We start from the raw sequence: 72089 nt of genomic DNA, 5'->3' as shown, positions 1-72089 counted from the left end.
GAAAAAAGAAGTACCTGGGAGGACTCGAACCCACGCAGTAGCGGTTTCAGCGTGCCACGTGATAACCACCCCGGCACTCAACGTTTTGTGATCAAGTATATTTTCTTACCTCTTTTGTTCCTTCTTTTCCTTTTCATTTTTCTTTCTTCCTTTCTTTTTCCCTTTTATTTTTTTACTTTTTCTAATTCGTAATGTTCACCGGATTTCATGAAGTTTTTTTCAACTTCGATGAATTTTTCCAAAATTTGATGAACTATTTTTCAAGTTCGATGAACTTTTTTCAAATGTAGTGAACTTTTCTTCAAATTGGATGAACTTTTTTCTAATTCATTGAACTTTTTTGCAAACGCGATGAATTTTTTTTCAAATTTGATGAACTCATTTTTAAGTCAATGAATTTTTTTCAAATTCGATGAACTTTTTTTCAAATTCGATGAACTTTTGTCAAAAAATCAATGAACTATTTTCCAGATTCGGTGAACTTTTTTGAATTATGATGAACTTTTCTCAAATTTGATGAACTTTTATTATATTTCGATGAACTTTTTTCAATCATCAATTCCCAGGGATTCCGGCTCTTTAAGTAATTCATTTTTTCCATCTGCCAAATATGAAGGTCGCAATAATTTTTTTGCGAAGTAAGTTCTGAATATGGAAACTTAGTTCCTGTCAAACAAAAATGGTTCATCATTTTAGTTCAACAGGAACATCATGTCAACTCGCTTGCTCAAGCATCAATCCCAATGCTATGTAATATAAGACATAGCAACTATGTGTTCGAAGATTAAGTTTTCTTTTTTACTTATCCATGAAAGCTGATAATTTCTGGAGAATGTACTACTCATTTTGAATTTTTCTTTACTTTGAATTAAACGCATATTATTTTCTAAAATATTATTCAAACATTAAAGCAATAATTCATACAGAAAAAAATGAGAGAGAAAACACAATTTTGTTATTGTTCTTCAACAAACAAATAAGAAACAGTCGAAAAACACCCGTCTTCCTGTTTTTTACCACGAGCGAAATCCATATAACAATCAGAGTGATTCAGCGACAAACAGCCAGAACAACTGGCAACAGGCTTCCAACGATGTGACAACCTAGCGAACCAGTTAGAACGAAACAGCAAAAGAGTTTAGAAGGAACGAGTGGGCTTCCAACAATACCAGTCCAAGAAGAAACGACATAGGCGCCGAAACTCCTTACGGGCGCTGAAGGCGCCGACGAGGAGGACTCCGTACAACCTCTGCTCTATTGTCACATCGCGTCGCGTAGATGTGGGCTATCCCACTAAACCCATATACCCACTTAAGATTGTGCGGGCTTTGACGGGTATCCCACCTAACATATGCGGCAATTGTGGGGCGTGCGCTGGCATCCCGCTTAGCGTCCCACTTACAGCCTGAGGTGGAGTCCGTGCCTCAGCGACAGAGAGGGCATAGGGCTGCGCGCGGCTGGGCTGCGGAAGGCCATGCGTCAGCTAGGCCGGCTTGCCTGGCTGGCCGGCCCAGTCATTTTTTTTCTATTTTTCTGTTTCTTTCTGTTATTTCTATTTGAATTCAAAATTGATTTTTCTGCCAGCAGTAAATATTTTCTAAATTCAAATTGGGATTCTCTTGTTTGTCTCAACTTTTTGTTTGGGTCCTTTCGGCATACATTTTTTGCACCTTGTTTTCCAGCTTGTTTTAAATATTCTTTTTGATTATTTTATTTTCCAAAATAGTTTGCTTATGTTTTTCTTCAACTTGTTATTCTCCTGACCAATTTTCATTTCATTTTGAATTTTGTTTCACTTATTTATTTTTGGTAATATTTTATGTGTAACCCCTTTAGGGTTTTATTTTAACTTTCTGTTTTTGTTGTTTTTAGGTTTCAACAAAGTGCCCACTAGGTTTTGACTGGTTGCATTTGGTGTTCACCCTTTCCAAGCAACCAACATAGTCACTCAATCAATCTTTCAAGCAACTCTCGTTATCTACCAATCAATGTCAACCAATTCTTGAAGAATTTTAATTCCCTGTGAAAGTTTGTGAACCTTCCAGATTTGTGAAAAATCTGGGATGTGACAGTGTTGGACGTGGACACCACTAGTGCTCTTTACCACAGGCATCATACTACTAGCGTCTCGACTCCGCGTGGGTAAAGATGTTTCTCAAACCCGCTACTAGACTTTTTCCTACAGGTGTGGTGTGTATGTGCAAGCGCATCAACGGGGATTGTACATCGATATAGGAAATCGGTTGGGGCTAGACTAATGTGCACATCGAGAGGCCTCCTCAAGCAACTGGCTAGTGGCTAGTGCTGAGTCAACTCTAGTATCACGTGCGGGGCTCCTTGCAATAACCGGCTGGTCTCAACTCGCAGAGGCTAACCGGCTGGGTCTCTCTACGTATTGCGCAAGAGGGGGAAGCAGCACACTCGCGCATACGAGAATGGGGGCTTCCGACTACAATGCATACGACATAGCCCCTGAACAAAGGCCCGAGTGATACAATAACAATGTCGGGCTAGGAGAGTGCCGATACAAAGCAAAGGGTAACGACGAAAATGGGAGAAAAGTGCTCTGAGAGAGGGTATTTAGACCTCTCCCAATGCAAAGGTGCTTACATGAGGTGCTAAGTGAATTAAATACTTTAGCAACTGTGACGCCCTCGATTCAATCGTACACTAATCATACACGCAAATGTGTATGATCAAGATCAAGGACTCACAGAAAGATATCACAACACAACTTTAGACACAAATTAAAATAATACAAGCTTTATATTACAAGCCAGGGGCCTCGAGGGCTCGAATACATTAGCTTGAATACAAACGAGTCAGCGGAAGCAACAATATCTGAGTACAGACATAAGTTAGACAAGTGCCTTAAGAAGGCTAGCACAAAAGCATCTACGATCGAAAAGACATGGCCTCCTGCCTGGGAGCCTCCTAACTACTCCTGGTCGTCGGCGTCCGTCACGTGGTAGTAGGCACCCTCGGGGTAGTAGCAGTCGTCAAAGGTGGCATCTGGCTCCTGGACTCCACCATCTGGTTGTGTCGTCCAAGAAGAATGGAAAAGGGGGAAAAGAGGGAGCAAAGCAACCGTGAGTACTCATCCAAAGTACTCGCAAGCAAGGATCTACACTACATATGCAACATTATCAAAGGAAGGCTATATAGGTGGACTGGGCTGCATAAATGCCAGAATAGAGAGAAGGCCTAGTCCTATCGAAGACTAGCATCTTCTGGAAACCACCATCTTCCAGCAAACAGGAGGGAGTAGAGTAGCATAAAGTTAAGTAGTAGTAGTGTTATCAACCTCGGCCAGAGATCCTTTCTCGACTCCCTGCAAGAAAGCAATCCCAGAGCCATACTATCCATTTATCATCACAATCCAATTCTCATCATCATCCAATTGTCATCACAAGTATCCAGTTCTAGTTGTATCGATCGGGATACAACTCCGAGTGTCCGTTACCGTAGGACAGGCTATCGATAGATGTTTTATTCCCTACAGGGGTGCACCAACTTACCCACCACGCTTGATTAACTCCGGCCGGACACACTTTCCTGGGTCATGCCCGGCCTCAGCCAAACAATACGCCGCAACCCGACCTAGGCTTAATAGAGAGGCCAGCACGCCGGACTAAACCTATGCCCCCAGGGGTCATGGGCCATCTCCCCGGGAACTCCTGCACGTTGCGTGGGCGGCCGGTGAGCAGACCTAGCTACCTCCTTCAACAAGGCAGGCGCTTACGCAGTCCAACCCGGCGCGCGCCGCTCAGTCGCTGACGTCTATTAAGCTTCGGCTGATGTATACGACGCAGAACGCCCATACTATGCCCACGTGATGGTTAGTGCTATCAGACCAGAGGCCCCTCGGATCAAATATCCAAATCGTAGTGGATTAGGAACGCGCGGTAACAAGCAGAGACTCACGAAAGATGTGACCCCGTCGCCCCGTCTCGAGGACTTGCGGCAAGGGCTAGGAATGCCCGGCCACGCCTCGTAATTATCTCGCGGGCACCTTCCAGGTCAACCCGTCTCCACATCACTCGCAAATATGCTCGCGCGGGTACCCCTCAGGGTCGGCCCGTCTTTAGTAACATGGTTCAGTGTAAAGTCATAGTAACCATAGTAACTGTGTGTCCAAACATCAAGGGGAAAACCCGAGGAATCACCCCCGGTGAATTCCACTCGATGTAATCAACAAGGTGAACGTAAGAGGAATCACCCCCGAGGTTCACACTTGAGGGGTTGCACGACAAGGTCATATCGGAAGTGGTTAAGGCGGAATCACCCTCGATGACCACGACCGAATAGCTACACTACAGGGTTAACATCAGAAGTGCTGTAGAGGTCTCACCCTCGGCACTCGATAGTAACCCAGCAGAGTCGAGCAACTAAGGGGAAAGTGATGTGCGGTGTCGGGGCCTGGTCTTCGATCCCGTTGATCGTGTCTTCAATGATGAAGCAGGGGCAACAAGGACAAGATGGGGGTCACTGATGGATCTATAACCAACCTATACTAAGCAGTTTTAGGATAAGCAGGTAATGTACAACATCAGATACAAAAGCAGGCTATGCATCAGAATAGGACCAAATAATAGCAGTAGCAAAATCTAATGCAAGCATGAGAGATGGAATGGGCGATATCGGGACGATCAAAAGGGGGGGCTTGCCTGGTTGCTCTGGTAAGGAGGGGTCGTCGTCGACGTAGTCGATCACAGGGGCAGCATCGGTCTCGGGGCCTACCGGAGAGAAGAGGGGGAAGAAACAGTAAATATAAGCAAACAGATGCAACGCTAAGCATGACAAGATGATAAGCAAAACTAGGATCGACCTAACGTAGTATTACAGTTGCAGACGGAGGGGATAAACATCAGAGGATGAATTCCCGACGTCTGGTGTTTTTCGGACAGATGAAAAGAGAGGGGAGGGTTCCAAGTATCAGCATGCTAGGGGCATGTGACAGATGAACGGACCGTGCATCCGGATTCGTTGGATTTTTCTGAGCAACTTTCATGTAGAAAACATTTTCATCCGAGTTACGGTTTATTTTCTATGATTTTTCAAAGGTAAAAGCATTTTCAGAAACTATTTAAAATAACAGAAATGGAATTATAACGTCAGCAGAGCGTCAGCATGACATCAGCAGGTCAACAGACCCGCTGACTAGTCAAACTGACCAAAGGGGTCCCATCTGTCATAGACAGTAGGGCTAACAGAGGTTAATCTAAACTAACTAAGTTAATTAAATAGATGGGGCCCACCTGTCAGTGTCTAATTAGGTTAAGTAAATTAGCTTAGTTAACTTCGTTAATTAGGGGGTTGTGGGCCCCATCTGTCAGTTGCATGGGCCGGTCCAGTCAGCATGGTGGACCAGGTCAACAGGCCGGCCGGGCCCCCGGGGCCCACGTGTCGGCGACCCATGGGGTGGCTCCAGGCCGTCCACGTCGGCAGCCGGCGTCGGCGCGCCGGCAGCGACCTCCAGGACGGTGCCGCAGCTCGGCCATGGTCGGAAAATGGCCACCGGGGACCGTTTGGATCGCCGCAAGCACCTACAGGTGCAGGGGGGAGGCGTGCTTCCAGCTGGCGCATCGGTGGGTTCGAGGGCTGGCCGGAGTGGCACCGGCGACGAGCAGGGGCGGCGGTGGCGTTCGGGGGCGCGTCGGGAAGAAGCCTATGGGGCACCAAATCGACTGCGGCTGGTCGCGTTTGAACGCGGACTCGATGTCGCGTTGCGTGGTTTGGTCGGTTGAACTCAGGGGTGACCGGAACTACGCCGGCGACGAGTGGAGGCAGCGGTGGCGTTCGGTGGCTCAAGGAGAAGTGGGCTGTGGGGGCTCTTTCGGTGCGGAACCTGGTGCATTCAAACGCGGGCATCGCACCGCGTCGAACGGTGGCCGCGGTGCCCGTTAAAACGGCCCGCAGCATCGGCGGCGAAGTCTAACGACGGTGGCTGGAGCTCAAGCACGCGTGGAAGGTAGCTACGGTGCACAGGGAGGAGAAGGGAGAGGGGGGTCAAAGCGGCTGCTCACCGGGCCCTGCAGGTGTGCACAAGCGGGTTCGGGGAAGGCTTGCCGGAGTCAGATTCGTCGGCGAGGTCGACAGCGCCCGAGGAGGAAGAAGAAGGTCGGCTCGGTGATGGAGGGGCTTTCGGATCCTACTCGTGTGCGTGGACGACGATCCTGATGGCCATGAAGCTCCGGGACGCGCTGAAGAGGGCTGGGAGCAGCGGTCGCCGCGGTGGGCTCCGTTGGGCGGCGGCAATGGTGCTCGGTGAGGGGGAGAGAAGGGGGTCTGGGGAGCGCAGGGGGGGATCTGGTGGGGAGAGGGAGAGGCAGAGTGGGCGAGGGGATGTGGGAGTGGCAGGGGAGGAGGGGACCGAGGCGTCGGGGAGGCTTATCCACCTCGACGCCGGTGAGCGGGTGCGATGGGGCGCGCTTGGCGCGCGCGCCGGGTCGGTGGAATAGTGCGAGGGGAGAGCGACCGTGGAAGGGGCTAGGTGGGCCGGCTGGCCGAGGTGGGCCGAGGCCCAAGGGGAGGCCAGGGCTCTCCCACCCCTTTTTCTTTCCCTTTCTTTTGCTTTTTTCTTTTTACAAAAAAAAGCTTTGCAGTATTTGAGCTGCCAAAAAGGATTCTGAAAAATGTGGGACTTGGGCACATAATTACATTGCACTAGTTGGTACTCCAAAAAAAAAGGATTGTGAGGCTTTTGAAATAGTTTGCCACTTTTATAATTTAAAAAGGCATTTAATCTATTTGTTTTAGCCACTGTTATCCAGCTTAGGGCACTTAGACATTTTGCAAAATGTTGCTTCACCACCAATATTAGATGTGGATTATTTGGCACATGATGAACATTTTTGTTTTCATGTCTGAGCATTTTGAATTTCCCTCATAATTTGAATTTGAATTTGATTTTTCATCAAGTGATAATTAGCTCAGTAAGCATGGTGACTTGGCACCATTAACAGGGGATTACTATAGCATGACACTGAGGGTGTTACAGCAACTCAAGTCCCCAATGCATAGGTGCTTAACTTGTTGTTGCGAAGCACACTTTATTTAATGAGTTAGCACCTAAAGTCTTTCATGCATTGGCCAAATTGTTTCATTTAAGTGGTTTGCCTAGGTTCTCGCGCTTGGCTGGTTCTTTCTGGGGTCATCAAATTACTCTCTCCCCTCCTTAAATGTTGTGCCATGTCACTTTTTTTGCTTATGTGGCATGCTTAGCACCTGTCCACGATGGAGCACTGGGAAGGGCCTTAAGTGTGCCAAACGTATGTGAGTCCTATGTGAAAGAGGTCGGGACTCCGAGAATTCGCACGTGAGAACACATTTACGAACGTTTGTGGCACCACGGTGGGTGACACAGGACCGGGCCAGGGGGGTGCGGACTGTGCCTCTCACACAGGGCCCCCAGATCTCAGGGACCCCGTTTTTGCTAACAGCACTGCAGTCCGTGGCTATTGCGCAGGAGCTACCCCAGTTGGTAAAGCAGTGCAGGAGCAGGCCCAGTTGCCTACAGTCCTGACCTCCTGGGCTCCTGACGGCTTGTGCGCGCCGAGCACATGCCTCCGGATCGGCCGATCCCTGCCTGACACTTGCGAAGAAGGATCCAGGCTCCAGTCCAGCGCGTGGCAGCGTGGGCGGGCAAATTTGACAATTTTGACCTTCGAACGAAATTAATTCACAGAATGAACTGGGTGTGAAACTATTTCACACCCCTGACCCTTTAGTGTAGCGCCCGCGACGCCGGCGCCACACCCTACGGTGCAGCGCCCAGCTAGTGGGCGTTGCACGCCATTCCACCGTGGCAGCCCTAGGCCCCTCACCCAGTTGTGCAACGCCTCGACGCTAGGCTCCACACAACGTGCAGTGCCTAGCCATCGGGCGCTGCACTGTGAGTTATGTCCAGCCGTGGCGGCCCTCTCCTCCCCCACCTACCCCATTACAGCAGTTCCAGAAACAAAACAAGCCGCGACGGCAGCCTTATCCACTCCCCCTCTCAATCCCCTCTCTCAAATCCTTCAAATCCGACGATTTGGGCCGTGGATTTCGTCATCAATCCATCCTAGAAGGTACTCTCCTCCGATCTCCTTCTTTCTATCCATAGAAAATATAGTATTTTGAAGATTTGGGGAACCTTTGTTTGATTTGATTAGATTAGAATCTTGCATGTATTATAATCCTACATGTATTAGAACTCTTCATTGTTTGATTTCGGAACCCTAGTTTAGTTTATTTTTTCGAAAAAATATGGTTGGATACATAGGTTGACATGTTATTTCTATGGAAAATATATTTGTATGAAGTAGGCCTAGTTTAGTTTATTTGTGTGGAACTTATATTTGTTTTGACAAGAATGCTTTGGATACATATGGTTTGAATTTTGCATCTAGTAGGCGTAGTTTAGTTTATTTGTATTCCAAAGATAATTGTGTTGACAAGAAAGTTTTTTTTAAAATTGTTAGGATGGTTTGACTTCTCGATGATCACTGGGACAAACAACACCGGTCGTATGCTATGTCGGTGGAGCAGCGGGTAATAATGAAAGTTGCCGGTGTTATGAATTTCATGTTTATTTCAAACAAAAATGCCCCATATGTAATGATTTGTTTGTTTGTTTGTTTGTAGGAGCTTGCACCTTTGAAGATTCGGTCTCACGGGGTCACCCTTGGGTGGATGCGCTATGATGAGCGGTACACACCGTATGTAAGGGAGACAAGACTTCTCCCTTTCATTCAGTTGGTTAGTCGGTCGACGCCACCCAACAATGCTGCAGCACTCACCGCGCTTATTGATCATTGGAGGCCGGAGACACACACTTTCCATCTTCGGACCGGGGAGATGACGGTGACGCTCCGGGATATGGCTATGATCACCGGTCTTCCTATCGATGGGAACCCTTTGTGTATGAATACCGATTCTGAAGGGTGGCGTGCGCAGATGCATGCCCTTATCGGTATGGTTCCTCCGGAGCCTCGTGAACCAGAAGCAGAAGACAAGAAGAAGGAATGAGTCGCAGCCGGTGCTCCTTTCACGTGGATTCAATTGAACTTTGATACTTGCCCTGAGAATGCTAATGAGGACACGGTGAAGACATATGCTCGTGTCTACATATGGTACGTGATATCCAGGACTATGTTTGCTGATGGCACAAGTAAGAATGCTCCATGGATGTGGCTGAAGGCGTTGACCGTCTTCGATAGCAAATGGAGTTGGGGTTCGGCGACACTGGCTTATTTGTATCGACAGGTATGAAGTTGTTTCTTTTTCACTTCATTGCTACATTATCAATGCGATCTTGCTGTTAATTCAACTATGTTCTCTTTTATGTGTAGTTGGACGAAGCCTGTTGTAGGCCATCTGGAGGTATTGGTGGTTGTATGCTCGCACTTTCCATATGGAGCTGGGAGCGTTTGCCTGTTGGACGACCGAAGATCATGAAGTACGAGGATTGGGACGAAAAAACGACCCACTACGGCTCCCCACATGGGCTCATAAGTGGGATGTGTTAAATGAGACGACGGATGATCCATCGGTCATGTACAAGCTGTACAAGAGCGAGCTGGACGCGATCACGCCTGAGCAGGTGAATCGACATTGCATAAGTGATTATCATGCTTCTATCGCAACTCGATATCAATTTTGCATTCTATCCCATTTTGCAGGTGGAATGGGAGCCATATGGAAAAGGAGAGAGTTTTGGTAACCCTATAGAGTTCAGGCTGAATCCGATGTGCACTAGGGATAGGGATCTCTGGCATATGCGGTGCCCACTCATATGCAAATGGGCGGTTGAGCTTCACCTGCCACATCGGGTGTTCCGCTAGTTTGGCTTGTTCCAGTCATTTCCGCCGCAGTGGGTGGACACGAACAAGGTGCTACACGGGTAAGATATAATTAACTTTGAGCACTTCGCGGTTTCTCGGCGGTTTCAATGGTGGTAATATTCTGTTTCTAACTTGCAGGTTGGATAGGAAAAAGCAGCGGAAGATCAAGGATTGGGCCTCGCATCACATGAAGTATGTCGTAGAGTTCGCGCTTAGTGTGGAGCAAGCTAGGGTTGGAAAACGAGCGAAGCTTCGTGAGCACTGCCCAATCACGTTCAACAACTATCTCACATGGTTTCTTGCAAGTACCCGTGTGGAGGTATGCAAGCCGGCGTATGCTGATGAGATCTTGGAGGATCCCACCGTTTTTAATGAGCTAGCCCAGCACCAGTACAACGCATTAGTCAGGAAAGGGCAACTCAGTGATCCCTTCAACTCCAGTGATGAACTTTGTGGTATTTGCCCTTTTTGCTTTTCCATTCGCAGTATTCTCATCTTCGCTTGCCTAACACGTTAATACCGTTTCTGTTCATAGCGTGCCCAGATCAAGAAAGCAGCTGATGAGACCGAGACTATTCTAGAAACAACCCCGGCTGGCAAAAGCGATGGGGAAGGTGCACTTCGAGCATTCCTTAAGGTTCACATCTCCTTCAAACTAGCACTTAACATGTTCATTGCTACGTTCGATGTCTCATTCACTTGTACATGTTGCAACGCCAGGGCCAAAAGTTAAGGCGTTTATCAAACCTTTTCGGTTGTCGTGACCCCGAGTATGTATCACCAGAATTGGCTAGGTCGGCGACACCATCAGATCCCACTTCGGGCCAGGGCCATGGTGATCCTTTGGAGGATGAGGATGTGGGTGTGATCACCCAAGAGGTATGTCATGAGCATATATCCAATTGTTGATGCATTGCTAACTATATCCTCACACACGGTTTTTCCATATCTTTTGTTGATGCATAGGTTGATGATGATATTGAAGGAAATATGCCCTAGAGGCAATAATAAAGTTATTATTTATTTCCTTATTTCATGATAAATGTTTATTATTCATGCTAGAATTGTATTAACCGGAAACATAATACATGTGTGAATACATAGACAAACATAGTGTCACTAGTATGCCTCTACTTGACTAGCTCATTAATCAAAGATGGTTATGTTTCCTAACCATAGACACGTGTTGTCATTTGATTAATGGGATCACATCATTAGGAGAATGATGTGATTGACATGACCCATTCTGTTATCCTAGCACTTGATCGTTTAGTATGTTGCTATTGCTTTCTTCATGACTTATACATGTTCCTGTAACTATGAGATTATGCAACTCCCGTTTACCGGAGGAACACTTTGGGTGCTACCAAACGTCACAACATAACTGGGTGATTATAAAGGAGTACTACAGGTGTCTCCAAAGGTACATGTTGGGTTGGCGTATTTCGAGATTATGTTTTGTCACTCCGATTATCGGAGAGGTATCTCTGGGCCCTCTCGGTAATGCACATCACTATAAGCCTTGCAAGCAATGTGACTAATGAGTTAGTTACGGAATGATGCATTACGTAACGAGTAAAGAGACTTGCCAGTAACGAGATTGAACTAGGTATTGGATACCGACGATCGAATCTCGGGCAAGTAACATACCGATGACAAAGGGAACAACGTATGTTGTTATGCGGTTTGACCGATAAAGATCTTCGTAGAATATGTAGGAGCCAATATGAGCATCCAGGTTCCGCTATTGGTTATTGACCAAGAATAGTTCTAGGTCATGTCTACATAGTTCTCGAACCCATAGGGTCCGCACGCTTAAGGTTTCGATGACAGTTATATTATGAGTTTATGAGTTTTGATGTACCGAAGGAGTTCGGAGTCCCGGATGAGATCGGGGACATGACGAGGAGTCTCGAAATGGTCGAGACATAAAGATCGATATATTGGACGACTATATTCAGAGTTCGGAAAGGTTCCGAGTGATTCGGGTATTTTTTGGAGTACCGGAGAGTTACGGGAATTCGCCGGGGAGTATATGGGCCTTATTGGGCCATACGGGAATAGAGGAGAGAGGCCGAAAGGAAGGAGGCGCGCAGCCCCCCTCTGGTCCGAATTGGACAAGGGGTGCGCCCCCCCTTTCCTTGCTCCTCTCCCCCTCTTTTCCCCCTTCTCCTACTCCAACAAGGAAGGAGGGAGTCCTACTCCCGGTGGGAGTAGGACTCCCCTTGGCGCGCCCCTCCTAGGCCGGCCGCCCCCTCCCCCTTGCTCCTTTATATACAGGGGCAGGGGGGCACCTCTAGACACGACAACACAAGTTGATCTACGTGATCGTTCCTTAGCCGTGTGCGGTGGCCCCCTCCACCATATTCCACCTCGGTCATATCGTCGCGGAGTTTAGGCGAAGCCCTGCGCCGGTAGAACATCATCATCGTCACCACGCCGTCATGCTGACGGAACTCATCCCCGACACTTTGCTGGATCGGAGTCCGGGGATCGTCATCGAGCTGAACATGTGCTGAACTCGGAGGTGCCATACGTTCGATACTTGGATCGGTCGGATCGTGAAGACGTACGACTACATCAACCGCGTTGTCATAATGCTTCCGCTTACGGTCTACGAGGGTACGTGGACAACACTCTCCCCTCTCGTTGCTATGCCATCATCATGATCTTGCGTGTGCGTAGGGATTTTTTTGAAATCACTACGTTCCCCAACAGTGGCATCAGAGCCTAGGTTTTATGCGTTGATGTTATATGCACGAGTAGAACACAAGTGAGTTGTGGGCGATACAAGTCATACTGCTTACCAGCATGTCATACTTTGGTTCGGCGGTATTGTTGGATGAAGCGGCCCGAACCGACATTACGCGTACGCTTATGCGTGACTGGTTTTACCGCCGTGCTTTGCACACAGGTGACTAGCGGGTGTCTGTTTCTCCAACTTTAGTTGAACCGAGTATGGCTACGCCCGGTCCTTGCGAAGGTTAAAACAGCACTAACTTGACGAACTATCGTTGTGGTTTTGATGCGTAGGTAAGAACGGTTCTTGCTCAGCCCGTAGCAGCCACGTAAAACTTGCAACAACAAAGTAGAGGACGTCTAACTTGTTTTTGCAGGGCATGTTGTGATGTGATATGGTCAAGACGTGATGAAATATAAGTTGTTGTATGAGATGATCATGTTTTGTTGAAGTTATCGGCAACTAGCAGAAGCCCTATGGTTGTCTCTTTGTTGCATAAGATGCAAGTGCCATATAATTGCTTTACTTTATTGCTGTGCGATAGCAATAGTTGCAAAAGCAATAGTTGGCGAGACGACCATGTGACGACACATTGATATAGATCAAGATGATGAAGATCATGGTGTCGTGCCGGTGACGATAGAGATCATGATGGTACTTTGGATATGGAGATCAAAGGCGCAAGATGATCATGGCCATATCATGTCACATATTTTGATTACATGTGATGTTTATCTTTTATACATCTTATTCTTGCTTTGATTGACGGTAGCATTTTAAGATGATCTCTCACTAAATTATCAAGAAGTGTTCTCCCTGAGTATGCACCGTTGCCAAAGTTCGTCGTGCCCAGACACCACGTGATGATCGGGTGTGATAAGCTCTACGTCCATCTACAACAGGTGCAAGCCAGTTTTGCACACGCAGAATACTCAGGTTAAACTTGACGAGCCTAGCATATGCAGATATGGCCTCGGAACACGGAGACCGAAAGGTCGAGCGTGAATCATATAGTAGATATGATCAACATAGTGATGTTCACCATTGAAAACTACTCCATCTCACGTGATGATCGGTTATGGTTTAGTTGATTTGGATCACCTGATCACTTAGAAGATTAGAGGGATGTTTTTCTAAGTGGGAGTTCTTAAGTAATATGATTAATTGAACTTTAATTTATCATGAACTTAGTCCTGGTAGTATTTTGCAAATTATGTTGTAGATCAATAGCTCGCGTTGTTGCTTTCATATGTTTATTTTGATATGTTCCTAGAGAAAATTGTGTTGAAAGATGTTAGTAGCAATGATGCGGATTGGATCCGTGATCTGAGGTTTATCCTCATTGCTGCACAGAAAAATTATGTCCTTAATGCACCGCTAGGTGACAGACCTATTGCAGGAGCAGATGCAGACGTTATGAACGTTTGGCTAGCTCAGTATGATGACTACTTGATAGTTTTGTGCACCATGCTTTATGGCTTAGAATCGGGACTTCAAAGACGTTTTGAACGTCATGGATCATATCAGATGTTCCAGGAGTTGAAGTTAATATTTCAAGCAAATACCCGAGTTGAGAGATATGAAGTCTTCAACAAGTTCTATAGCTAAAAGATGGAGGAGAATTGCTCAACTAGTGAGCATGTGCTCAGATTGTCTGGGTACTACAATCGCTTGAATCAAGTGGGAGTTAATCTTCCAGATAAGATAGTGATTGACAGAATTCTCTAGTCACCACCACCAAGTTAGTAGAACTTCGTGATGAACTATAATGCAAGGGATGACAAAAACGATTCCCGAGCTCTTTGTGATGCTGAAATCGACGAAGGTAGAAATCAAGAAAGAGCATCAAGTGTTGATGATTGAAAGGACCACTAGTTTCAAGAAAAAGGGCAAAGGGAAGAAGGGGAACTTCAAGTAGAATGGCAAGCAAGTTGTCACTCCCGTGAAGAAGCCCAAAGCTGGACCAAAGCCTGAAACTAAGTGCTTTACTGCAAAAGAAATGGTCACTGGAAACGGAAATGCCCTAAATATTTGGTGGATAAGAAGGATGGCAAAGTGAACAAGGGTATATTTGATATACATGTTATTGATGTGTACTTTACTAGTGTTTATAGTAGCCCCTGAGTATTTGATACTTGTTCGGTTGCTAAATATTAGTAACTCGAAACAGGAGTTACAGAATAAACAGAGACTAGTTAAGGGTGAAGTGACGATGTGTGTTGGAAGTGGTTCCAAGATTGATATGATCATCATCGCACACTCCCTATACTTTCGGGATTAGTGTTAAACCTAAATAAATGTTATTTGGCGTTTGCGTTGAGCATGAATATGATTTGATCATGTTTATTGCAATACGATTATTCATTTAAATTTAGAGAATAATTGTTGTTCTGTTTACATGAATAAAACCTTCAATGGTCACACACCCAATGAAAATAGTTTGTTGGATCTCGATCGTAGTGATACACATATTCATAATGTTGAAACCAAAAGATGCAAAGTTAATAATGATAGTGCAACTTATTTGTGGCACTGCCATTTGGGTCATATCGGTGTAAAGCGCATGAAGAAACTCCAAAAAGATGGATTTTCGGAATCACTTGGTTATGAATCATTTGATGCTTGCGAACCGTGCCTATTGGGCAAGATGACTAAAACTCCGTTCTCTGGAACAATGGAACGAGCTACTGACTTATTGGAAATAATACATACCGATGTATGCGATCCAATGAGTGTTGATGCTCGTGGCAAGTATCGTTATTTTCTGACCTTCACAAATGATTTGAGCAGATATGGGTATATCTACTTGATGAAACATAAGTCTGAAATAGTTGAAAGGTTCAAAGAATTTCAGAGTGAAGTGGAAAAATCATCGTAACAAGAAAATAAAGTTTCTGCGATCTGACCGCGGAGACGAATATTTGAGTTACGAGTTTGGTCTTCAATTAAAACAATGTGGAATAGTTTCACAGCTCACGCCACCTGGAACACCACAACGTTATGGTGTGTCCGAACGTCGTAACTGCACTTTATTGGATATGGTGCAATCTATGATGTCTCTTATCGGTTTACCACTATCATTTTGGGGTTATGCATTAGAGACAGCTGCATTCACGTTTAATAGGGCACCATCTAAATCCGTTGAGACGACACCGTATGAACTATGGTTTAATAGTAAACCTAAGCTGTCATTTCTTAAAACTTGGAGTTGCGATGCTTATATGAAAAAGGTTTTCAACCTTATAAGCTCGAACCCAAATCGGAGAAGTGCGTCTTCATATAATACCCAAAGGAAACTATTAGGTACACCTTCTATCACAGATCCGAAGGCAAGTTATTCATTGCTAAGATGGATCCTTTCTAGAGAAGAAGTTTCTCTCGAAAGAAGTGAGTGGGAGGAAAGTAGAACTTGATGAGGTAATTGTACCTGCTCCCTCATTCGAAAGTAGTTCATCACAGAAATCTGTTCCTGTGACTACTACACCAATTAGTGAGGAAGTTAATGATGATGATCATGAAACTTCAGATTAAGTTACTACAGAATCTCGTAGGTCTTACAGAGTAAGATCCGCACCAGAGTGGTATGGTAATCCTGTTCTGGAAGTTATGTTACTAGACCATGACGAACCTACGAACTATGAAGAAGCGATGGTGAGCCCAGATTCCACAAAATGGCTTGAGGCCATGAGATCTGAGATATGATCCATGTATGAGAACAAAGTATGGACTTTGATTGACTTGCTCGATGATCAGCAAGCCATGTTAAATAAATGGATCTTCAAGAGGAAGACAAATGCTGATAGTAGTGTTACTATCTACAAAGCTAGACTTGTCGAAAAAGGTTTTTGACAAAGTTCAAGATGTTGAATACAATGAGATTTTCTCACTCGTATCGATGCTTAAAATTCTGTCCGAATCATGTTAGGAATTGCCACATTTTATGAAATCTGGCAAATGGATGTCAAAACTGCATTCCTTAATGATTTTCTTAAAGAAGAGTTGTATATGATGCAACCAGAAGGTTTTGTCAATCCTAAAGGTGCTAACAAATTGTGCAAGCTCTAGCGATCCATCTATGGACTGGCGCAAGCATCTCGGAGTTGGAATATATGCTTTGATGAGTTGATCAAAGCATATGGTTTTATACAGACTTTTTGAAGAAGCCTGTATTTACAAGAAAGTGAGTGGGAGCTCTGTAGCATTTCTAATATTATATGTGGATGACATATTGTTAATTGGAAATGATATGGAAATTCTGGATAGCATGAAAGGATACTTGAATAAGAGTTTTTCAAAGCAAGACCTCGGTGAAGCTACTTACACATTGAGCATCAAGATCTATATAGATAGATCAAGACGCTTGATAAGATTTTTCAATGAGTACATACCTTGATAAATTTTTGAAATAGTTCAAAATGGAACAGCCAAAGAAGGAGTTCTTGCCGGTCTTACAAGGTGTGAAGTTGAGTAAGACTCAAGACCCGACCACGGCAGAAAATAGAAAAGAGAATGAAAGTCATTCCCTATGCCTCAGTCATAGGTTCTATAAAGTATGCTATGCTATGTACCAGACCTATTGTATACCTTGTTCTGGTTTGGCAAGGGAGTACAATAGTGATCTAATAGTAGATCACTGGACAGCGGTCAAGAATATCCTTAGTGAGGACTTAGGAAATATTTCTCGATTATGGAGGTGATAAAAGAGACCGTAGTAAAGATTTACATCGGTGCAAGCTTTTACACCGATCCAGATGACTCTAAGTCTCAATCTGGATACATATTAAAAGTGGGAGCAATTAGCTAGAGTAGCTCAGTGTAGAGCATTGTAGACATAGAATATTTGCAAAATACATACGGCTCTGAATGTGACAGACCCGTTGACTAAGCTTCTCTCACGAGCAAAACATGATCACACCTTAGTACTCTTTGGGTGTTAATCACATAAGCGATGTGAACTAGATTATTGACTCTAGTAAACCCTTTGGGTGTTGGTCACATGACGATGTGAACTATGGGCGTTAATCATATACAGATATGAATATTAATGTTAAATCACATGGCAATGTGAACTAGATTATTGACTCTAGTGCAAGTGGGAGACTGAAGGAAATATGCCCTAGAGACAATAATTAATTTATTATTTATTTCCTTATTTCATGATAAATTTTTATTATTCATGCTAGAATTGTATTAACCGGAAACATAATACATGTGTGAATACATAGACAAACATAGTGTCACTAGTATGCCTCTACTTGACTAGATCATTAATCAAAGATGGTTATGTTTCCTAACCATAGGCACGTGTTGTCATTTGATTAATGGGATCACATCATTAGGAGAATGATGTGATTGACATGACCCATTCCGTTAGCCTAGCACTTGATCGTTTAGTATGTTGCTATTGCTTTCTTCATGACTTATACATGTTCCTGTAACTATGAGATTATGCAACTCCCGTTTACCAGAGGAAGACTTTGGGTGCTACCAAATGTCACAACGTAACTGGGTGATTATAAAGGAGTACTACAGGTGTCTCCAAAGGTACATGTTGGGTTGGCGTATTTCGAGATTAGGTTTTGTCACTCCGATTGTCGGAGAGGTATCTCTGGGCCCTCTCGGTAATGCACATCACTATAAGCCTTGCAAGCAATGTGACTAATGAGTTAGTTACGGAATGATGCATTACGTAACGAGTAAAGAGACTTGCCAGTAACGAGATTGAACTAGGTATTGGATACCGACGATCGAATCTCGGGCAAGTAACATACCGATGACAAAGGGAACAACGTATGTTGTTATGCGGTTTGACCGATAAAGATCTTCGTAGAATATGTAGGAGCCAATATGAGCATCCAGGTTCCGCTATTGGTTATTGACCAAGAATAGTTCTAGGTCATGTCTACATAGTTCTCGAACCCATAGGGTCCGCACGCTTAAGGTTTCGATGACAGTTATATTATGAGTTTATGAGTTTTGATGTACCGAAGGAGTTCGGAGTCCCGGATGAGATCGGGGACATGACGAGGAGTCTCGAAATGGTCGAGACGTAAAGATCGATATATTGGACGACTATATTCGGAGTTCGGAAAGGTTCCGAGTGATTCGGGTATTTTTCGGAGTACGCGGAGAGTTACGGGAATTCGCCGGGGAGTATATGGGCCTTATTGGGCCATACGGGAATAGAGGAGAGAGGCCGAAAGGAAGGAGGCGCGCAGCCCCCCTCTGGTCGAATTGGACAAGGGGTGCGGCCCCCCTTTCCTTCCTCCTCTCCCCCTCTTTTCCCCCTTCTCCTACTCCAACTAGGAAGGAGGGAGTCCTACTCCCGGTGGGAGTACGACTCCCCTTGGCGCGCCCCTCCTAGGCCGGCCGCCCCCTCCCCCCTTGCTCCTTTATATACGGGGGCAGGGGGGCACCTCTAGACACGACAACACAAGTTGATCTACGTGATCGTTCCTTAGCCGTGTGTGGTGCCACCCTCCACCATATTCCACCTCGGTCATATCGTCGCGGAGTTTAGGCGAAGCCCTGCGCCGGTAGAACATCATCATCGTCACCACGCCGTCGTGCTGACGGAACTCATCCCCGACACTTTGCTAGATCGGAGTCCGGGGATCGTCATCGAGCTGAACGTGTGCTGAACTCGGAGGTGCCGTACGTTCGGTACTTGGATCGGTCGGATCGTGAAGACGTACGACTACATCAATCGCGTTGTCATAACGCTTCCGCTTACAGTCTACGAGGGTACGTGGACAACACTCTCCCCTCTTGTTGCTATGCCATCACCATGATCTTGCGTGTGCGTAGGAATTTTTTTGAAATTATTACGTTCCCCAACAGATATGACCTTGGGGATGTACAAGGTCCGGTCTGCATACGAGTTAAAGCCCAGGAGGGGAATCAACAAATACACACCTGAATACTTCACCCATAAAGTCAGAAGGACGGTTGGCACCTCGCGGACGACGGCTTTGGATGACTATTTGGATGACGATGTGGATGACATGGAGGAACCGGAGCCGAAGCCGGAGCCAGCACAGGTTCCTCTTCCTAGGAAGGTGAAGAAGATTGGAGTCAAGAGGGGGGGAGGAGCCAACAAGCGCTCAAGGAACTAGTCATCGTCCTCTATTTGTAATGGTAGCTCTATGTTAGTTGTAGCTCTATGTTGAACTCTATGTTGGTGGTAATGTTGAACTTGTCGTGATGGTCACTCTATGTTGAACTTGTCGTGATGGTCACTCTAGGTAATGTTGAACTTGAAGCTGTTAGTAATGTTGAACTTGTCCTGATGGTCACTGTACGAAATGTCTTAGCTCATAGTAATGTTGAAATTACTGTTTATTCTGTGATGCAACTATCTATGACTTAAATCACCCAGTTTGAGCAAAAGAAGGCAGGGCAACAGTGAGCAAAAGAAGGCAGGGGGCAAGTTACACACCTGTGTGGCGCCTAGCATGCAGGCGCCACACTATATAGTGCAACGCCTAGCACACGGGCATTGCACTGTATAGTGTGGCGCCTGCGTGCTAGGCGTTGCACAACTCTGTTACTTGCCACTTTTCAGTTGCTCTCTGGATAGTTACAGAGTAGTGCAACGCCTAGCACGAAGGTGCCACACTATACAGTGCAACGCCTAGCACACGGGCGTTACACTGTATAGTGTGGCGCCTACATGCTAGGCGCCGCATAGGTGTGTAACTTGCCACTTTTCAGTTGCTCTCTGGATAGTTACAGAGTTGTGCAACGCCTAGCATGCAGGTGCCACACTATACAGTGCAACGCCAAGCACCCAGGCGTTGCACTGTATAGTGTGGCGCCTGCACGCTAGGCGCCACAAAGGTCTGTAACTTGCCACTTTTCAGTTGCTCTCTGGATAGTTACAGAGTTGTGCAATGCCTAGCATGCAGGCGCCACACTATACAGTGCAACGCCAAGCACCCGGGCGTTGCACTGTATAGTGTGGCGCCTGCACGCTAGGCGCCACACTGTAGGACCTTGAAGTATGTCTAGAGGGGGGGGGGTAGACTACTTGACCAATTAAAAACTTAACCTTTTCCCAATTTTAGAGTTTGGCAGATTTTAGCAATCTTTGGACAAGTCAAGCAATCATCACGCAATTCAAGCAAGCATGCAAAGAGTATATATGCAGCGGAAAATAAAGCATGCAACTTGCAAGAATGTAAAGGGAAGGGTTTGGAGAATTCAAACGCAATTGGAGACACAGATGTTTTTGTCGTGGTTCCGATAGGTGGTGCTATCGTACATCCATGTTGATGGAGACTTCAACCCACGAAGGGTAACGGTTGAGCGAGTCCACGGAGGGCTCCACCCACGAAGGGTCCATGAAGAAGCAACCTTGTCTATCCCACCATGGCTGTCGCCCACAAAGGACTTGCCTCACTAGCGGTAGATCTTCACGAAGTAGGCGATCTCCTCGCCCTTACAAACTCCTTGGTTCAACTCCACAATCTTGTCGGAGGCTCCCAAGTGACACCTAGCCAATTTAGGAGACACCACTCTCCAAGAAGTAACAAATGGTGCGTTGATGATGAACTCCTTGCTCTTGTGCTTCAAATGATAGTCTCCCCAACACTCAACTCTCTCTCATGGGATTTGGATCTGGTGGAAAGAAGATTTAAGTGGAAAGCAACTTGGGGAAGGCTAGAGATCAAGATTCATATGGTAGGAATGGAATATCTTGGTATCAACACATGAGTAGGTGGTTCTCTCTCAGAACTGGTAAGTTGGAAGTGTAGGTTTGTTCTGATGGCTCTCTCTACGAATGAAGAGGAGGTGGAGGGGTATATATAGCCTCCACACAAAATCTAACCGTTACACACAATTTACCAAACTCGGTGGGACCGATTCAACAGACTCGGTCGGACCGATTTAGTAAACCTAGTGACCGTTAGGGTTTTCGGTGGGACTGACATGCAACTCGGTAGGACCGATATGATTAGGGTTAGGGCATAACGTAATCTCGGTGAGACCGATGCCACAAACTCGATGAGACCAAATTTGGTAATTAGCTAACCAGAGAGTTAGTCAGGTAAACTCGGTGGGACCGATTCGCTCTTTCGATGAGACCGAAAAGTTACGAAAGGAAAATAGAGAGTTTACATTGCAATCTCGGTGGGACCGATCGCTCACTTCGGTTAGACCGAAACATTATGAAGGGAAACAGAGAGATTACAATCCCATCTCGGTGAGACCGAGATCCCTATTGGTGAGACCGATTTGCCTAGGGTTTGTGGCAGTGGCTATGACATTTGAACTCGGTGGCGCCGGATAGAAAGAATCGGTAGGGCCGAGTTTGACTTTAGGTTTAGGTCATATGTGGATGTGAGAAAGTAGTGGAGGGTTTTGGAGCATATCACTAAGCACATGAAGCAAGAGGCTCATTAAGCAACACCTCATCCCTCCTTGATAGTATTGGCTTTTCCTATAGACTCAATGTGATTTTGGATCACTAAAATGTAAAATGTACAGTCTTGAGCTTTTGAGCTTGAGCCAATCCTTTGTCCTTGATATTTTGAGGGATCCACTTTCATCATCCATGCCATGCCATTCATTGAGCTTTCCTTAAATAATAGTCTTGGAATAGCATTAGCTCAATGAGCTATATGTTGTTGTGAATTACCAAAACCACCTAAGGATAGTTGCACTTTCAATATCCCCCTTTTTGGTAATTGATGACAACATATAGATCAAAGCTTTGACAAATGATAATAAGATTGAAAAACATCGTTGCTTTGAGAAGTATGTGATAAGCAAGAGCTCCCCTTAAATTTGTGCATGTTTCAAGATTTGCTTTGGACTACAAATGCACAAGGAATTAGGCTCATGGGTTACTCTTCCATGTCACATACATCTTGGTGGAGCGCTCAAAATAATAAAGATTGAATACATGTACTCATCACCAAGCAAAGTGAATGATCATATAAGGATAGGTAAGATAATATCATATAACAAGCATAAGTGTAGCTTATGATCAAACACATGATCACCAATGTCTCACAGGTAATTGCATAGTATCTCAAGCAATCAAAAGCAAACAAAGTTTAACCACCAAAGCAAGAGAGAACAAAAGCAACACACTCTCTCTCTCGAAGCCTATGATCTATACATTTTTCTCCCCCTTTGGCAACAAGTTACCAAAAAGTTCATAGAAAATGCATAGTGCTAGATCGACTCTCAGGCTTGATCTTCAGGTGGTGGTGTAGAGATGGCTCCTTGGACGAAGACTTCAGTAGATGTGGAAGGAGCTGAAGGAGTTGGTGCTGGAGCTGGTTGTGTTGGAGCTGTAGCTGGAGCTGATGATGTGGCTCTAGTGTCTGTCACAGACACTGCAGCTGACCTATGAGCTCTAGGCACTCTGGCAAATGCATCAGTGGTTGTCTTGCCCTTCCTCTCCTGCTTGTCATTGTCAGGACCCCGACTCAATGCCACATCGATCTAGCATGTAACACCTCATATCACTTTGCGGCCTCACGCACGGTATCCCCACGGGTGTCGCCTTACTTTTGCCCGGGACCGTTTGCGCCTTTTGGCACACGTATATGATGGTGTCGCTAGCATCCATATGATAAAGAGCCCGGGCTGACATGGCTAGTCGTAAACCCAAAGTGGCACTAACTTACAGGGACAGGCATCCATGACCCAGCATCGAACGTGTCGGTCATCAGCGAGTGAATCCAGGCTGTAGCACTGGGCTAACAGGACTCCGGTGAACCGGGCTGTAGCGGGCTAGCAGGACTCCGGTATTCATCGCGTGACATTTCCCCGAAGGGACAGACACAGGATCGAAGAAGGACACATGCCGGCCAACCTAAGTGTTCCGGAGCAGTAGCAAGCTACCAGGGCTCAGTGGAAGCACTAGGAGACATTTCCCGGTAAGAGAGTCTACCAAGGATAAACAACTAGATAGTCAGATCCCACACATAGCAATACACATTACACGTACGCATAACATGCAAGTATGTGCTGTACAACATGGCATCACAGCATAACTCAACAACTCAAATAGATAAAGGCTCAGAAGAGCCATCATAGCATTTATTGCAAACAGGGATCACAAAACCCATCATACATAGCATACAAGCAACAAGCGGAAGCATTACATGTCTGGGTACAGACATCTACAAATGAAAAAGGCTGAAGAGCCTGACTATCTACAACATCCGATCAAGATCGTAGCTGAGGTACTAGCTACTAGTCGAAGTCCAAGAGAACCCTAGTAAGACCGAAGTCTCCGCTGCAAAAACATAAATAAAGCAACATGAGTACAAAGGTACTCAGCAAGGCTTACATCAGATCCTATCATACATGCATTTGTATCAAGGGGGTAATGTGGGGTTTAGTTGCAGCAAGCCAGCTTTGACTCTGTGGCTATCCTGTTCTACGACTACCAGAAACTCTGGAGGTGAAACAACGTACACGAGTCCACTAATCACCACACAATACACTACTATGGATTCATCCCCGTCTCCCTACGAGGATGCCATCCATAGCACTCACACTTGTCTTGAGCATTTTATAGTATCCACTTCAAGTTGTCTATGTACCATGTAAGCATCCAAGAAGTCCATAACCGCGGACCCGGCTATTCGAATAGATCATGTTAACCCTGCAGGGGTGTACTTCTTCACACACGCTCTCGCCACTTACCGCCATGTACACGTCATGTATCTCGGCAACCTTCAAGCGGAAGCCTGGCGAGGGTGTCGGCCACGACCTGACTAACCACACAAGACTCTAGTCCAGGTTTATCGCCTATTCGGGTTCCATCCGCAAGGAGATCCGGCCGGGGTGTCGCTTACGGCCCCAAACGATGTGTATAGGGTTCCCGAGCCCACCATCCGGGTGCCACTCGGTACACCAGGCCACGTGTGCCTAGTCTGTCCCAAGCCCACCCTGCCGGGTGCCACTTGGTAGAAAAATAGCACTACCTACAAGCACCAGAAACTAGTTGCGACTCCTGGACAGAGACCAAGTTGATTAATAAGTCGAGAGGGGTCGAGTTACCGGAACCCAATGTGTGGTAGTATCGAGTCATTGGACAACATACATAGAACTCAGTGCTTAAGGACGGTTCCAATGAGACAACCCACCATGTACTCCTACATGGCCTCTCACCGCTACCTTTACCAAATCGTGTTCACACACTTAACTCTCAGCATCAGAACATATCGTGACACTCCAATTCATTCCCAATGAATCAGACCTGACACAACTCTAAGCAATAGCAGGCATAGCATGGTAGGAACACATCAGTGGCTTCAATCAACTCCTACACATGCTAGTGGGTTTCAACTATTTACTGTGGCAATGACAGGTCATGCAGAGGAATGGGTTCAACTACCGCAGCACAATGTAGCAGATGAACCATTGTTGTCCTAATGCAATAACTGAGAGCAGGAGCGAGAGAGTAGGGTTTTATCGAAATGAACAAGGGGGTTTGCTTGCCTGGTAAATCAACAAGGAAGGCACTGCTTCACAGACAGGTACTCTGGAACGTCTCCGGAGCAGGACCTATCGAGAAGGAACGGTGCCGGCAATCAATACACAATCATATGCAACAATATGATGCATGAACATGGCATGTAGATGTGATGCTGTTTGAGCTAATGCAACTGGTAAACATTTGGTTTGAAGTCCATTTGAACCAAAGGTTCAAATGCATTACTAAATTAAGTCTCTTATATATGCCATAATGTGTTTTCCCATATTCAGCATGTATAAGTTGGTTTTTCATGCATGAAACTAGTACAGATGGAAAGGTTGCATTTTTCTGATAATTTTTCATATATAAATTATTTCAATCTGAGCTACGGTTGAATTTCTATGAATTTTTGAAGTTTAAATCATTTTCTGGATTTTCTGAATTATATTAAATCCAGAAATTATATACTGCGCCAGCATGACGTCAGCACGACGTCAGCGGTCAACTGGGCTGGTCCGGGTCAAACCTGACGTGTGGGACCCACACGTCAGTGACAGGGGGGATTAAACAGGGGTTAATTAGTTTAATTAAAAGGTTAGGGGGCACCGGGGCCCACTGTTAGTGTTAGTGGCTAGTTAGGTTTAGTTTATTTTTTTTAAACTAGAATTAGCAGGGCCTGGCCCCACTAGTCAGCGACCCTGGGGGTCAAACCCTGTCAACTCGCCGGCGTTTAGCCGCCGGCGAGGCCCGAGACGGCGGAACGCCGCGGGAATCACCCACAGGGCTCCGTTCGAGGCGTGTTTAGGCTCTTCGAAGAGCTGACGATGCGGCGCGTCGAGCAGTGCCCTCGGCCAGAGCTGGGGTGGCCGAGAACGACGTCGGCGACCACGTTTTGCGGCCGCCGGAGTTCGGCTGTGTTCGGGGGCGCGGCTGCAGCGTGCAAATGCGCGAACTAAAGCGCTAGCGGGGCACTACGAGGTGCGGCGAGAGTGCTAGGTGCGCGGGCGTGGCCAAAGGGTCGCCGGAGCAACGCCGGCGATGAGCTCGAGCGGAGGCGAGCTTAGGCCATGGCGGGACTGAGGCCTAGACGGCGTAATCGCGAGGAGGAGGAGAGGGGTTCGAAGCAGAGGCTCACGGGGAGAGTCGATGGGCTGGTCAGCTTGCTCGGGGAAGGCCGGAGCAGAACAGGGCGGCGAAGACGATCTCGGACGGCCGAGGTTGAAGACGAGGACGGTGGCGACGATGGAGGCCGTCCGGAGGTTCGTGGCTCGACGAGGAGGTGGAGGGGGTTGTGGCGGAGCTCGTGGACTCCACTGAGGGGCGAGGGGACGGTGGGGAGCGCGTCGGTGGTGGGCTGCGGCGGCGGCAGCGCTTCGGGCGCGGGGAGAGGGAGATGTCCAGGGGAGGAGGGAGAGCGAGAGAGAGGGGAAAAGGACCGGGGCGGCACGTGGCGTCGTTCCAGGTATCCAGACGAGGAGGGGAGAGGCAGGCAGGCAGGGAGGGAGGTGGCGTGGCCGGCGGAGCGCGCGCGCGTCGGCACGCAGCTGCTTGGCGAGGGGGGGGGGGAAGACGACAGAGGAGGGGGGCCAGGTGGGCTGGGCCGCCTGCTGGCTGGGCCGGCCTGCTGCGGCTGGGCTGCACAGGGGAAGCCCCAGGTAAGCCCCTCCTTCCTTTTATTTTTGTTTTCTAATTTTTCTGACATTTTGTTTTGATTTAATAAAATACTAAATCAATTTATTACCTTATGCCAATTTTTGCAGGAGCTGGATATATTATTCCAGAGCTCTTTTATAATTGGCATAATTTTTGGACCATATTTCATATATATAGAAATATATTTCCAATGCAAATATTTATCGAATTAATCCAAATGTCCAAAATAAATATCCATGAGCTCCTAAAAATATTGTTTTGATTTTTATCTCTGTCCAATATTTCCAGAGGGCAACATGAGCATTTTCTTGGACCCTTTTGGAGAAATTTTTATTTGGGTCATTTTCAAAAATGATTCTGAGGGTTCCACCAATCCTCATTTCAAATTTAAATGAAATTTAAATATGATGCACAATTGGCTAGCTAGACTAAGTCATACCAGACTAGGGATGTGACAGTCATCCTGAAGCTGCTCCACAACTGACTGAATCTCAGTTACTTTGACATCTAGATCATAGAATTTTTGTTCCTTGATTCTTTCCAGGCTCTCCTGGTTTTGAGTTAGGGTGGACAACCCCTTCTCAATCCGCAAAGTTGATGCTATCAAGTAACCAAGCTGCTCCTACTTATTCTTCAAAAAGTACTCAGATGCCTCCTCTTGAGTTGGCATCTTGGCAGCCATCTCTTTCCTTGCTTTCTCCTTCTTATCTTGAGCTTGCACTGATGATGGTTCATTCTCATTCATTACAACTTGATTGTCCTCAAAGTCTGGATAGAGAGCAAAGTGTTCCTTATCCAACAGATATTTTCCTGTGCCCATCTTTGAGTTAATCAACTCCTGAATCTATGGGGCATATCCACAACTCCTCTTTTGGTGTGCTGCTGTCCTCTTGATAGTTTCAACTATGAGGCTCCTGACCTTGAATTTCTGTGGCACATCAAATATATGGAGCAAGTTAATATCATGCCCTCTAATCATGTTGTGGTCACCTGACTTGGGAAAAAGAGTGTGCCTTAAGATCCAGTTGATCGTTGGCAGCCCTGACAGAAGAAAATGAACTGATCCAAACTTGAAAGTCTCAAGTGCATCATCAGGGATCTCCTTGTACATCTGTGACATTGAGTTATGATCCATTTTCTTCTTGGCATAGATATCCAAGTCATCTTCACTCTCCTTTGGGGCATTGATCAGATTGGCCCATTCCTCAATGGTTGACTGGTACCTTGTACCTTCAGACATCCAAACTATCCTCCCATCTGGATAGAAATGTGCTATGGAGTAGAATTGCATAATGAGTTCATCATTCTAGTTGGTGAGCTTCTGCCCAACAAAATCTGCAACTCCACATGCAATGAAACTGTCTTTCACTCTAGGATAGTGTTCTTCATTCTCTTTCATGTAGGTCCAGTCGACCCACCTCATATCACAAACTATGGGCTTCTTATCCAATAAGATGGTCTCATAAAAGTCCTGCTGCTCCTTGGTGTGGAACCTGTAATCTACAGCAGTCCTTCTCCTGGTGGCATATGGATCTGACTCTCTCCATAGCCTCAACCCTAGATCTCTCCCGATCTTCATGTTCTCAGCCACAGGATGAGCATCATTGTGGTCTAGAACCTTGGGTTTGAGCTTCCTTAAGATCTGCCCTTCTTCATATTCCTCAGCAGCAACATCAGGCATTGGGGCCTTGTTCTTCTCAGCAGCTGGTATACTCCTGGTATTCCTCTTTGGTGCAATCTTGGGCTTGGGGGCAGCTTTGGGTGCTTCTTTGGGCTTTGATGTTGCAGCCCCTGACTTTATGGCATCACCCATTAGCTTTTGTGCCTTGGGTGCTGGTGCAGCAACCTCTTCTTCCTCTTCCATCATGGAAGGTTGACCAACAACTCTGGCCATGGTCTTTTTGACCCTTTCCTTCCTTTTCTTTCCTTCTGCAGCTGGCTCTTTGGGATCAGGCTTTTAAGGTACTTGTGTTGATCCTCTGACCTTCAGCATAGGTGTCCTCTTGGCAGGAACCTTCCTATTAAGTCCAGGATTTGTGGTCTTTGCTGAGCCATACTCCTTTTTGAGCACTACCTTCTTGGAAGTAGCCTCATCTTCTTCTGCCATATAATCCACATCCTCAGATTCCGAGGTTCTCTTCTTCCTTGTCCTAGTGGCAGCTTTAGGCAGATTGCTTGGGGTACTCCTGCTGCCATCATCTGAAGAACTTGAGGGGCTAGTGCCCTCACTCATGTGAATCTGCTCTTCTGACTTGTTCTGACTATCACTTTGGTCTGACATGCTGCAAATCACTGACTGCTGACCCTGTGAATAGTTATAGATGAGATAGGATGGATGAGCATCACAAAATGCAGAGATTTTTGCAAAAGAATGATTCAAAAAACTCAGTTTTAGTTTTCCACAGAAAGCATTTCGGATCAACCAATTTTCAAACTCGGTGATACCGAAGCAGTTTTGGAACCTAAACTAGTGAACTCGGTAGGACCGAGTTACAGTTCGGTGGCACCGAGACTGCTAGGGTTTCACAAAGTTTTAAAATCGGTCACACCGATTAGCAATTCTCGGTCAGACCAAGAGTTACTAGTGCAATGGCGTTAGCCAAATCGGTGGGACCGAGTTTTTCAACTCGGTGGGTCCGAGATGGTTTCGACGGAAACCTAACCCTAAATTTTCAAATCGCATCAATTCTAAGGATTTTATTGACTGGATAGGAGTGTTTCAATCGTGGCAAGAATCATAATGAACACAATGTGCTAGGAATCAGATGAGGATAGCACTATGATTGAGTCCATACCCTAGCTTGGCAATGAACTCGCTACGGCGGCAACGGCGGGGGGTGAATTCCATTGACGTCGGCGGAGACCAGCGACAGGAGGCGGCTGGCGACGAGGTCGACGATCCGTAGACCTAGTAGGCAGAGCGAGCTATGCGCGGGCGAGGAGTTTTGGAGAAAGTTTTCCAAAATTTTCCCGTGTGAATATATAGCCCGACACTGTCGGTGTGACCGAGTGGAACAACTCGGTGGCACCGAGATGCATAACTGCATATAGTTACAGCAACTCGGTGTGACCGAAAATTTCAAAATCAGTTGCACCGAGATTGAAAACCTAGATCGACTTAGTGATCTCGGTATGACCAAAATGGAGGAATCGGTCAGACCAAAAATCACAAAGAAGTTTTGGAAGTTTAAGTCTATGACGAATTGGGGACTCCGAGTGCTCCTCACACAGAGTGGTTCGAATCTGACTTGATCAAATTTTGTGATGTAGCATGAATAGAGTTTGAGATGAGAAAAGCATAGATAGCTAGAGAAGGTTCCTAGGCATTCTTGTCCATCCACTTGGCCAAAGAAAAAGAAGCCAATCAATCAAAACAACAAGTGGATGTCCTCGAATGAGTAAAATATGCTTCCAACATGCTCACACAATAAAATGACAAATGAAATATGTGACAAAGCATGCACAACCAATTCTAGCATCTATCAAACAATTGGCGATGACTAGGTCATCTATATATGAGTATATTGACTTAGGAGTAAAATGAGAACATTTGACCATAGGTCATACTCATCGTTTAAGCTCAAGTGGGGTTACCACTTTTACATCATGCATTGATGTGTTCACATCATTAGAGTTGCTTTGACTCAATTCTTAGAGTTAAGCTCCCCCTAGATGTGAGATCCCCTTTTAGAGGGATGAACTAACCTTGGGTTTTGTCGATGATGACTTCATGTAGGTGTTGAAGATGTGGATGCTCGATGTTGATGTAGATCATTTGGAGCAATTCTTTGGAGTGAGTTGCACTTTCAACATACCTACATGGGTTAGTCCCACAAGGAACAAACAAGAATATCCATAGACAAAGAGTGATGCACACACAAGATGATGTCCATGAAATCATTATGTCGGGGGTTGGGTACGACATATGCCAAAGGATGGCTTATCATGGTGGGAGCGAGTAGAACGTCGCTGGTGCCCAGAAGCGGGATGAGGCGAAGACATGCACGCCGGCGGATATTACCCAGCTTCAGGGCTCTCTGAGGAGATAACACCCCTACTGCTGCTCTGCGGGGTCTCCGCATGATCACTATGGCAAAGTGAATACAAGGTTGCTCCTAGAGCTGTTTTCTGGAGGTAGGAGAGGGCAAGGCTAGCTCCTTCCTTCCTATATGATCGGGTCTAATACTAGAGAAGCTATCCCCCTTGCATGGGTGCCCCGGGGGGCTTATATAGGCCTGCCCCCCAGGGATACAATGGTAATCCGGCTGGGTGCGGATCCCAGCCGTCTGTCTCTCAGGCCGCTGTCTTCTCCGCTGACTACTAGGGCCTGCCGACTGGCAGGCCCCGCTGACAGGCCTGGTACTGTAGCGGTGCTTCTGATGACGCTGGCTTGGTCATGGGGTCATGGCAACAGTGTCACCGTCTGGCGGACGATCACTGTCGCCATTCCCCGTCTTGTCTGGTTAATGGCGTGCCGGGCCCGTGGGAGGGGCCGGCCGACTCCAGGGGGCCGACTCCCACGGGTCCGTCTTCGGGGCGCTCTCGCCGTCTTCTGTTCTCCCGCTGACGGGCGGTCCCGCCGTCTCCGGGCCATACAGGTAGGCCGTCGTGGGCACAGTGCGACGCCCACTGAGGTTGAGGTCAGGGTAGGCATGGCAACAGTGCCGCGCCACGATGGAGATCTCCAGTGATACGACGCACTGTAGCCATGCCAGCCCCTCGTAGGCAGGGTAGAGACGACCACGCAATGACCGTACCCTGCCCCGTCCATCGTGGCGAGGGCAGGAAATGGTTGGAGTCACGGGCCGACTCCCATAGTCATCTTATCTTGAAGTCGCCAGCCAAGAGTCGGCTCATCTCGAAGTCGTCAGCCAAGAGTCGGCTTAACTCGAAGCCATCCCTGGGACTCGTCCGTGAGGGGCAGTTGCTGCCGACTCCCAGGAGGCGGCTCTTCATCATGGGGTCTTGAGGGGCGCAGTCTGCCCCGATGTTTTGAAAGGTTTTGGGGCTCGGGTTAGCCTACCCGTGGCCCATTACTCCGACAGTAGTCCCCGAAGCTGGTGAGGCGCCGCGGGAGACGTGTCTGGGAGCCTCAACAGTTTCATCTCTCTGGGGGTGGAATCTCGGCTTCTCTCGCCGTCTTCCCCCAGGCCGACTAGCTGGAGTCGGACTCGCAGAAAACCGTCTTGCCTCTTAGAGAGTCTGAATGTCGCGGCGGGGTCCCTGGAAGCATGCCCAATAAGCTTCCGGCAGCCGCCCGTTGTGGGTCTGTCGCATGGCGCCACGTGGCGGGGTCAGTCTGCCCACCCACGCACGCGACGGGACAGGACCTCAGGCGGGGCCCGCCACTACCGTGCCTCGGCACGCGAGCGGATTTGTTGCGGTCGTGCGGACGGTTGGGTTTCCCATGCCGTAACTGCACACAGTTACTGTGTGTGGTAAATCATGGGGGGCGTGGGGGCCGGGGCGCAGTTAATCCCACGCCCACCCCATCGGCTTCTCAGCCCATGAGCCTATAAGTAGGCAGGAGGAAGGGAGCGGCGAAGCACGCGTGCCCATCTCCCCTACTCCCCTTGCTTCCTTCTTGCTTCTTCTTCCTCTCGCCGCCGCCGCACCGAGCTACGCCACGCTTGCGACGATGAGCTCTTCCTTCGCCGCCGCACCTGCTGCCGTGCGCTCCGGCATGTGGGACGGCTCCGAGGTGGACGATGACATCATCGAGTTCCTCCACAAGACGCGTCGCCTCCCCGGCGCGGACCTAGTGCGAGCCCGTGCCGCGCCGGAGAGGGAAATATCACCGGCGCCGGAGGAGGGCGAGCGGGTCGTATTCCGCTCGCACCTCATGCGCGGCCTGGGGCTACCAACGAGCAGCTTCTTCCGCTCCTTCTTGGAGTTCCACGGGCTCCAACCGCACCACCTCACCCCGAACACGATGGTGCTGCTGGCTGCCTTCGCCACCTTGTGCGAAGGCTTCCTCGGCGTTCTCCCCACAATCGAACTATGGGGAGAGTTCTTTCAGTCAAAGCTCGGCACGCACGTCGCCGGCGTGCCGGCCCATTGCGGCGCCTTCATCGCGATGCGGAGGTCGGTGGCCGACAATCCGTTTCTCGCCATCCCGCTGATCAAGTAGGTGAAGATGTGGCAGCATTCTTACTTCTATGTGAAGAACGTCGCCGCAGACGGCGACTAGGTCAACCTGCCGCCTTTTGAAGCCGGCACACCGGCTGGGAGGCTCCCCAACTGGTCCCACGGGGTCAAGACGCTGACTCCCGCTGGTGCCGCCACCGTCGCGCGACTCCGAGTTCTGACGCAGTCGGAGGGCTTGACCGGGTCCGACTTGCTGGCCGCCTTCGTGGCGCGCCGAGTCCTCCCGCTCCAAGGCCGACCTCATCTGATCTGTCAGATGAGCAGCCACTGGGATCCGAGTCGGCTCTGCTCCAAGGACATGCCCCACGCGGAGGTGGTGGACATGGTGAACTATATCTAAACTGTAACCTCGCGGCGACTTGGTAGTTCGGCAAGGAGCCGTACTCACGCGCCAACCCCCCCGCCTGTCGTAAGTCGTCTTTCTTCTTCTTTTGTCTTCTTTGCAGCCGAATCCGACTTCTAATCTTTTTGGTTTTCCTTGAGGCAGAACCCCCTCATCAAGCCTTCAGTCGGCACCGCGGGCTCGGCCCGCCAGTTCGTCCCCGATCGAGCGGAGAGCGACATCAACGACCCGGACTTGGGGGCCGCGGTGATGGAGGCCGACGCCGAAGGAGGAGGAGGAGGAGGCTTCAGGCCGTCGGCCACTTTTGCCGACTGGCATGATGACGATGCCGAGGGGGAAGACGCCTCATGTCGGTGTTCTAGGAACGGGGGTCCCCAGACTTGCCTACCTGCGGCCTGCGGCGTGGCTCAAAGGGGCCCCAGCACGACCCATCTTCATCAACACAAGCTCAAGACCCTCGCGAGGGGCCAAGCCTCGCGAGGCGGACGACAAGGAGCTTCCTCAGGCACGGCCTCATCAGGCTGGCTCACGAGGAGGCGGAGAGTTCAAGGCGGGGTACCTCGCGAGGTGCCCATGACGCAAGCCATCACGACCAAGGGCGCCAGCCCGCGCAGTGTCCTTCTTTCCTCTTTGGTGCAAGGGGAGCAAGTGCAGGCGAGAGCATCAACCAAAGGCATCCATTTCGGTGCAACAAGACCAAGACCAGTCCAACGGCAGGATGGAGGTCACTGTGGAGCCCAAGCCGGCGTCACCACCAGAGCCTTTGACAGGCGAGGACCAACTTTAGTCAGGATAAGTGTACTAGATGTTCCCCTTCAAAATGGCCTATTGTTGGCGCCCTTCCCGCTCAATATTTGGGAAGAGGCCCAGGGCCTTTGCCTATAAATAGGACTAGCCACCCACAGGGTAGAGGCATCTGGATAGGAATCTGGATAGGAATCTGGAGACAGGATAGGCATCTAGAATCAGCCCCTCCAAAGGGACAACACCACCACAAGAACAGACCCTCGCGAGGCTGTTCTTCCTTGTATTGTTCATCATCGGCCCAAGAGGCAATCCACCACGCCACACACTAGAGTAGGGTATTACACCACAATGGTGGCCTGAACCAGTATAAACCCTGTGTCTCTTGTGTTGTTCTTCTCATAGTTTAGATCCTAGCGATTCAGCGAGGAACAGGTAGGTAGAAGGCGAAACCTCCGCGCGCACCCCAGTGTTCGAACCTCAAGGGTCTGCTGGAACCCTAAATCCGACATTTGGCGCGCCAGGTAGGGGTGCTCCGGAATTCATCTTCCGTCGCCCTGTTCTTTTCCGACCGTCGCATCCATGTCTGACGCATGCCGGGTTCGCGCCGAGCGCTGAGCCGCCCTCGCTTCCCACGTCGCCCAGACGGCTCCCGTCGGCGGGCGCCCCCGTCATTCCCCGTCGCCTGCCGTCAACGCCGCCACCGGCCCGGCGGGGAACGAGCAGCAAGCATCGTCCCAGCACCCGTCCATGAGGCAAGACGGCCGCACCGCTACGCCCTCGCTCACCCCCGCTGGTTCTTCGTCCCACGCGCCCCGTGCGGCCATGGAGGCTCGAGCTGCGCTCTTCGCGGCAAACGAGCTCCTGCACTACCGCCAAGTCGACGACGTCTACGAAGAATGGGTTGACCGAGTCGCCGAACTCGTCCGCGCCGCTGGGGGCTCCCCCGCGCCATCTTTCTCGCTGCACCGCGCCCTGCCATGTGCGGGCAATGAAGCTCCTGGGGCGCCTCAGCCGCCTTCTCCGCAAGAAGGCTCCCTGGCTCCAAGGCGCGCGGCCCCTGGGCGGAACCCGCCCCGTCAGGAACCAGCGCGGCAGGAGCAGAGCTGCGAAGAGGTCCCTCGCCTTCTAGAAGCTGCCCGAGCGCTCCCTGCTCCGGCTTGTCCCGACCATGCTCCTGCTCCAGCACATCAAGACCCCGCGCTGCACCCAGCTGCGGCGCACGAGGACCCGCAGGACCGAGCCCTTCGTCCTCCAAGGCCTCCTGTGGCCACAGCGAGCTGCCGCGCCTTCACCACCGAGCTACGCACCGTCGTGTGGCCCGGCAAGTTCAAGCCAGACCTGCCTCCTCGCTACGACGGCATGGCTGACCCTGCAGAGTTCCTCCAGCTCTACGAGCTGGGCATCGAGGCTGCCAACGGAGAAGAGAAGGTCATGGCGAACTGGTTTCCCATAGCTCTCAAGGACGGGGCCCACACCTAGCTTCTGAACCTGGCCCCAGGCACGATCTCCTCCTGGGACGAGATGCGCACCCGCTTCATCGCCAACTTCCAGGGTACCCGCGACCGGCCACCAGCCGTGAGCGACATGCGCCGCATCAAGCAGCAACCAGGGGAAACCCTGTAGAAGTACATCCAGCGCTTCAACAACGCGCGCCTCAAGATTCCCAAGGTGACCGAGGAGGCCATCATCTTTGCCTTCTCTGACGGCGTGCGTGACGTCAAAATGAAGGAGGAGTTCGCAATGCATGAAGATCTGTGCACTTCCTTGGAGCTGTTCAACCTGGCGACCAAGTGCGCCAGGGCTGAGGAAGGGCGTCTCTCCCTCCTCGAGTTGCCTGCCGCAGACCCTGAAGAGAAGAAGCCCAAGGCCAAGGACGTGAAGCGCAAAGGGGCTGCCGTGCTCGCGGCAGAACCAGACACCAAGCGGGGCAGAGATCAGCCCGAATCCTCCAAGGGCAGTCGGTACTGCGTGTACCACGACCTCCACACCCATAACACCAATGAATGCCAAGAGCTCCAGGCTGTGCGTGAAGGACGGACTGGCCGGTGTCCCGACCGCAGCAACCACGGTTACGAACGAGGAGGAGGAAGGAACACAGGGCGCTGGGAAGACCGCGACCCACGTCAAGGGTGGCGCGTTCAACCTCGCGAGGATCACTGGCAGGACCCGCCTCGCGAGGGAGGCTGGAGAGATTAGCCTCGTGAGGATCGCCCGCAAGGTAACATAGGCCTCCCTCTGCTACCGCCGCAGCCAAGGAGAAATGAGGACCGTCATCAAGACGAAGGGGCTGGGGGCTTCCAGGAACCACGTGCGATTGCCTGCATCCTAGGCGGAGCTCAAGCCCCAGCCTCTCAGTGCATCTTCAAGCAGTTCGCCCGCGAAGTGAATGCAGTCCTCCCCAAGCTCGAGGCCACGCGCCCTCTCAGGTGGTCGGCGTGTGCCATCACTTTCACCTCAGCGGATCAGCTCAAGTGCGCGGCCACAGCTGGAGTCCTCCCGATGCTTTGTTCCCCAATCATCAGCAACGTGCTAGTCACCAGGACCCTCATCGATGGCGGGGCAGGGCTCAATGTCCTGTCCGTGGAAACATTCAACAATCTCCAAGTACCCTACAGTCAGCTTCAGCCAACCAAGCCTTTCACTGGAGTTACCGACGGCTCCACGGTCCCGATTGGGCAGGTCCGCCTCCCTGTCACCTTCGGGGCACGCGACAACTACCGCACCGAGGTCATCGACTTCGATGTCGCCCACATTCGCCTGTCGTACAACGCCATCCTCGGGTACCCAGCACTGGCCAAGTTCATGGCCGTAACCCACCATGGCTACAACGTCCTCAAGATGCCAGGAAGTGGCGGAGTCATCACGGTGCCCTGCGAAGAGAGAGATGCAGTGTGCTCCCTAGAGAGAGCCTTTCAGGCCGCATCACTGGAAGTCCCGGATCGCGGAAGCAGGAGGCTTCCCGAGGCTGCCCCCAAGAAGAAGAAGACATCGACAGGCCTGGCCCCTCAGGAGGCAGGTCCCTCAGGACCCACACCTGCTCAGGGGGAACCTCCTTCCATCGCATAGGGAAGCGCACCCGGCGCCCTCCTCAGGCAGGGCTCGGGGGCTCTCCCCTAGAGGGCCGTCGACCTCGCCAAGGTCACGAGGGAGGCGCTTGGGCACCACGTGGAGGCGTGTTTAGAAGCATGTCCATCAAGAAGGAACAAGGCAAGGAGGGCCAAACCCTCAGGAGTTCGTCAGCAAGGCCATTCAGGAGCTACAGGAGTCAAGGGTCATGAGAGGCAGCCGCCGCTTACCCGCTGTGGCCCCCCATCCAGGCGAGGATGGTGGGTTGCGCGTCTGCATCGACATACCAGGGCTCAACCAAGCTGCGTCTCAGGAGCGCCTCTGGCCTTCGCGAGTGGGAAGCTGCGAGGGTCCACCTCACAGCTATGTTCGCATACCTTACGGCTCGCCGAATGCGGCTGCTGCATACCAGCGCATCATGAGGGCCATCCTGGAGGCTCAAGAGGTCGGGCGTTCCGCAGCCCTGGTGGAGATGGAGATGGTCCGCGAGGAGCCACTAGCGCCTCCGGAGCCTCCCGAGGCCCCAGGGCCTGGGGGCTCGTGAGGATTTGCTCCCACAGCCCACCGAGTCTACTGCATCAACACCCCTTCGTCTTCAGCGTCATCAGGTGACATCTTTCTAGTTTCATTTCCAGCTGGGAGTGCCCTCAGGGCTGCATTATTCCCAGGCCGCGTGGGTCCGTCCCTATGGCGTGTATCTCTTTTGTTTCATGTTCTTAGCTTACTCTGCTGGGGGCGCCCCTCGGGCTGCATTATCCCCAAGCCGCTCGGGTCAGACCCAGTGGCATGTACCCCTCTTGCATTTATCTTAGGGCCATGTTTTCGACCCATCATGCTTGTTGTTTGGTGCCTGTTCATGGTACCTTTTTCTTCTTGGATGTCGCAAGCTTGCGCATTAAAGGGGGGGTGCCTGAGCATCGCGACTCAGGGCTCCTACCGGCTCTCCGGCCCTCACCCTCTGGTCTGCCCACGGATTGCTCCCCGGCATACCAGCGACGGCTGAGACCAGCCCGAGAGCCGGGACCCGAGGACGTAGAGCATCGGCATCTAGCCAAATTTGTAGGAACACACTTCAGGATAAGGCCCAGCGCCGGGCGCAACCCGCCTTGGGGTAGGGCCCCGTGAGTCCCAAGCTGGATCGCTGGTGAACCAGTACACCCCACCAGGCCTTTCATGCCTTGCTGCCTCTCCAAAGGAACCAACGGCTAACCGTCGATTGTCGCGACGAACTCTCGTTTCTTCTGTGATGAGCCTGCAGGGTCTCCCCCGGAGCGTCATCATGCGAGGCCCTCACGGTGTCTTCTTTACTCTCGTCCACGCAAACCGTTTCATGTTAAAGGGGGGGGGGTACCTGAGCATCGCGACTCAGGGCTCCTACTGGTTCTCCAGCCCTCACCCTCTGGCCTTGTCCATGGCATCGCGACCTGGCATACCAGCGACGGCTGAGACTCCCTCGAGGGCCGGGACCCGAGGACATAGAGCAGAAAGGGGAGCAAGGACGAGAGGAGAGAAGCACATGATGACCTCGCCAAGCAACCCCCCCCCCCCCCCCCCCCCCCCCGCCGGCCAAGGCACAGACCTAGAGCCGCACCAGGAAGCGTTCCTGACCCTCGAGATAAGTCACTCTCCGGGAACACTAGCTATCACAGGACCATCCCCACACTTAATGCAATCCCGTCTTAGCAACGTCGCTCTCCTTCTCACCGAATGATGGCTGCTTGAGCGCCAAGGGGACCTCTTGAGCATCGCGACTCAGGGGCTCTTACCGGGCCTCGGGTCGCTCACCTCCTGGCCTTGACCACGACATCGCGACCTGGCATACCAGCGACGGCTGAAGCCGCCTTCGGACTGGGACCTTCGGCGCAGAGCATCAAGCCCTCACGAGGTCTGACAGGAAGAAACCAAGCTAAGATGGAATAACCATCTCGCACTGCCTCATAATGAGGATCATATTGACGAACGGAGCTGCAAACATCTTACAAGCCCCCACGGGGTAAATTCTTGGTTCCTCCCAGGGACAAAAGACGTGAATCTTAAGGAGTCCTAACAGCGGGAACCCTGGCGGCGGTCGCTCGCACCAAGGCCTCGACACCTCCTGCCGCGCGCCCTCATCTCGACGGCAGAGGACCAACCGCTTCTTCGGCGGAAGCGGGTCAGGACCCTCTCGGGGGGCCTTTCCCTTCTCTTCTGCGGAGAACCGGCGGATGGGCGCCATCAACGTGAGACAGAGCGATGGCGAAGATGAAGAAGAGGAGGAATAGCAGAGGAAGATTGACTGGAATGGCTCGCGCCCTTCCGTACTTATAGCCAATGAAGGCCAACCGTCGGCTTCCACGATCGCAGGTAATCATGACTGGTTTTTTGCATGCAGGGACTTGTCAGTTCATGCAGTTGCCAAGGCATTGTGGGGGAGCGGAGACGCCCACGTCCAATCAACTGCCACGCGGCGCCCAAGGCCGCAGGCTGTTAGGGCCCGCGATGCTTCGCACTTGCCCTTTCGCCTCTCTGCTCGGCCAAGTCCAGGCGCGCCTTGGGCCCGGGGGCTACTATCGGCGTTCTGGGAATGGGGGTCCCCAGACTTGCCTGCCTGCGGCCTGCGGCGTGGCTCAAAGGGGGCCCAACACGGCCCATCTTCATCAACACAAGCTCAAGACCCTCGCGAGGGGCCAAGCCTCGCGGGGCGGACGACAAGGAGCTTCCTCAGGCACGGCCTCATCAGGCTGGCTCACAAGGAGGCGGAGAGTTCAAGGCGGGCTACCTCGCGAGGTGCCCATGATGCAAGCCATGACGAGCAAGGGCGCCAGCTGGGCGCCAGCCCGCGCAGTGTCCTTCTTTCCTCTTTGGTGCAAGGGGAGCAAGCGCAGGCGAGAGCATCAAGCAAAGGCATCCATTTCGGTGCAACAAGACCAAGACCAGTTCAACGGCAGGATGGAGGTCACCGTGGAGCCCAAGCCGGCGTCACCACCAGAGCCTTTGACAGGCGAGGACCAACTTTAGTCAGGATAAGTGTACTAGATGTTCCCCTTCAAAATGGCCAATTGTTGGCGCCCTTCCCGCTCAATATTTGGGAAGAGGCCCAGGGCCTTTGCCTATAAATAGGACTAGCCACCACAGGGTAGAGGCATCTGGATAGGAATCTAGATAGGAATCTGGAGACAGGATAGGCATCTAGAATCAGCCCCTCCAAAGGGACAACACCACCACAAGAACAGACCCTCGCGAGGTTGTTCTTCCTTGTATTGTTCATCATCGGCCCAAGAGGCAATCCACCACGCCACACACTAGAGTAGGGTATTACACCACAATGGTGGCCTGAACCAGTATAAACCCTATGTCTCTTGTGTTGTTCTTCTCGTAGTCTAGATCCTAGCGATTCGGCGAGGAACAGGTAGATAGAAGGCGAAACCTCCGCGTGCACCCCAGTGTTCGAACCTCAAGGGTCTGCCGGAACCCTAAATCCGACAACCCACGCCACCAATCAAGGGTCGGCCAGCCGAGCGCGAGTTCCGCCGTCGGCTTGGGTGGTCAAGGCGGCGCGAAGAGGCGCCGGGCTGGGCCGGGCTTTCTTGGCGGCCGGCCGAAGAAGCTCAAGGGGGCGGCCGCCGCGACCCAGAGGGAGGAGGCGATCGCGAAGGCCAACCGCTTCCGCAAGGAAGTGAAGAAGCCGCCACTAGTCTCCACGTAAGTGCCTCCACTCTTGACTTGCTTTGCTCTTGGTGGGTTTTTGTCCAAATCTTTTACATGCTTTCTTCGCCTCAGGGCTCCCCTCACCTTCGAGAGGGTCGCCGCCGCCTCCGTCATGGGGTCGGCGGAGACTTCCTCCACTACTCGTCAGATTGATCCCGCCGCCGACCTTTGGGAAGCGACGGAGCCGAACGCGCGGGAGAAGCGCGACGAGGACGAAGCCGCCCGTCTGGAGAAGGCAGAGTCCGAGAAGGCGGCTGCCTCCGCCCAGAGGAAGCTGGACGAGGCCGAAGCCACCATGGCGGCAAGGCGGCGAGCTGAGGAGGCGGCGCTCCTCCAGTCGGCGTTGCTCGTCATCCTGCTGAACTCCGTGCAGCCGCCCCCGGAGTTCACGGGGCAGACTAGGGCAGCCGGCGGTGAGAACCCCGTCATGGAGAGGGAGAGCGGCGAGGCCTCTATGTCGGACACGATAGTGCCACCACCGCCGCCTCCGCCGCCGTCTGGGGGTGCGCAAGATAAACAGCCGGCAGGCCCGCCGGTGCCGCCGACTGAGGACGAGTCCGTGGCGAAGCTGCTCCTTCAAGTCGCCTCGCCAGCGCGTCGCCGTCTTGAGAAGGCGACTTCAGCGCCACGGCCGCTGGAGACCGGCACCGCCAGCTCGGCCATCCCAGACGCTGAGGCGGCGAGCACCACGCCCGTTGGGTGGGTGCGAGGAGGCGGCACGGGCCCGCTGAACCAGGCGCTTTTGGACGTTCAGGAGAAGATGCGAGCCGAGGGCGACACCATCCAGAGCTGCACCAAGGCGCATCTGGCGTCACGAGTAGCCGTCCGGGTATGCTTCATTTTTGACTTTGCTTTTCTTTGTTCTTCTCTGTGGGGGTGCGCCAGCGCACTCACTAGGTGTAGTCCCCGAGTTTCGGGTCGGCTGCTGAACAGGCGGCTCGGAACTCCTTCTGGCGAGTTCCGATACTTATCTTCGTCTAAAAATTCTTATTGCAGGAGTACCACACCCTCCGCGTCACTGCCTTCAACCGCAATGTTGAGGAGCTGAGCAAGCGGACTGCCGACTTGTCGGAGAGTCGGAGTGAGTCTTCCTTCTTCTTCTGGGGGCGCGCTGGCGCACCCGCGGGCTGTAGTCCCCGAGATTCGGGCCGACTGCTGAGCAGTCGGGCCGAATCTTCTCAGCGACTTTCTTTGTTGACGACTTAACGTCTTTCTTTTTTATTCTTCAGAGGCCAACGCCACTCTTCAGCAGCAGCTGTGCGAGGCCAACACCGCCTTGCGCACCAAGGGGAGGAGTGCGGCAAGCTTGCCGTGGAGCGTGATCTGCTAGCTGCGCAGCTGGCGGCGCAAAAGGAGCTGCTCAAGAAGGCGCAAGAGGAGGCAGAGAAGAAAGAGGCTGCGCTCCTGGCCGAGTTCGAGAGCGAGCGCTCCTCCTGGACCGACAAGGAGGCGCAGCTGACTTCCGGCTTCCATGAGATTGAGGACATCGTCGACGGTGAGTTTCTTTACTTTCTTTGAGCCGCCGAGTATGGGTCGGGCGACTCCTGATTCTGACTTGCTTCTTTTTTGTCTTGGCAGACTTCTTCCCTGGCCACTCGCAGGCGGCCACTCAGGCCATCGAGGCAGATCGCGAGGTGCGGAGGGCAGATGGTGCGGAGATTGCCGCCAATGCCCTCCGGACCCTTGACGAGCAGCTTCTGAGCATCGAGGCTCGTCTGCGGCCGACCCATCGGATGCTGCGCCGGTTTCAGCGTGCCGGCGCCCAGGCCATTGCCGCCCTGTGGCCAGACATGCCGGTTCTGCACACTGCCAGTCGGACTGCCGACTGGCTGGAGGTCGCAGCTGATCGTCTTGAGGCTTGGAAGGGTTCGTCGGCCCGGGATGGAGCGCGCCGGGCCTTGGAATTCCTCAAGGCGTGGTATCCAGGGCTGGACCTGGACCGTCTGGCCGCGTTCCGGTCAGTGGCCCAAGCGAAGCTGGTAGCTATGGAAGACGCCCTCGTCGCTCGTGCTATGGCGATCGCCAACTATGCCGACACCAGCATCTTCATCCCTGATCGGGCTAAAGACGGCAGGGAGGCGCCGCCAGAGTGGTTCGGGATGAACCCAGATTATGACGAGGACTCGGCGGAGGTGATTGCTTCTAGCGCCAAGGAGGAAGGCGAGGCAGAGGACGAAGGTGAGACGGAGGCGCTAGAAGATAGAACGGGAGACCATCCTCAGCTCGACCGCGCCTCCAACAACGAGCCGCGTCCGGAGAAGGCGGCTGCCGCCGGAGACGATCAAGCCGAGACTGCCCAGCCGGCCGCCTCGGTGCCTGACACCGCCGTCTCCTCCGACCCTCCGAACCTGGATGCCGCCTCCTAGGCTGCCGTCTTGCCTCCATTTTATCTGCCTTAGTAGTCTTTGAAGAACTTTGTTAATTTGAACAATTCCACCCGCGGGGTGTGTTTTGAACTTCTACTTGAAGATTCGGCCAAGGGCCTATGTTATGTAAATATTTATCCGAGTTCTATCTTTCCTTGCTCATTGCTCTTTTGGCTTTTTCCTTTGCTGCCTTCCCTTAGTCGCCGCCTTGCCAGTCGGACAACCGCTCTGCGGACTGCCACTGGTTCAACGCTTGGCTACTTTGGGAAGGAAAGTACTTGGCCATTTTAGAGTCTTTTTAACAAGTCGGATAGAAAGCGGTAAGCCGACTACTTACGAGTCGGCTTCACTTAAGAGAGGCTAGAAGAAAGCGGCAAGCCGACTACTCATGAGTCGACTTTTGCTTGAGAGAGGCTGGAAGCCGTCTTAGGCTATGTTTGTGCTTTGGGTCCTTAGCCATTTTTCGTGTGGGCGCCCATTCTTCTTACTCCTGCCTACCAAACAGTCACTCTGTGAGCTGCGGCTTCTGACAGGAGACGGCTTAGGCGCCACACACTACTTGTCTGACTGCGGGAAGCATTTCATAGCGCGAGGCGGCGAGTCCCCGGGCCGACTAGTCAAGCCCGGTGCCAAGCGGCATAACAAAGAGCAATATACTCGAAGGCATAATTCTTATCATACAGATAAGAAAAAAGGGCAGTCCTCGAGCTCGTCTCGGGGGGCTCGAAGTCTTGGTATTTTAATACAAAGGGTAGCGTGATACATACTGCATCAACTGTAAAATCTTTGGAGAAGATTTGCATTCCATGGGCGCTCCGTCTCTTTGCCGGAGTCGTCCCTCTTGCGTGCTCAGGGCTTCCGAGCGTCGATCAGGTAGTAGGAGTCATTTCCCAGCACCTTGCTGATAATGAAGGGGCCTTCCCAAGGCACCGACAGCTTGTGCTGGCCGGCTGTTCGCTGGATCAGCCGGAGCACAAGGTCGCCCTCTTGGAAAGATCTCGGCCTGACCTTCCTGTTGTAGTATCGGCGCAGGCTCTGCTGGTAGATGCTGGACCGGCTGAGTGCCAACAGCGGGCCCTCTTCCAGCAGATCGACACCGTCTTGACGTGCTTCTTCTGCTTCTTCCTTGGTGTACATGGTGACTTGCGGAGAGTCGAACTCTATGTCCATTGGGATGACGGCTTCAGCACCGTAGACGAGGAAGAAGGGTGTGAAGCCAGTTGACTTGTTTTGAGTCGTGCGCACACTCCAGAGGATGGCTGGCAACTCGTCAAGCCAACAGCCGGCCAAACGCTCCAGTGGTTCGACCAGTCGAGGCTTGATGCCAGACAGGATCAGGCCATTTGCTCGCTATACCTGGCCGTTTGACTGCGGATGGGCAACGGACGCTAAGTCCAGTCGGATGCCCTGAGTCGCGCAGAAACGGGCCAAGGCACCTTTGGCAAAGTTTGTGCCATTGTCGGTGATGATGCTGTGTGGTATGCCGTACTGAGTTGTGATGTCGGCGATGAAAGTCACCACAGTCGGACCATTCAACTTCTTGATGGGCTTTACTTCTATCCACTTGGTGAACTTGTCCACCACGACGAGTAAGTGAGTTAGGCCGCCTCGGGCTATTTTGAATGGTCCCACCATATCCAGTCCCCAAACCGCCAGGCGATGGGGATAGTCTTGAGTGCCGAAGCCGGCTGATGTGGCTTGGAGCGGAACTTCTGGCACCCTTTGCACTTTTGAACCAATTCTTTGGCCTCTTCTAGGGCAGTCGGCCAGAAGAAACCGTGTCGAAATGCTTTGGCGATGAGTGCTCTTGAAGCCGCATGGTGGCCGCACTCGCCCTGATGGATATCTTTGAGAATCGCTTGGCCTTGCTCTGGCTCGACGCAACGCTGGTAGACGCCAGTGACGCTGCGCCTGACCAACTCTCTGTTGACTATGGTGTAGGCTGCCACTCGGCGTTGTACTTGCCGAGCCAAGGTTTCATCAATTGGCAGTTCTTTGCTCACCAGGAACTTGATATTTCTTCTACTACCAGTACTGCCACTTGGACAAGGGCGGCTGGGCTGGGAGGCGGCGGGTTGGAGTCTGCAGCCGCTTGGTGGATTGATGAAGTCCCCGGGCCGACTGGAGCAGTCCCCGGGCCGAGTTCTGGAGTCATCGGATTGGTCGCCACAGTCCCCGGGCCGGGTTCTGAAGTCCCCGGGCCGGCTTCGACTGGAGCGCTCTTGGAGTCGGATCCGACTTCTTCGGGTGGAGCCGGCACAAAGATGGAGTCTGATTCTAGTGAAGGCTTTACAGACGGCTTGAGGAGGTGCCGAAGGGCGACGCCGGATGGTATTGCTTGGCGGGTGGAGCCGATTCGTGCCAAGGCGTCTGCTTGGTCGTTGTCATTCCTTGGCACATGGAGGAACTTGCACCCCTCGAAGTATCCGCTGAGTTTCTGCACAAGGAAGCGGTAGCTCACCATGTTTGCATCCTTGGCGTCCCAATCGCCAGATGACTGCTGGACCACCAAGTCAGAGTCGCCATAACACAGGATCCGGCGAATGCCGAGTTCTTTGGCAAGCCAGAGCCCGTGAATGAGCGCCTCGTACTCAGCGACGTTGTTGGAGGCGGCAAAATGGTTCTACAGTGCATATCTGAGCTTGTCGCCTTTGGGGGAAGTGAGGACGACGCTGGCTCCCAAGCCGGTGCGCATCTTGGATCTGTCGAAATGCATCCGCCAATGGGTGGAGTCGGGCACTGGCGGCAGGTACTGGGTCTCGGCCCAGTCGACGAGGAAGTTGGCCAGTGCTTGCGACTTGATGGCGGTGCGGGGTTGGTAGTAGATGGTGTAGGGAGCCAGATCGATGGCCCATTTGGCCACTCGGCCAGAAGCATCTCGGCTTCTGATGATCTCGACAAGTGGGGATGTGCAGACCACAGTGATTGGATGCTCCTGGAAGTAAGGCTTCAATTTCTTGGCGGCAAAGTGCACGCCGTAGCACATCTTCTGGTAGTGGGGGTAATTCTGCTTGGAGGCTGACAGTACCTCGCTCAGGTAATATACCGGTCTCTGGACAGGTAGCGCCTTGCCTTCCTCCTTGCGCTCAACTACAATAACTGTGCAGACTACCCGACTGGTGGCGGCAATGTATAGGAGCATGGGCTCTTTGGGAGTTGGGGCCGCCAGCATAGGGGGCGTAGTCAACATTTTCTTCAGTTGGAGAAAAGCTTCGTCTGCCTTGGGAGTCCACTCAAAAAAGGTCGTCTTCTTCATGAGCTGATATAAGGGCAGAGCCTTCTCGCCTAGCCGACTGATGAATCGGCTGATGGACGCCAAACAGCCGGTGAACTTTTGCACATCTAGCAGTCGTCTGGGTGCTTCCATTCTCTCGATGGCCTTGATCTTCACAAGGTTGCACTCTATGCCGCATTCAGAGACGAGGAAGCCAAGGAGTTGGCTGGCTGGTACTCCGAGGACGCACTTCTCGGGGTTGAGCTTGATCTGGAATTGGCGCAGATTCTCAAAGGTTTCCTTGAGGTCTTCCAATAGTGTTCCACGCTTTTCCGTCTTCACCACCACATCATCCATGTAGACGTGGGCATTTCTGCCGAGTTGCTTGAGGAGGCACTTCTGCATGCAACGCTGAAAGGTGGTGCCGGTATTCCTCAAGCCGAACGTCATGGTTAGGTAGCAGAAGGCACCAAACGGCGTGATGAAGGGGGTCTTCAGTCTGTTAGCCGGGTTCAGCTTGATCTGGTGATATCCAGAATATGCATCTAAGAAACTCAACAGCTCGCATCCGGCTGTGGAGTCTATCACCTGATCAATTCTCAGCAGAGCGAATGGATCCTTGGGGCAGGCTTTGTTGAGGCTTGTGTAGTCGATACACATCCGCCACTGCTTGTTCTTCTTCAGCACCAGGACTGGGTTTGCTAGCCACTCTGGGAAAAACACTTCCATAATGAAGCCGACTGCCAGGAGCCGGGCTATCTCTTCTCCAACAACTCTTCTCTTCTCTTCTGACAGGCGGCGCAAGGGCTGCCTGACGGGCTTCACATCAGACCGGACATGTAACTTGTGCTTGGCGAATTCCGTCGGTACACCTGGCATGTCTTTATGGGACCATGCGAAGATGTCTCGATTCTCACGGAGGAAATCGACGAGCTTGCCTTCCTATTTGTTGTCAAGGTTTGTACCCATGACAGCGTACCTCTCTGGGTGCTCCGGGTCCAAGGGTATCTTCTTTGTTTCTCTGACCGGCTTGAACGATCCTTTTGCTTCCGACTCCTTGGGGTCGGGCGACATCTCGGGCTGCTTGCCGGCCATCGCCACAACCCGATCAAGAAGTCGTTTCTCAGCTGCGATCACCAAGGACTCGGCCAGCCGACTGCTTTCGGCCGCGCAAGCAGATGACTTTCTGTAGTCGCCGGCTACGGTTAGAATCCCCTTGGAACTCGGCATCTTTATCTTTAGGTAGGCATAGTGGGGGACCGCCATGAACTTGGCCAAAGCAGGTCGGCGAAGCAACGCATGGTACGGGCTTTCGAGGTCCACCACTTCATACCAAACTGGCTCTCGGCGGAAATGATCTTTGTCCCCAAAGAGGACGTCTATCAGGATTTTGCCGATTGGCAAGCAGGAAAGGCCAGGAACAATGCCGTGGAACACAGTCCGGCTGCTCTGAAGCTGTCTTTGCTTGATTCCTAACTTCTCCATGGTATCCTTGTACAGGATGTTGATACTGCTGCCTCCGTCTATCAGCACTCGCGAGAACGAGCGGCCCGCCTATCTATGGCGAGTGTGGCGCCTAAGACCAGAGCGTAGGAGCCCGGATTCGGCATCACCTCTAGGTGATCAGCTCTGCTCCAACTGATAGGCTTTTTGGACCAGTGCATGAACTCTGGAGTGCTTGACGTGACTGCATTCACCTCTTGCTGCTGTAGCTGCCTGCTGCCTCGATCGTTAGCCACACTTGTGAACACCACATAGGCTCCATGCTCATCTGGGTACTCGTCTTGTATCGCGCTGACTAGCCTGACGGCCGGCTGCTGAGGCGGCGGTGGAGGCGGCGGCCCAGCAGGCGGGGGAGGGAGTAGGCCGTCTCCCTTGGCGATTCTGGTGAGTCAGTGACATTTCCGGGTGGTGTGATTTGACGGCTTCGCACCGCTATGGAACTTGCAGGGGCCATCTAGAGTCTGCTCGTAGGAGAAGGCCGGCAACCAGTTGGACTTGCCGCCTTTCCGTCGCTTGGTCGGAGGTTGCCCCTCCGGCTGTTGGTCTTCGACTGTCGCCACTTGCCGGCTGTTGGAAGCCGGCTGTGGGGCTTTGTGCTTGTGGTCGTTTTGCTGCTGCTGCCGACTGGTGTCCCCAGCCGGAGTTCTTGGAGCCTGAGGGGCTACTTTGCCAGTCGCACTAACTTGAATCTCGGCCTTCATGGAGGAGTCGGCCGTGGCATACTTGTCTGCTGTGACCAGCAGCTCGTCGAGGGTCTCCGGCTCGTCGCAGAGGAGCTTGTGCTTGAGGAGGGTGCCATCTCTGCAAGAGTACTCGATAGCCGGCACCTTGTGCTCGCCCTTGCAAGAGTTCCGAAGCTCGGCCCAGCGCGTGAGGTAGTCGCGAGTGGACTCGTCGGGGCCTTGCACGCACAAGGAGAGTTGGCGAGGCTTGGGAGGTCGCTTGTACGTGCTCATGAAGTTGCGGACGAAGGCCTCGGTGAAGTCGACCCAGCTGTTGATGCTGCGGGGCTTCAGGCTATTCAACCATGTCCGGGCCGTGCCCTGGAGCATGAGTGGAACATACCTTACGGCAACACGTTTGTTGCCGTTCGCTATATTGACGGTCGTGGAGTAATCAATAAGCCAGTCCTCCGGCTTCACGGTGCCGGTGTACTTGGGTGTGTCTCGGGGGAGCGTGAACCCCTTAGGAAAGGGCTCATCTCGGATGCGGGGTCTAAAACAGGGAGGACCCAACTCGTCTTCTTCTTCCAGCGCTAGGGATCGGTGGAGTCGGTCGATCCGGTGGCGGGCGTCATTCTCTCCGACTCCCTCTTGGCGGCTGAGGGAGTCCTGGATTAGGGGGTGTCCGGATGGCCGGACTAAGACCTTTTGCCGGACTCCCGGACTATGAAGATACAAGATTGAAGACTCCATCCCGTGTCCGGATGGGACTTTCCTTGGCGTGGAAGGCAAGCTTGGCGATACGATATGAAGATCTCCTCCCATTATAACCAACTCTGTGTAACCCTAGCCCTCTCCGGTGTCTATATAAACCGGAGAGTTTTAGTCCGTAGGACGAACAACAATCATACCATAGGCTAGATTCTAGGGTTTAGCCACTCCGATCTCGTGGTAGATCTACTCTTGTACTACCCATATCATCAATATTAATCAAGCAGGAGTAGGGTTTTACCTCCATCGAGAGGGCCCGAACTTGGGTAAAAACATCGTGTCCCTTGTCTCCTGTTACCATCCGCCTAGACGCACAGTTCGGGACCCCCTACCGAGATCCGCCGGTTTTGACACCGACATTGGTGCTTTCATTGAGAGTTCCTCTGTGTCGTCGCCTTTAGGCCCGATGGCTTCTTCGCTCGTCAATCGTGATGCGGTCCGGGATGAGACTTTTCTCCCCGGACAGATCTTCGTATTCGGTGGCTTCGCACTGCGGGCCGACTCGTTCGGCCATCTGGAGCAGATCGAAAGCTACGCCCCTGGCCATCAGGTCAGGTTTGGAAGCTTAAACTACACGGCCGACATCCGCGGGGACTTGATCTTCGACGGATTCGAGCCACGAACGGGCCCGCCGCACTGTCACGATGGGCATGATTTAGCTCTGTCATCGGGCAACGCCCAGAGCGTCGCTCAAGTGTCCGCTCCGACCATTAGCTCGGAGCCCACTACGCCAGTCGGGGACGGACGGTTGGACGCCGCCCCGGAAACGGCAACCTCTACGGCGATAGAGCCGGATACCAGCCTGGTCCCCCGCAAGGCCCGTGACTCCAAGGTGCCGGACTCTGATCCGGACTCCGTAAATCCCGCACCTCTTCCGATTAAGCCCGATTGGGCTCCGGTCATGGAGTTCACCGCCGCGGATGTCTTTCAGCACTCGCCTTTCGGCAATATCCTGAATTCGTTAAAGTCCCTCTCTTTGTCAGGAGAGCCCTGGCCGGACTAGGGCCAACACGGTTGGGATACGGACGACGAAGAAATTCGCAGCCCACCCACCACCCACTTCGTAGCCACTGTCGACGATTTAACCGACATGCTCGACTTTGACTCCGAAGACATCGACGGCATGGACGCCGATGAAGGAGACGATCAAGAACCAGTACCTATAGGGAACTGGAAAGCCACCTCGTCATATGACATATACATGGTGGACACCCCTAAAGCGGGGGATGGCGAGGAGAAAACGGAGGATGACCCCTCCAAGAAGCAACCCAAGCGCCGACGTCAGCGGCGCCGCTCTAAGTCCCGCCAAAGCAAAAACGGCGAGTCCGGCACCGGAGATAACAATACGCCGGACAGTGCCGAAGACAACCCCCTCCAGCAGGATTTAGTGCAGGAGGACGAAGGAGCCAGCCCTCATGAGAGAGCGGCCGACAAAGAGGATGAGGACGACAATTACATGCCTCCCTCCGAAGACGAGGCAAGCCTCGACGACGACGAATTCGTCGTGCCAGAGGATCCCGTCGAACAAGAGCGTTTCAAACGCAGACTCGTAGCCACGGCAAGCAGCCTCAAGAAGAAACAGCAGCAGCTTAGAGCTGACCAAGACTTGCTAGCCGACAGATGGACCGAAGTCCTGGCGGCCGAAGAGTATAAACTAGAACGCCCATCCAAGAGCTACCCGAAGCGCAGGCTGCTACCCCAACTTGAGGAGGAAGCAACTAAACCTACATCACCAGCGTACGATGCGCCCGATCGGCCACCCCGTGGCCGCGATAGAGAGGCCTTCAGGCCCTCAACCCAGGCCGCCCCCGACACCGCTCAAAACATACTAGAGTACGGGGAGACGCAACAGACCTGCGAGACATCTTGGAGAATAAGGCAAGGCAAACAAGATCGATCTACGGATCGCATGGGCGCCCCGCTTCACGTGACGCTAGCCGTCACGCCGGACATAATAAGTATGGCCCGGCCGAATACAACAGACCAAGCTCGTCCGAGCTGCGTCGCGATATAGCCCAGTACAGGGGCGCCGCACACCCACTATGCTTCACAGAAGAAGTAATGGATCATCAAATCCCCGAGGGCTTCAAGCCCGTAAACATCGAATCATACGATGGCACAACAGATCCTGCGGTATGGATCGAGGATTATCTCCTTCACATCCACATGGCCCGTGGTGATGATCTACACGCCATCAAATACCTCCCGCTCAAGCTTAAAGGACCAGCTCGATATTGGCTTAATAGCCTACCAGCAGAATCAATTAGTTGTTGGGAGGACCTGGAATCCGCATTCCTTGACAACTTCCAGGGCACGTATGTGCGACCACCAGACGCCGATGACCTAAGCCACATAATCCAGCAGCCAGAGGAATCGGCCAGACAATTCTGGACACGGTTCCTGACCAAGAAAAACCAAATAGTCGATTGTCCGGACGCCGAGGCCCTCGCAGCCTTCAGGCACAACATCCGAGACGAATGGCTTGCCCGGCACCTAGGACAGGAAAAGCCGAAGTCTATGGCAGCCCTCACGACACTCATGACCCGCTTCTGCGCGGGAGAAGACAGCTGGCTAGCTCGTAGCAATAACATAAGCAAAAGCCCCGGCAATTCGGATACCAAGGATAACAACGGCAGGTCACGCCGCAACAAGCATAAGCGCCGCATTAACGGTGACAATACTGAAGATACGCAGTCAATGCCGGATTCAGAGGCTCTAAACCGGGTCAGCGGAAGAAGCCATTCAAACAAAACCCTCAGGGCCCATCCAGCTTAGACCGGATACTTGATCGCTCGTGCCAGATACACGGCACCCCCGAACAGCCAGCCAATCACACCAACAGGGATTGTTGGGTGTTCAAGCAGGCAGGCAAGATAAGTGCCGAGACCAGAGACAAGGGGCTACATAGCGATGACGAGGAGGGGCCCCGGCCGCCGAACAACAAAGGACAGAAGGGATTTCCCCCGCAAGTTCGGACGGTGAATATGATATACGCAACCCACATCCCCAAAAGGGAGCGGAAGCGTGCTCTCAAGGACGTCTATGCGCTGGATCCAGTCGCCCCAAAGTTCAACCCATGGTCCTCCTGCCCGATCACTTTCGATCGACGGGACCATCCCACCAGCATCCGTCACGGCGGATTCGCCGCAATGGTCCTAGACCCAATTATCGACGGATTTCACCTTACCAGAGTCCTAATGGACGGCGGCAGTAGCCTGAACCTGCTTTACCAGGACACAGTGCGAAAAATGGGCATCGATCCTTCAAGGATTAAACCCACAAAGACAACCTTCAAAGGTGTCATACCAGGGGTAGAAGCCAGCTGTACAGGCTCGGTCACACTCGAGGTGGTCTTCGGATCACCGGATAACTTCCGGAGCGAGGAGTTAATCTTCGACATAGTCCCATTCCGCAGCGGCTATCACGCCCTGCTCGGACGAACCGCATTTGCAAAATTCAATGCGGTGCCGCACTACGCATATCTCAAGCTCAAGATGCCAGGACCTCGCGGAGTCATCACGGTAAATGGAAACACCGAACGCTCTCTCCGAACGAAGGAGCACATGGCGGCCCTGGCGGCGGAAGTATAGAGTAGCCTCTCAAGGCAGTTCTCCAATCTAGGCGCCAAACGTCCGGACAACGTCAAGCGAGCCCGAAGTAACCTACAACAAATCCGGCTGGCACGTTCCGAGCAAGCATAGCAGTGCGGCCCCAACCCCAGCCCCCGCCAAACGGCAATACTGGTACCACGCGTACATAATTACGCCTTAGAGATACCATGGGCATAAGGGGAGGGGCACAACAACGGCACGCCCAGAATGTGGCTCAACCGCACTAGGGGGCTCCCTATTTCGCCGTTTTCCTTTTCACACACTTTCAGGACCCAACCATTCGGAAGGCCTGTCCAACAATACTCTCGCCGAACCAACGATGCAATAGCCAGGGAGGAAGCAAGCCACGTCAAAAGTCAAGGTGGTCTCTATAACGAGTTTAATACCTGTTTCTCTTACAATCCTGCAGCTTGCCCCTGAAGGGGAATATGTCAAATACTCCCATCTCTTGCTTACCGCACTTTTTGTATCGTTCTGCTTTCGCAGCAGCCCTTTTTTAATGAACAATATATAGCTCTTACCTATTATTGTACTTATTTTTATATGCAAATATGTTCAGTCATGACACTATGCAACCGTACACTTTGGTACGGATAATACACCAGGGGCTTACAACACCCCATAACATGGTGTGAGAAGACCGAACACTCTAACAAGTGCGGCACCCCGAACTTATAGCACTATATGCATCGGCTCTGAATCATGTCTTTGGTCAATAGTTGGGTTTGCCCGGCTCCCATGTTTTGGTACCTTACGTTCCGCATTGTTGGCTAAGGTAGCGCTGGGAGAACTACTGCGATTGTGCCCCAGTTGAGCTGGGTTAACACCTCAGTAGAGAAAGCTAAAACTGACTGTCATGATAGTGCGAGAGACCGGTCGCTGTTCGCGAGGTTTCTTCGAGTCCTTAAAGACTTATGCCGCTTCGAGCGAGGAACCGGACTTATCCGGCCTAGGCGTGGATAGCGCCCCGAACTCGGTCTTCCGAATACTAGGGGCTTCGCCGAAATTTAAAATTATAGAATTCTATGGCTAAGTGAGAGTGATAAAGCATTATAAGTCCGACGGCCTGGTTCGTTGTGCTGAACGCCTCCCTAGATGGACCCAAGAATGGGAACAAGAGCGCTCAGGTTTATCCCGAACACCCCAGCACTCGTGGCATGGGGGTCGAAGCTGACGACTTGCATCTCTCAGATTTGATAAACGGCCGCACAGAAGGTAATATTTTAAATTAACAAGCGTTGCTTAACGCATATGAACAAAGCTTCAGCGTACAGGATAACAAATGCGAGTTTACTCAAAAATTACATCTTTGGAGCACTCATCCGCTATGCGGCGGGCACCCTTCAGAACGCCATTATAATACATCTCGGGCGTACGATACTCCTTGCCAGGCGGTGGCGCGTCCGTCAACAGCTTCTCCGCGTCTAGCTTGCCCCAGTGCACCTTAGCACGGGCAAGGGCCCGACGGGCACCTTCAATACAAACGGAGCGCTTGACGACCTCAATCCACGGACACGCGTCCACCAGCCGCCGCACCAGACCGAAGTAGCTCCCAGGCATGACTTCTCCAGGCCACAGCCGAGCTATGAGGCCCTTCATGGCCTGTTCGGCCACCTTGTGGAGCTCGACCAGCTGCTTCAGCTGGTCGCTCAGGGGCACCGGATGTTCGGCCTCAGCATACTGAGACCAGAACACTTTCTCCGTCGAGCTCCCCTCTTCGGCTCGGTAGTATGCGGCGGCATCAGACACACTACGGGGCAGATCGGCGAACGCTCCTGGAGAGCTCCGGATTCGGGTAAGTAGCAGATAATTAACTTTTATATTTTTGCTTTGCATAAAGAATGCCTTACCCGCCGCTATCTTCTTCATCGCCTCGATCTCCTGAAGGGCCTTCTGGGCTTCGGCCTTAGCGGTCTTGGCACTCTCAAGAGCCAAGGCAAGCTCGGACTCTCGAGTCTTCGAGTCACGCTCCAAACTCTCGTGTTTTTCCACGAGAGCCTGGAGCTCTTGCCGCACCTCCGCCACCCGCGCCTCCTGCTTCTCTCGCTCGGTGCGCTCCAAGGCCGCACTCTTTTCGGCCTTCGAAACCGCCTCTTTCAGGGTCGCCACCTCGGTCGTGGCTCCTGCAACATTAACGTTGGTCCTGTTATTATTATGCAACCAAGTATTTCTATATACATTTACAGGAGGTACTATGTACCCTCTTTATCCTCGAGCTGCTTCTTGGCACGGCCGAGCTCGCTCTCGGACCGCTCGAGGCTTTCCTTCAAGGCATTGACCTCCGCAGTCAGTGCGGCAGAGGTCAGCAGCGCAGCCTGCATTCCCATATTGACATATTTCTATTAGACTCCTGCGTATATCTTTTGAGATCCTCAGTTCGGCTTTTCTTTCCGAACACCGAACTGAGCATCAGGGGCTACTGTCTATGCGGTAACATTTTTATATATGTTTTGAACACATACCTCAAAGCCCGTTAACAGGCTTGTGCAGGCTTCCGTCAGCCCGCTCTTGGCGGACTGAACCTTCTGAATCACCGCACTCATAACAGTGCGGTGTTCTTCGTCGATGGAGGCGCCGTTAAGCGCCTCCAGCAAATTGTCCGGCGCCTCCGGGTGGACGGAAGTCGCCGGCGTCGCAGGCTTGCCCTTCTTATGAAGGCGCCGCCTGTCGGGCTCTGGAACCACTGATGGTTCCGGAGCAGTGTCCGGCCCGGGGCCGGACTTAGATCCCTCTGGGGCTTTACCCCCTTTGGGCTGGGAGTCCGGAAGGTCGCCTTGTGGCGCTTCCAGGACCACCTCCTCCTGGTTTTGTCCCCTACGGGACTCCACCTCAGCATCGTCTGTAGGGAGAGGGGAGGAGGCCGTCGGAAGTGAAGCGCTATTCACATCCGACGAATTCAGAGATCCGCTCGACGAATCGCCAAGCTGAGCTCTGGGCGGACTGCATGATTAGCTTCGGTGTTAGAAGCTATCAAATAATAAAGGAGTGCAATAAGTCATTCGTGTAGCCAGACACTTACGATTTTGCCAGGGGCTTGACCCTGGATGGCCAGTCCTCCCCGCCGTCTTCGGCGTCGGGGGCGTAGTCCGGCAGAAGGGACTTCCCCTTCTTGGACCCTCCGGCTTCCCCAGTTGGGGCGGCCTTTCTCTTCTTTCCTCCCCCCGTTGGAGGGGGAGAGGCATCTTCTTCTTCCTCCTCCTCGTCTTCGGAGGCGGAGGGTGCGTTGGGGCCGTCGGGCAAATCCGACGACACCGGGCGCCGGGAACTCTTTCGGGTCCCCGTGGCCTTCTCCTTGGCCTTCTTCTCCGGCACCACGTGGGGTGCCGGAACCAGTAGCTTCGCTAAGTCTGCGTCTACTGGGCCTTCGGGCAAAGGGGCCGGACAGTCGAACTGTCCGGATGTCCTCTTCCAGTCCTGTCAAAGGAACGGGAGTTTAGATCCCACATAAAGTCACACTATGAAATTCGGGTATCCCGTAAGGGACTAAAGGTAAGCTTACTTCGGAGGCTTGACGTTTGGCGCAGAACCCGCGATCCTCGGTGACGGGAGGGGAGACCTCGGAACTCTTGAAAAGCACCTTCCAGGCGTCCTCGTGCTTCGTTTCGAAGAGCCGGGATAGAGTCTGGTGCCGGGCCGGGTCGAACTCCCACAAATTGAAGTCCCGTCGTTGACACGGGAGGATCCGGCGGAAGAGCATGACCTGGACCACGTTGACAAGCTTGACCTTCTTGGTCACCAGGTCTCGGACGCAGGTTTGGAGTCCGGTCACCTCTTCCGGATTGCCCCACGACAGGCCCGTCTCTTTCCAAGATGTGAGCCGGGTGGGGATGCCGGATCGAAATTCAGGGGCCGCTGCCCATTTAGGGTCACGCGGCTCGGTGATATAAAACCACCCAGATTGCCACCCTTTGATGGTTTCCACGAAGGCACCCTCGAGCCAGGTGACGTTGGCTATCTTGCCCACCATGGCGCCTCCGCATTCCGCCTGTCGGCCTTGCACGACCTTCGGCTTGACGCTGAAGATCTTCAGCCATAGGCCAAAGTGGGGCTGGATGCGGAAGAAGGCCTCGCACACGACGATAAACGCCGAGATATTGAGGATGAAGTTCGGGGCCAGATCGTGGAAGTCCAGGCCATAGTAGAACATGAGCCCCCAGACGAACGGGTGAAGAGGAAAACCCAGTCCGCGGAGGAAATGGGGAAGAAAAACAACCCTCTCATGGGGCCTGGGGGTGGGGATGAGTTGCCCCGCATCTGGGAGCCGGTGCGCGATGTCGTTAGACAAGTATCCGGCCTTCCTCAGGTTTTTGATTTGTCCCTCCGTGACGGAGGAGGCCATCCATCTACCTCCCGCTCCAGACATGGTTGGGGAAGGTTGAGGTGGGAAGTGCGGGCTTGGGCGCTGGAGCTCGAGCGTGCACGGACGGATAAGCAGAGGAGGAAGAGGGCGTGAATGGAAAGGCGGATTCTTATCCCCTTATGTGGGCGGCCAAAACTACGAGCCCCCCACCTGCCTAATAAAACTCGCTTATCTCCCAAGCGCCGCGGTTAATGGCGCGGTTGGGTTACCCACACCCGTATTGATGAGAATCCCGGAATAAGGGGACACGATCTCTGCTTTGACAAGACGTGCCAAGGAAACCGCCTCGCTAAACGCGCTGAGGTGGAACAATAAAATGAATAAAGAGCCTGGCTGTGGCATGATGTCACGCCACGGAATACGTCAGCAGGTCCGATTGATACAAATATTATTCTCTCTATGAAGGAATGTGGAACTTATTTTGCAGAGCCGGACACTACCCTGGTGTTCAACATCTTCTATGAAATATTCGGAGGAGGAACCTGCCTTGCAATGCCGAAGACAACTTGCGCGCCGGACTCGTCGTCATTGAAGCCTGGTTCAGGGGCTACTGAGGGAGTCCTGGATTAGGGGGTGTCCGGATGGCCGGACTAAGACCTTTGGCCGGACTCCCGGACTATGAAGATACAAGATTGAAGACTCCGTCCCGTGTCCGGATGGGACTTTCCTTGGCGTGGAAGGCAAGCTTGGCGATACGATATGAAGATCTCCTCCCATTGTAACCGACTCTGTGTAACCCTAGCCCTCTCCGGTGTCTATATAAACCGGAGAGTTTTAGTCCGTAGGACGAACAACAATCATACCATAGGCTGGATTCTAGGGTTTAGCCACTCCGATCTCGTGGTAGATCTACTCTTGTACTACCAATATCATCAATATTAATCAAGCAGGAGTAGGGTTTTACCTCCATCGAGAGGGCCCGGACCTGGGTAAAAACATCGTGTCCCTTGTCTCCTGTTACCATCTGCCTAGACGCACAGTTCGGGACCCCCTACCTGAGATCCACCGGTTTTGACACCGACAGCGGCTAAGGCGGTCGCCGAGAGTCGGATGCTCTACGGGTGGCGGGGAGACTCACCTTTCTCTGCGAGGAGGGGGAGGCAGATAGTCGTCCCGCCGTTCCACTGGTTTGGGGCGGCCGTCTTGGCCGCGCTCGATGGTGATGCGAGTCCAACTGTGGCTGACAGCCGGCTCCTTGTCTTTCTTTCCGCGGACTCCACCAGTCGGTGTCCGAGATGTCGCGCCTTGATCTCGGCGGGGTGGTAGGTCATCGTTTTGTCATTGCGGCGCTTCCATACGGCAGCCGGCTTCGTTCGGCGCGGCAGCCGCATCGAGGAGCTGCTGAACTTGCTCCGTCATCAGGCGGCGCTCTTCGCCTTCAAAGTTGTCGAGCTCGTCCGCCGCCGCCTGGGCGGCGTGGATGTTCTCCGCAGGCGTGGCGTACACAGGGCGATCGGCCCCAAACAGTTTGGCGATTGCCACGCTGCGTTGCCGGACCGCGCCTAGGCGGCTAGGCCCAGTCGGAGCTGGCGAGCCACCCACGGCGCGATCCATCTCACGCTGGTAGGCTTCTGACAAGCGTCTCATGCTTGCCAGCTTCTTCGTGCCCTCGACGAGCTGAAGGCGGCGTGCCTCCAGCGTCTCGTCGTCAGCGTCTCCCGGAACCGACGCGGACAGGTCTCGCAGAGCCGCGTCGAGCGGGTCGTGAGCGCCTTCGCCGGAGCGCTCGCCATGGTCGAGGACGAGGACCTCCATGACGGTGCTTCCGCCGCTCTCGGCGCAAGGGAGCGGCTCGTCGTAGATAACCACGTTGGTGGGGAACGCGTCGAGCGACACGGTGTCGGAGTCGACCGACATCGGGTCGGTGGAGCCTATGGACTCCAGGTCTACGGCAGGATCGCCGGCGACGTGGAGTTGGTCGAGGAGGCCCACGAGGAGGCTCTCGGGGCCGCCCGTGCCTGCGTCGGATGCAGGCTCGTCAGAGAGGCGAACCTCGCCGACAAGTTTGGCGAGGCAGCTGGCTGCACAGGCGATCTCAGCACCGTGTAGCACGTCGGTGCAGACTCCGTCTGGCGTGCCGGGCTGGCTGTGCTCGCCAGGGAGGAATGGGGTTCCCGTCCAGAGCAGGTCTCCGGACGACGGTGCACCTCACCCAATGGTGGGTGCCAAATGTCGGGGGTTGGGTACGACATATGCCAAAGGATGGCTTATCATGGTGGGAGCGAGTAGAACATCGCCGGAGCCCGGAAGCGGGATGAGGCGAAGACATGCACGCCGGCGGATCTTACCCAGCTTCAGGGCTCTCCGAGGAGATAACACCCCTACTGCTGCTCTGCGGGGTCTCCGCATGATCACTATGGCAAAGTGAATACAAGGTTGCTCCTAGAGCTATTTTCTGGAAGTAGGAGAGGGCAAGGCTAGCTCCTTCCTTCCTATATGATCGGGTCTAATACTAGAGAAGCTATCCCCCTTGCATGGGTGCCCCGAGGGGCTTATATAGGCATGCCCCCCAGGGATACAATGGTAATCCGGCTGGGCGCGGGTCCCAGCCGTCTGTCTCTCAGGCCGCCGTCTTCTCCGCCGACTACTGGGGCCCGCCGACTGGCGGGCCCCGCTGATAGGCCTAGTACTGTAGCGGTGCTTCTGATGACGCTGGCTTGGTCATGGGGTCATGGCAACAGTGCCGCCGTCTGGCGGACGATCACTGTCGCCATTCCCCGTCTTGTCTGGTTAATGGTGTGCGGGGCCTGCGGGAGGGGCCGTCCGACTCCAGGGTGCCGACTCCCACGGGTCCGTCTTTGAGGCGTTCTTGCCGTCTTCTGTTCTCCCGCTGACGGGCGGTCCCGCCGTCTCCGGGCCGTACAGGTAGGCCGTCGTGGGCACAGTGCGCCGCCCACTGAGGCTGAGGTTAGGGCAGGCATGGCAACAGTGCCGCACCACGATGGAGATCTCCAGCGATACGGCGCACTATAGCCATGCCAGCCCCTCGTAGGCAGGGTAGAGACGACCACGCAATGACCGTACCCTGCCCCGTCCATCGTGGCGAGGGCAAGAAATGGTTGGAGTCGCGGGCCGACTCCCATAGTCGTCTTATCTTGAAGTCGCCAGCCGAGAGTCGGCTCATCTCGAAGTCATCAGCCAAGAGTCGGCTTAACTCGAAGCCGTCCCTGGGACTCGGCCGTGAGGGGCAGTTGCTGTCGACTCCCAGGAGGCGGCTCTTCATTGTGGGGTCTTGAGGGGCGCAGTCTGCCCTAATGTTTTGAAAGGTTCTAGGGCTCTGGTTAGCCTACCCGTGGCCCATTACTCCGACACATTAGGTTACCTTGTCCCTTGCCTTACAAACATGAGGGTTTGTGACTCCTTGAACTAGTGCAAGATGTGGAAGTTGATTGCACTTGTCCTTGCCATAATGATATGAGTGAAGAATGTTGGTGGAGTCACCCTCAAGAACTCTCTAGTTCTTCTTCTTCATGATCCACATCACCTTGATGGGAATCCTTGGAGTTGTAGTCTTACTTGATGAAGTAGAACTTGACTTAGTCTTGGGAACCCACTTGACCAAGGCCTTGGGTGCTTCTTCAAATGCATCAATCTCCTCTTGAAGCTTGTCCTTGCCTTTGTTCTTGTGGTCTTGTGGTGGAAGATCATCTTGTGCTTGTGTTCCCTTGAAGGAAGTAGGATCATACTTCTCTTGTTGAGGAACAAACTTCTTCTTGGGGTATTGATCTTCTTCCCACTCAACTCCATTGGCATTGAACTTTTGTTCAAAACCAACACCTTGATTCTTCAGGTGCCTTCCTTGCTTGCGTACAATTTCCTCGAATTGCTTACTCCTGGCAAGGCTCTTGTATACACCTTTCTCTATAATTCCCTTCAATAAGCTGTTTTCTTGCTCAAGTGTAACTTGGCTAAGAGAAGCAACAATATTGGATTTGGCATTATTATTGTTACTACTAGAGGAAGGATCTTTCTTGTTCTTGTTTCTAGACTTGACTTGAGGCATGTAAGTAGATAAGAGTAAACACTTAGCAATATAAGAAGAACTTTTCTTGCGGAGATCATCATTGATTGCTTTTAAGAACTCATGCTCTTGCTCAAGATTGAGATTTTCAAAGCGTAACTTCTCATGAGCCCTTGAAAGTTCTCGATGATTTTCGAAGATAGTTTCATGAGCTAACTTAAGAGTGTTTAGTTCTTTAGTTAGAAGCTTGATCTTCTCCTTATCATTGTCATTCGTTTCATCTTGATTAGCATGATTAATTGATGTTTCATCATAGTATTCATCACTAGAGTTGTCAATGAGTAAATCATCATCACCTAGCAAGTCATCTTCATCACCATTGAAATCAATATACTCGGGATGTGTTACCTTTGGACCTTTGGCCATGAAGCATCTTCCAATTCCTTTATTTGGTGAGTCAAATATGTCGTAGGATTTGGTTGACACAAGTGCTAGACCAGCAACACCTTCATCTTGAGTATGTTCGGAGTCGGAGTGATAGCTTCTCTCGGAGTGATGTTCAGAGTTGGAACCGGATACCCATTCACCAGCATGAGCTTGATGTCTTCGTTTTGTGTAGCTCCTTGATGACTTGTCCTTCCTTTCCGAATCCTTGCTTCTCCGTGAGGGTCATCGTTCATAACGATCATCTCTACTCATTCTCTCTCTTGGTGGTGATTCTTCTCTTCTGCTTCTTCTTTTTGGAGAGTCTTCTCTTCTTTTATAGGGTGCCATACACTCATTGGACTCCCACAATTGTAGCAATTGCGCTCTCGACTAGAAGATCTTTTGTCATTGTAGGACCTTGACTTAGAGCTTGTTTCTTTGCTTCTACTCTTGTACAATTTGTTGAAGTTCTTCACCATTAAGCTCAATTCTTCATTGAAGGTTTGTCTCTCACTTGATGATGTGGGGGCTTCACATGAGGCTTTGTAAGCACCACTTGACTTGTTGTGAAGTTCCTCCTTATCCTTGAGTGACATCTCATGAGCAACGATTCTACCTGTGACTTCCGTTGGCTTGAGATTCTTGTAATTGGGCATCATTTGAATCAGCGTGCACACGGTATCATATTTTCCATCCAATGCTCTTAGGATCTTCTTGATGATGAATATGTCGGTCATCTCTTCACTCCCTAAGCCGGCAATCTCATTTGTGATAAGAGAAAGCCTAGAGTACATTTCAGCGACACCTTCACCATCCGTCATTTTGAACTTGTCAAGCTGACTTTGCAGCACATCCAGCTTGGATTCCTTGACGGAGTCGGTACCTTCATGCATATCAGTTAAAGTATCCCAAATTTCCTTTGCATTCTCAAGACAGCTGATTTTGTTGAATTTTTTGGGGCATAAACCATTGAAGAGGATATCACAAGCTTGAGCGTTGTATTGCAGCATCTTCAATTCATCCGCACTAGCTTCATGGTTTGGTTCAATCACATCAAAGAATTCACCTTGCAAACCAATACACACAATAGCCCAAATGGCGGGGTTATGTCCGAGAATATGCATTTTCATCTTATGCTTCCAACTAGCAAAATTAGTGCCATCAAAGTAAGGACCTCTATGGTGATAATTTCCCTTGCTAGACGCCATACTCTCCTAGGTTGTGAAACCAAGGCTATGACCACCAAAAGCTATGGAAATCAAAGCAAATGGAGACCAAAGCTCTGATACCACTTGTAGGACCTTGAAGTATATCTAGAGGGGGGGTTATTAGACTACTTGACCAATTAAAAACTTTACCTTTTCCCAATTTTAGAGTTTGGCAGATTTTAGCAATCTTTGGACAAGTCAAGCAATCATCACGCAATTCAAGCAAGCATGCAAAGAGTATATAGGCAGCAGAAAATAAAGCATGCAACTTGCAAGAATGTAAAGGGAAGGGTTTGGAGAATTCAAACGCAATTGGAGACATGGATGTTTTTGTCGTGGTTCCGATAGGTGGTGCTATCGTACATCCACGTTGATGGAGACTTCAACCCATGAAGGGTAACGGTTGCGTGAGTCCACGGAGGGCTCCACCCACGAAGGGTCCACGAAGAAGCAACCTTGTCTATCCCACCATGGCTGTCGCCCACGAAGGACTTGCCTCACTAGCGGTAGATCTTCACGAAGTAGGCAATCTCCTTGCCCTTACAAACTCCTTGGTTCAACTCCACAATCTTGTCGGAGGCACCCAAGTGACACCTAGCCAATCTAGGAGACACCACTCTCCAAGAAGTAACAAATGGTGCGTTGATGATGAACTCCTTGCTCTTGTGCTTCAAATGATAGTCTCCCCAACACTCAACTCTCTCTCATGGGATTTGGATCTGGTGGTAAGAAGATTTGAGTGGAAAGCAACTTGGGGAAGGCTAGAGATCAAGATTCATATGGTAGGAATGGAATATCTTGGTCTCAACACATGAGTAGGTGGTTCTCTCTTAGAACTGGTAAGTTGGAAGTGTAGGTTTGTTCTAATGGCTCTTTCTACGAATGAAGAGGAGGTAGAGGGGTATATATAGCCTCCACACAAAATCTAACCGTTACACACAATTTACCAAACTTGGTGGGACCGATTCAACAGACTCGGTTGGACTGATTTAGTAAACCTAGTGACCGTTAGGGTTTTCGGTGGGACTGACATGCAACTCGGTAGGACCGATATGATTAGGGTTAGGGCATAACGTAATCTCGGTGAGACCGATTACACAAACTCGGTGAGACCGAATTTGGTAATTAGCTAACCATAGAGTTGGTTAGGTAAACTCGGTGGGACCGATTCGCTCTTTTGATGAGACTGAAAAGTTACGAAAGGGAAACAGAGAGTTTACATTGCAATCTCGGTGGGACCGATCGCTCACTTCGGTTAGACCAAAACGTTACGAAGGGAAACAGAGAGATTACAATCCCATCTCGGTGAGACCGAGATCCCTATCGGTGAGACCGATTTGCCTAGGGTTTGTGGCAGTGGCTATGACATTTGAATTCGGTGGCGCCGGATAGAAAGAATCGGTAGGGCCGAGTTTGACTTTAGGTTTAGGTCATATGTGGATGTGAGAAAGTAGTGGAGGGTTTTGGAGCATATCACTAAGCACATGAAGCAAGAGGCTCATTAAGCAACACCTCATCCCTGCTTGATAGTATTGGCTTTTCCTATAGACTCAATGTGATCTTGGATCACTAAAATGTAAAATGTAGAGTCTTGAGCTTTTGAGCTTGAGCCAATCCTTTGTCCTTGATATTTTGAGGGATCCACTTTCATCATCCATGCCATGCCATTCATTGAGCTTTCCTGAAATAATAGTCTTGGAATAACATTAGCTCAATGAGCTATATGTTGTTGTGAATTACCAAAACCACCTAGGGATAGTTGCACTTTCACGCACATGTGTGTAACTTGCCACTTTTCAGTTGCTCTCTGGATAGTTACAGAGTTGTGCAACGCCTAGATTGCAGGCGCCACACTATACAGTGCAACGCCCGCTTGCTAGGCGTTGCATAGTGACTTAGTAAATTTTTTAGCATATGCAGACATAGTACGAGGATGTGAAGTAGGATTGATACATGGCAAGCAAACAACTATGAAGACAACATATGCATAAAGTACTTCACGACAAATAGTAGTTCATAACACATAGTACTTCAACTTGAGGAGTAGTTCATACAACCAAATTTAGGAGGAAATACATAGTACTTCACGACACATACTAGTTCACAACCAAATCGAGAAGGAGGCATAGTTCATGACACATAGTAGTTCACAACCAAATCGAAGAGCATAGTCCACAAGCAAGTTGAAGTTGAAGATGACATACCTCTATTTCGTAGAGCAAGGCCTCTTTCCCTTCTTCTTTTTCCTCTCTTCTTCCTCTTCCTCCTCCCTTTTCCTTATGAGGTGAGCCTCCTTAACCACCCTCTCCATGAATATCTTGTTCTTCCGCTCCTCTTTTTCAGCTGCGAATGGCCAAAGTTTCATGGTTCTTTCTTCAAAATCCTTTTGACGCTTCTTCTGTGCCTCCTCACATTTCCTCACCAATGCTTGATCCCTAGACTACATCGCACGTGTCGCTCTCTCTGTTTCCTTCCTCTCCTTCTCAAGCTCTCTTCCTTCTTCTTCTTTAGTGCGGCTTTATCCTCATCTCTAAGCTTCTTCGCAGCCTTCTCCCACCATCCCGCCATCTCATCTTCGCCATCCTCCTTCATTGTTGGTTTGTTGGGTTGGGAAGCCGCCATACCTACAATGAGTGAAACATAATGGTGAGTAAAGACAATAAAAACAAATGGAAGAACATGTGCAACAAGAACATATGAAAAAGAAGAACATATGAAACATTATAGTTAGTGAGAAACATACGGACATGGTCCATCGAGGTATCCAAACATTCCTCTATAATGACCTTGTCCCTGTCCATCACCACGGCCAAGTCCACCACCAAGGCCAAGACCATCACCACGGCCAAGTCCACCACCAAGGCCAAGACCTTCACCACAGCCAAGACCACCACCACGAGATCTACCACCACCACGACCTACACCACCACCACGAGCTCTACCACCACCACGGCCTCTTGTAAGTCCTAGTTGTCGACCTCTTTGTTGCCTAGATCCTCTTTGGCTAACACTTGGTTGGCTTGGCACTTGTTGGCTACCACTTGGTTACCTTGGCACTTGTTGGCTACCACTTGGTTGGCTTGGCACTTGGTTGGCTTCCTTCTGTAGCTCCTTGTTGTCTTGTGCTTGCATAATTTTTCTTGGACCTTTTCATTGGTTTCGTACATTTTCTTTTGTTGTGGCCATGACCTTTGCACTGCCCACAACGGGAGCTCTCATGAGGCTCTTGGAATTGGTCGTTGCACGCTTCACGGCGGCCACCATGGCCCCATCCGTCCATGTCGCCTCTAAGATGCTTTGTCTTACGTCTACCCCGTTTAACAACCTTCAACTCCGGATCCGGCCATAGTTGAACACCATGGTACTCTGGCCATTGTGATTGGTCAAGATATGGGTGAAAGCGGGGAGCCCATGTTTTCTTGACCGTCATGATTGAGAACTCCGATTCCCTCACGGTGCGTGGGTGATTGTTGTCCACATTCCTAACGCGACCGGAGGTATACAAGTGTGAGCATGGAAGATGAAGCAACAATGGCCTCCGGTAAGAGCAATCACATTGTGTTAACGACACCTTGAAAGCCCGACCTCCATGTTGGCGGCCATCGTTTGTGGTTCCTCCTGGCTCTTTCACTTCGTACTTCCACTCTTCGTTGTCATATAATATAGCTTCTCTGAGTCCGCCTTCCGTGATTGAAATACCAACCATTCATCAACCTTTGGTGGGAACTTGTATTTGTACTTGGGAGGGTTCTCACCCGCTATCTGTGCATCCGTTTCCATGGAGTACTTTACAAAGTATGCATTAATCTTGTCAAATGTGTATTGAACTATTGCCGTCACGGGTAATCCACGTGCACCTTTGAGTACCCTATTGAAGCATTTGGCCATATTGCTTGTCATTTGACTGTATCTCTGGCCATCTTCATCAAAAGCACGTGCCCACTTGTTCCGGTATTGAATGTGCCTATTGAGAAATTCTTGACCCCCGGGATCAAGTTTTTTGTGTGCAAGCAATTTGTTGTACAAAGTGGTGAAGCACTTGTCGAAGAAAGCGAGACAACAATCTTGAAGATCATCGGCCAACTCCTTAAGGCCACATGCCCTATAGAAGTTTGAACAAAAGTGCCTCATGCACCATCGATGGTGCAAGGGAGCATGCCCGGGAATGTCAATCTCCACCGCGTTAAGAATTCCTGGATGCCGATCCGATATAACACAAATTTCCCTTTGAGCGGGTAACACCTTTGTCCTCAAAAGATGCAAAAACCACTCCCAGTTGTCATTGTTCTCCACCTCAACCAAAGCAAATGCCAATGGTAACACCCAGTTGTTGGCATCACTTGCTATCGCAACCAATAAGGTGCCTGTCACGCCCAATATGCGATACTATCCTAAAGAGACTCGAAGGTCCCACCAAGGATAGAACCGCATATTGAAATGCTTTTGCAAGGTGGATATCATTACATCAACATTACATAATAGATGGGGATACATACAAAAGGCATACAATGCCACACGAATACAACTTCATCTTACATAAGAGCACCATCCGACTATGAATGAAACAGAAACAGAAGCTCAAACGACATCCACCCTGCTAGCCCAGGCTGCCGACCTGGAACCTATCCCCTGATCGAAGAAGCAGAAGAAGATCTCAACGCAAACAAGCATCGCTCTCGCGTCATGATCATCGCATAACCTGTACCTGCAAATGTTGTTGTAGTAATCCGTGAGCCACGAGGACTCAGTAATCCCATTACCATGGGTATCAAGACTAGCAAAGCTTACTGGGAAAGGAATGGGTAAAGTGGTGAGGCTGCAGCAGTGACTAAGCAAGTATGGTGGCTAACATACGCAAATAAGAGCGAGAAGAGAGCAAGTAGAACGGTCGTGAAGCTAGCAATGATCAATAAGTGATCCTGAACTCCTACTTACGTCAAACATAACCCAAAACCGTGTTCACTTTCCGGACTCCGCCGAAAAGAGACCATCACGGCTACACACGCGGTTGATGCGTTTTAATTAAGTCAAGTGTCAAGTTATCTACAACCGGACATTAACAAATTCCCATCTGCCCATAACTGCGGGCACGGCTTTCGAAATTTTAAACCCTGCAGGGGTGTCCCAACTTAGCCCATGATAAGCTCTCGCGATCAACGAAGGATATACCTTCTCCCAGGAAGACCCGATCAGACTCTGAATCCCGGTTTACAAGACATTTCGACAATGGTAAAACAAGACCGGCAAAGCATCCCAATGCACCGACAATCCCGATAGGAGCTGCACATATCTCGTTCTCAGGGCAACACCGGAAGAGCAATCCGTACAACTAAAACCAGACCTCAAGTTTCCCTGAGGGGGCGCTGCAAAGGGCTCTAGTTCGGACCAACACTTAGACAAGCACTGGCCCGGGGGGGCTAAAATAAAGATGACCCTCGGGCTCCGGAAACCCAAGGGAAAAAGGGCTAGGTGAGGCAAATGGTAAAACCAAGGTTGGGCCTTGCTGGAGGAGTTTTATTCAAAGTGAACTGTCAAGGGGGTCCCATAAATCACCCAACCGTGTAACGAACGCAAAATCCGGGAACATAACACCAGTATGACAGAAACTAGGGCGGCAAGAGTGGAACAAAACACCAGGCATAAGGCCGAGTCTTCCACCCTTTACCAAGTATATAGATGCATTAATTAAATAAGAGATATTGTGATATCCCAACATAATCCTGTCCACCATGGAGCAATCTTCAACTTCACCTGCAACTAGTAACGCTATAAGAGGGCTGAGCAAAAGCGGTAACATAGCCAAACAACGGTTTGCATAGGAAAGGTGTCAAAGGTTAGAGGTTCATGGCAGTATGGGAGGCTTGAAAAACAGGTGATAGGTAGCGCAGCAAAGCGATAGAACGAAGCAACTAGCATAGAAATGATAGTAGTGAGATCCAGGGTAGCGGTCATCTTGGCTGAAATCCCGCAAGGAAGAAGAACGAGTCCATGAAGAAGACAAACGGGAGCAGTCGAACGAACCCTCACAATCGCAACATTACCGAAATTAAGAAGCAACACCGGAAAGAAACAAACAACATGGTAAATGCACAAGCATAAACATGGCATGATGCACAAACAAGTATGATGCATGACCGGTTTAATGAGGCACGGCAAAGTGCAACAAACAATACTACAAGTTAAGTGGAGCTCAATATGCAACGAGTTACATATTGACGAAACACCACATCAATTATTTAGTTCTCTCTCGGTTTTGTACCCAGCAATATTAAATGTTGTTAAACATGGAGGTGAAGCAAGAGAAAACTACCTATCTAAGCAAGTTTAAATGAGGCCGGAAGTAACAAACAACAATTCCAAAAAATCCCCACATGCGAATTATGAATTTGGTACTGTTCTGCCCTAAAACATATTTTAATATTTGTAAACAATAAAACAAAGTGCACCATGTTAAACTAGGCATTTTTCCACCCCATTTACATATAAAGTTTATTAAAATTGGAGCTACGGTTATTTAGTTACGAAATAAATCATTTTAGCATGTGATTTAAGCAAATTTAAACAAACATCATTTTAAACATTTTAAACATGGATGAAATTTGCATATTATGAAACTAGACAAAATTCTAAGCATTTTACATGTATAAAACATTTTAAACCGATGCATGGTTAATTAATTATAACATGCATGAACATGAGGGTTTTTCTGTAAAACAGCAAACTCTGGATAAATAGCAAAATCGCCGAACTGGAAAAAAACATGATATGGGCCGCATCTGCTAACGGGCTGCACAGGATAGGAGAGTGGCTGGAGGGGCTGCTCACCCATGGGCTGAGGCCCGATTGGAAGCAGAGGGAGGCCGGCTGGGGGGCGCAGCTGGGTCTTGGAGCCCACCTGGCGGTCGTTTGCGGACGAGGCGCAGTCAACGCGGGCGTCGACCGCGTCGTCTCCCTCTCGAACAGAGGCAGCAACAGGACGTGGGGGCGAGCGCTCCTGCTCGATGAAGAGGAGGCAGAGGCCTGCACGAGGGGAAGCAGGGGACACAGCGGTGGCCTAGCGCGGTTTAGGACTCTGGCGAAGGGCGGCACAGAGCAGGATCAAGGCGAGGCGGCAGAGCGGGCTGCGGAGCTTGGTTCCTGGGATGCTGGCAAGGTGGCCGTCCGGGCGAGAAGACGAGCGCGGGATCGAGCGCTGCTGTGGGGTGCTCATCTCCTATGTGGCTCGAGCGTGAGGGGGGGTCAGGAGGTCGAGGAAGCAGGGGCGCTCTCCGGGTGGCCTAAAGGTCAAAGTCGCCATCGGATTCGGGCGTCCATGGCGGATTCCTACTGCTCCTGCAGAAACTCGCAAAAGAGAGAGGTGAGGCACGGGGATGAGAAAGGAGAACCAGGAGGGGGCGCGACGGGGTGACCTGGCTGGAGCTCGTCGGCGGCTGGATCCAGTGGCTCTGGAGTCGGGGATGCGGGAGTTGCTGCTGCTGCTGCAGGGAGCCTCGGCTCGATAAGGAGAAGGAGCTCGGGCGCGGGATGGGGAAGATCGAGCTGGCAGAGGAAGGAGGTGCTCGGCTGGCCGTGATTTGGTTGGGTGGCGCTGAAATTGAGGAGGAGGCGGCGCTGGCTAGGTGAATCAAGGGGATCGGGAGGGATCCCGAGGGAGAAGGTGGCGGCGCTAGGGTAGGATCCCTAGAAATTAGGTGGTATGTCTAGATTAGGTTAGGGGTCTATATATAGTAGGTGGCTAATACGAGAGGGGATTTGAGCCCCTAGATTTTGATCCGACGGCTTCGGTGGTCTAAACAAAGAACAGATGATGCTTAGGATAACTCGGGATTGTTCTGGACCCACTGGTCATGACCGTTCGGGTCGGGTTCGGGAAGCATTCGGACGTGCGCGAGGTTGCGAAAGAGAGTCCATGGCTGTGCAAAGAGATAAGGTGGTCAAACAAGAGGGAAACGAGAACCCGGTTGGTCTCGAAACGGACAACGAAGACAAGGAGGACATGACAACTACGAAAGGATGCAAGTTTGAAAACAATGACGGCAACAGAGTGCCGATGCAATGCGAATGATGCGATGATGAATGCAACAAGCAAATAAAACACACAACAACAACGAAATAATTGGAAGGCTTCTGAAGCGTCGGTCTTGGGGCATTACAACACTCCACCACTACAAGAGGATCTCGTCCCGAGATCTAAGATGGCACCGGAGGGAAACGGAAGAGGAAGAAAAGAGGTAAAACTAAGTTGCTTCTTCGACAAACGAGTGAAACCAAAGAACTTTGAGAGGTTAAAAATTTGAAAGAAAAAACACAACGGAGTTGAACACAATTGAGAGCACTGCGGTAGAAAATAGAAACAAGGGACACCATGTGAACCTTGGAGGTTGCAAAGACATAAATCAGGAGTTTAATGAACAAGATAGATTTCAAAACCACTCCGGTTAAAACAAGATGAGAGAGGAAGAATTTGGGCAGCACTCCGGTTGAAAAGAGATGCAAGACTTGATAATATGAAAAGAACTTGAATGGAGGGCACGACACGCCGGTTAAATGGATAAGCATGAAAAGAACATGACCTTCACAATTCGACTTGCTGAGTGAAAAGAGCAACATTACAATGCCTCCGGAAGAAAGAATAGAAGATAGATCATTGGAATAACAGATGGAGGAGAAAATGCCAACTTCTGTCACAAATGAGCTTGTAAAGCACCCTTCCGAGTAGGTTATAACGGAGTCGTTGGAAAACCAACAACGAAAAGAATAAGCTTGTAGTGGGCTTATGGAAACATCTCAACACTTGAGGTGAAATTCTGCCACTAACGAAAAACAAGTGCTTGTTTAAGATCAAAGAAGAGATGAAAACTTCTTTCGCCGAGAGGATAGGAGAAAACTCGGATCATAGATAAGCACCACAAATAGCAACATTCCTTAGGGAAGGCTTTAGGTGAAATCTATACAAAGATAACTCCAAAGAAGAGATTGATGGATTTAAAATACCTCATTCTTAACGACATGTGAATCACGAAGCATGAATGGAAATTGTCAAGAATGATATAACACCACCTCAAAAGATAAGATAGAGAGAATTGCACTTCGGAATGCAAGATGAAGAATGCTTGAACTCCTCTGAAAAGAATCTCGATGAACACTTCGAGAAGGAATTAAATCCTTGATGAACCATCATGTAGAGCCTCCATAAGGAACTCCGGTAAAAAAGGATGATAGAAAGAAACAGAAGTTGAAAACACATTGTGAAGCCTTGCAATGATAAGATGAAGCTTCACGACGAGATAATGCGGAAAAACATGGAACTCCGGAAAAGAAAAGATGAAGAATCTCGAACCGCGAAATGTGACAT

This window comes from Triticum aestivum, chromosome 2B, assembly GCF_018294505.1.
Source record: "Triticum aestivum cultivar Chinese Spring chromosome 2B, IWGSC CS RefSeq v2.1, whole genome shotgun sequence".
In the NCBI taxonomy this organism is placed as follows: domain Eukaryota; kingdom Viridiplantae; phylum Streptophyta; class Magnoliopsida; order Poales; family Poaceae; genus Triticum; species Triticum aestivum.
The sequence above is the reverse complement of the archived record's forward strand: the minus strand, read 5'-3'. Positions refer to the sequence as shown.